The 63,701-nt window shown below is 43.9% G+C and overlaps 1 protein-coding gene across 1 annotated transcript; it reads left to right on the forward strand.

Annotated features, from left to right (window-relative positions):
• Positions 1–18,445: 18,445 nt before the first annotated feature.
• Positions 18,446–35,479, forward strand: XKR7 (XK related 7). Its single transcript, XM_073580769.1, has 3 exons — positions 18,446–19,021; positions 24,043–24,242; positions 27,073–35,479. Exons 1-3 carry the CDS (start codon positions 18,684–18,686, stop codon positions 28,023–28,025), a joined length of 1,491 nt encoding a protein of 496 aa, XP_073436870.1. The 5' UTR covers positions 18,446–18,683; the 3' UTR covers positions 28,026–35,479.
• Positions 35,480–63,701: the final 28,222 nt, after the last annotated feature.

The following is a 63,701-nucleotide window of genomic DNA, read 5'->3' on the forward strand; positions in this document are numbered from 1 at the left end:
CTGTATACTGTCCCCCTATATTACTGTACACTATGCCCCTGCATTACTGTATACTGTCCCCCTATATTACTGTAGAGTGTGCCCCTGTATTACTGTATACTGTCCCCCTACATTACTGTATACTGTCCCCCTATATTACTGTATGCTGTCCCCCTATATTACTGTACACTGTGCCCCTGTATTACTGTATTCTGTCCCCCTATATTACTGTATACTGTGCCCTCTATATTACTGTATACTGTCCCCCTATATTACTGTATACTGTCCCCATATATTACTGTATACTGTGCCCCCTATATTACTGTATACTGTCCCCGTTACTGTATACTGTCCCCCTATGTTACTGTATACTGTGCCCCAATATTACTGTATACTGTCCCACTATATTACTGTATACTGTGCCCCCTATATTACTGTATACTGTGCCCCCTATATTACTGTATACTGTGCCCCCTATATTACTGTATACTGTTCCCCTGTATACTGTCCCCTATATTACTATATACTGTGCCCCCTATATTACTGTATACTGTGCCCCTATATTGCTGTATACTGTGCCCCTGTATTACTGTATACTGTGCCCTCTATATTACTGTAATATTACAGTATACTGTCCCCCTATATTACTGTATACTGTGCCCCCTATATTACTGTATACTGTGCCCCCTATATTACTGTATACTGTGCCCCCTATATTACTGTATACTGTTCCCCTGTATATTGTCCCCTATATTACTGTATACTGTGCCCCCTATATTACTGTATACTGTTCCCCTGTATATTGTCCCCTATATTACTATATACTGTGCCCCCTATATTACTGTATACTGTGCCCCTATATTGCTGTATACTGTGCCCCTATATTACTGTATACTGTGCCCCCTATATTACTGTATACTGTGCCCCTATGTTACTGTATACTGTGCCCCCTATATTACTGTATACTGTCCCCCTATATTACTGTATACTGTCCCCTTGTATTACTGTATATTGTCCCCCTATATTACTATATACTGTGCCCCTATATTACTGTATACTGTGCCCCTGTATTACTGTATACTGTGCCCTCTATATTACTGTCCCCCTATATTACTGTATACTGTCCCTCTATATTACTGTATACTGTGCCCCTATGTTACTGTATACTGTCCCTATGTTACTGTATACTGTCCCCCTGTATTACTGTATACTATGCCCCTTATATTACTGTATACTGTCCCCTATATTACTGTATACTGTCCCCCTATATTACTGTATACTGTGCTCCCTATATTTCTGTATACTGTGCCCCCTATATTACTGTATACTGTCCCCCTATATTACTGTATACTGTCCCCCTATATTACTGTATACTGTCCCCCTATATTACTGTATACTGTCCCCTTGTATTACTGTATATTGTCCCCCTATATTACTATATACTGTGCCCCTATATTACTGTATACTGTGCCCCTGTATTACTGTATACTGTGCCCTCTATATTACTGTCCCCCTATATTACTGTATACTGTCCCCCTGTATTACTGTATACTGTGTCCTTATATTACTGTATACTGTCCCCCTATATTACTGTATACAGTGCTCCCTATATTACTGTATACTATGCCCCTTATATTACTGTATACTGTCCCCCTATATTACTGTATGCTGTCCCCCTATATTACTGTACACTCTGCCCCTGTATTACTGTATTCTGTCCCCCTATATTACTGTATACTGTGCCCCCTATATTACTGTATACTGTCCTCCCATATTACTGTATACTGTCCCCCTATATGACTGTATGCTGTCCCCCTATATTACTGTATACTGTGCCCCTGTATTACTGTATAATGTCCCCCTATATTACTGTATACTGTGCCCTCTATATTACTGTATACTGTGCCCCCTATATTACTGTATACTGTCCCCCTATATTACTGTATACTGTGCCCCCTATATTACTGTATACTGTCCTCCCATATTACTGTATACTGTCCCCCTATATGACTGTATGCTGTCCCCCTATATTACTGTATACTGTGCCCCTGTATTACTGTATAATGTCCCCCTATATTACTGTATACTGTGCCCTCTATATTACTGTATACTGTGCCCCCTATATTACTGTACACTGTCCCCCTATATTACTGTATACTGTCCCCCTATATTACTGTATACTGTGACCCTGTATTACTGTATACTGTCCCCGTCCCCCTATATTACTGTATACTGTGCCTCCTATATTACTGTATACTGTCCCCTATATTACTGTATACTGTGCCCCCTATATTACTGTATACTGTCCCCCTATATTACTGTATATTGTGCCCCTATATTACTGTACACTGTGCCCCCTATACTACTGTATACTGTCCCCCTATATTACTGTATACTGTCCTGCTATATTACTGTATACTGTCCCCCTATATTACTGTATACTGTGCCACTGTATACTGTCCCCCTATATTACTGTATACTGTGCCCTCTATATTACTGTATACTGTGCCCCCTATATTACTGTATACTGTGCCCCCTATATTACTGTATGCTGTCCCCCTATATTACTGTATACTGTCCCCCTATATTACTGTACACTGTCCCCCTATATTACTGTATACTGTCCCCCTATAATACTGTATACAGTGCTCCCTATATTACTGTATACTGTGCCCCTGTATTACTGTATACTGTGCCCCTATATTACTGTATACTGTCCCCCTATATTACTGTACACTATGCCCTGCATTACTGTATACTGTCCCCCTATATTACTGTAGAGTGTGCCCCTGTATTACTGTATACTGTCCCCCTACATTACTGTATACTGTCCCCCTATATTACTGTATGCTGTCCCCCTATATTACTGTACACTGTGCCCCTGTATTACTGTATTCTGTCCCCCTATATTACTGTATACTGTGCCCTCTATATTACTGTATACTGTCCCCCTATATTACTGTATACTGTCCCCCTATATTACTGTATACTGTGCCCTCTATATTACTGTATACTGTGTCCCCTATATTACTGTACACTGTCCCCCTATATTACTGTATACTTTCCCCTATATTACTGTATACTGTGCCCCCATATTACTGTATACTGTGCCCCTTATATTACTGTATACTGTGCCCCCTATATTACTGTATACTGTCCCCTATATTACTGTATACTGTGCCCCCTATATTACTGTATACTGTCCCCCTATATTACTGTATACTGTGCCCTCTATATTACTGTATACTGTCCCCCTATATTACTGTATACTGTGTCCCCCTATATTACTGTATGCTGTTCCCCCTATATTACTGTATACTGTGCCCTTGTATTACTGTATACTGTGTCCCCCTATATTACTGTATACTGTGCCCCTATATTACTGTATACTGTCCCCCTATGTTACTGTATACTGTGCCCCTGTGTTACTGTATACTGTCCCCCTATGTTACTGTATACTGTCCCCCTATATTACTGTATACTGTCCCCCTATATTACTGTATACTGTGTCCCCCTATATTACTGTATACTGTGCCCCTATATTACTGTATACTGTCCCCCTATGTTACTGTATACTGTGCCCCTGTGTTACTGTATACTGTCCCCCTATATTACTGTATACTGTGCCCCCTATATTACTGTATACTGTCCCCCTATATTACTGTATACTGTGCCCCCTATATTACTGTAAACTGTCCCCCTATTTTACTGTATACTGTCCCCCTATATTACTGTATACTGTCCCCCTATATTACTGTATACTGTGTCCCCCTATATTACTGTATACTGTGCCCCTATATTACTGTATACTGTCCCCCTATGTTACTGTATACTGTGCCCCTGTGTTACTGTATACTGTCCCCCTATATTACTGTATACTGTGCCCCCTATATTACTGTATACTGTCCCCCTATATTACTGTATACTGTCCCCCTATTTTACTGTATACTGTCCCCCTATATTACTGTATACTGTCCCCCTATATTACTGTATACTGTGTCCCCCTATATTACTGTACACTGTGCCCCTGTATTACTGTATACTGTCCCCCTATATTACTGTATACTGTCCCCCTATATTACTGTATACTGTGTCCCCCTATATTACTGTATACTGTGCCCCTATATTACTGTATACTGTCCCCCTATGTTACTGTATACTGTGCCCCTGTGTTACTGTATACTTTCCCCCTATATTACTGTATACTGTGCCCTCTATATTACTGTATACTGTGCCCCCTATATTACTGTACACTGTGCCCCTATATTACTGTATACTGTCCCCCTATGTTACTGTATACTGTGCCCCTGTGTTACTGTATACTTTCCCCCTATATTACTGTATACAGTGCCCCCTATATTACTGTATACTGTCCCCCTATATTACTGTATACTGTCCCCCTATATTATTGTATACTGTGTCCCCCTATATTACTGTATACTGTCCCCCTATATTACTGTATACTGTCCCCCTATATTACTGTATAATGTGCCCTCTATATTACTGTATACTGTCCCCCTATATTACTGTATACTGTGCCCTGTATTACTGTATACTGTGTCCCCCTATATTACTGTATACTGTCCCCCTATATTACTGTATGCTGTGCCCTCTATATTACTGTATACTGTGCCCCTGTATTACTGTATACTGTGTCCCCCTATATTACTGTATACTGTCCCCCTATATTACTGTACACTGTGCCCCCTATATTACTGTATAATGTGCCCCCTATATTACTGTATACTGTGCCCTCTATATTACTGTATACTGTCCCCCTATATTACTGTATACTGTGCCCTCTATATTCCTGTATACTGTCCCCCTATATTACTGTATACTGTCCTCCTATATTACTGTATACTGTCCCCCTATATTACTGTATACTGTGCCCTCTATATTACTGTATACTGTCCCCCTATATTACTGTATACTGTGCCCTCTATATTACTGTATACTGTCCCCCTATATTACTGTATACTGTCCCCCTATATTCCTGTATACTGTCCCCCTATATTACTGTATACTGTCCCCCTATATTACTGTATACTGTGTCCCCCTATATTACTGTATGCTGTTCCCCCTATATTACTGTATACTGTGCCCCTGTATTACTGTATACTGTGTCCCCCTATATTACTGTATACTGTGCCCCTATATTACTGTATACTGTCCCCCTATGTTACTGTATACTGTGCCCCTGTGTTACTGTATACTGTCCCCCTATATTACTGTATACTGTCCCCCTATATTACTGTATACTGTGCCCCCTATATTACTGTATACTGTCCCCCTATATTACTGTATACTGTGTCCCCCTATATTACTGTATACTGTGCCCCTATATTACTGTATACTGTCCCCCTATGTTACTGTATACTGTGCCCCTGTGTTACTGTATACTGTCCCCCTATATTACTGTATACTGTGCCCCCTATATTACTGTATACTGTCCCCCTATATTACTGTATACTGTCCCCCTATATTACTGTATACTGTGCCCCCTATATTACTGTATACTGTCCCCCTATTTTACTGTATACTGTCCCCCTATATTACTGTATACTGTCCCCCTATATTACTGTATACTGTGTCCCCCTATATTACTGTATACTGTGCCCCTATATTACTGTATACTGTCCCCCTATGTTACTGTATACTGTGCCCCTGTGTTACTGTATACTTTCCCCCTATATTACTGTATACAGTGCCCCATATATTACTGTATACTGTCTCCCTATATTACTGTATACTGTCCCCCTATATTATTGTATACTGTGTCCCCCTATATTACTGTATACTGTCCCCTTATATTACTGTATACTGTCCCCCTATATTACTGTATAATGTGCCCTCTATATTACTGTATACTGTCCCCCTATATTACTGTATACTGTGCCCTGTATTACTGTATACTGTGTCCCCCTATATTACTGTATACTGTCCCCCTATATTACTGTATGCTGTGCCCTCTATATTACTGTATACTGTGCCCCTGTATTACTGTATACTGTGTCCCCCTATATTACTGTATACTGTCCCCCTATATTACTGTACACTGTGCCCCCTATATTACTGTATAATGTGCCCCCTATATTACTGTATACTGTGCCCTCTATATTACTGTATACTGTCCCCCTATATTACTGTACACTGTGCCCCCTATATTACTGTATACTGTGTCCCCCTATATTACTGTATAATGTCCCCCTATATTACTGTATACTGTCCCCCTATATTACTGTATACTGTCCCCCTATATCACTGTATGCTGTCCCCCTATATTACTGTATACTGTCCCCCTATATTACTGTACACTGTCCCCCTATATTACTGTATACTGTGTCCCCCTATATTACTGTATACTGTCCCCCTATATTACTGTATACTGTGTCCTCTATATTACTGTATACTGTCCCCCTATATTACTGTATACTGCCCCCCTATATTACTGTATACTGTCTACCTATGTTACTGTATGCTGTGCCCCCTATATTACTGTATACTGTGCCCCTGTATTACTGTATACTGTCCCCCTATATTACTGTATACTGTCCCCCTATATTACTGTATACTGTCCCCCTGTATTACTGTATACTGTGCCCCCTATATTACTGTATGCTGTGCCCCTATGTTACTGTATACTGTGCCCCTGTATTACTGTATACTGTCCCCCTATATTACTGTATACTGTCCCCCTGTATTACTGTATACTGTGCCCCCTATATTACTTTATACTGTCCCCCTATATTACTGTATACTGTGCCCCTGTATTACTGTATACTGTCCCCATATATTACTGTATGCTGTCCCCCTATATTACTGTATACTATCCCCCTATATTACTGTATACTGTCCCCCTATATTGCTGTATACTGTGCCCCTGTATTACTGTATACTGTCCCCCTATATTACTGTATACTGTCCCCCTATATTACTGTATACTAGCCCCCTATATTACTGTATACTGTCCCCCTATATTGCTGTATACTGTCCCCCTATATTACTGTATACTGTCCCCCTATATTACTGTATACTGTCCCCCTATATTGCTGTATACTGTTCCCCTATATTGCTGTATACTGTCCCCCTATATTACTGTATACTGTGCCCCTGTATTACTGTATACTGTCCCCCTATATTACTGTATACTGTCCCCCTATATTACTGTATACTGTCCCCCTGTATTACTGTATACTGTCCCCCTATATTACTGTATACTGTCCCCCTATATTACTGTATACTGTGCCCCTATATTACTGTATACTGTCCCCCTATTTTACTGTATACTGTCCCCCTATATTACTGTATACTGTCCCCCTATATTACTGTATACTATGTCCCCCTATATTACTGTATACTGTGCCCCTATATTACTGTATACTGTGCCCCTGTGTTACTGTATACTTCCCCCTATATAACTGTATACTGTGCCCTCTATATTACTGTATAATGTGCCCCCTATATTACTGTACACTGTGCCCCTATATTACTGTATACTGTCCCCCTATATTACTGTATACTGTCCCCCTATATTACTGTATACTATGTCCCCCTATATTACTGTATACTGTGCCCCTATATTACTGTATACTGTGCCCCTGTGTTACTGTATACTTCCCCCTATATAACTGTATACTGTGCCCTCTATATTACTGTATACTGTGCCCCCTATATTACTGTACACTGTGCCCCTATATTACTGTATACTGTCCCCCTATGTTACTGTATACTGTGCCCCTGTGTTACTGTATACTTTCCCCCTATATTACTGTATACAGTGCCCCCTATATTACTGTATACTGTCCCCCTATATTACTGTATACTGTCCCCCTATATTATTGTATACTGTGTCCCCCTATATTACTGTATACTGTCCCCCTATATTACTGTATACTGTCCCCCTATATTACTGTATAATGTGCCCTCTATATTACTGTATACTGTCCCCCTATATTACTGTATACTGTGCCCTGTATTACTGTATACTGTGTCCCCCTATATTACTGTATACTGTCCCCCTATATTACTGTATGCTGTGCCCTCTATATTACTGTATACTGTGCCCCTGTATTACTGTATACTGTGTCCCCCTATATTACTGTATACTGTCCCCCTATATTACTGTACACTGTGCCCCCTATATTACTGTATAATGTGCCCCCTATATTACTGTATACTGTGCCCTCTATATTACTGTATACTGTCCCCCTATATTACTGTACACTGTGCCCCCTATATTACTGTATACTGTGTCCCCCTATATTACTGTATACTGTCCCCCTATATTACTGTATACTGTCCCCCTATATTACTGTATACTCTGTCCCCCTATATCACTGTATGCTGTCCCCCTATATTACTGTGTACTGTCCCCCTATATTACTGTACACTGTCCCCCTATATTACTGTATACTGTGTCCCCCTATATTACTGTATACTGTCCCCCTATATCACTGTATGCTGTCCCCCTATATTACTGTATACTGTCCCCCTATATTACTGTACACTGTCCCCCTATATTACTGTATACTGTGTCCTCTATATTACTGTATACTGTCCCCCTATATTACTGTATACTGCCCCCCTATATTACTGTATACTGTCCCATTATATTACTGTATACTGTCCCGCTATATTACTGTATACTGTCTACCTATGTTACTGTATGCTGTGCCCCCTATATTACTGTATACTGTGCCCCTGTATTACTGTATACTGTCCCCCTATATTGCTGTATACTGTCTACCTATGTTACTGTATGCTGTGCCCCCTATATTACTGTATACTGTGCCCCTGTATTACTGTATACTGTCCCCCTATATTACTGTATACTGTCCCCCTGTATTACTGTATACTGTGCCCCCTATATTACTGTATGCTGTGCCCCTATGTTACTGTATACTGTGCCCCTGTATTACTGTATACTGTCCCCCTATATTACTGTATACTGTCCCCCTGTATTACTGTATACTGTGCCCCCTATATTACTGTATACTGTCCCCCTATATTACTGTATACTGTGCCCCTGTATTACTGTATACTGTCCCCATATATTACTGTATGCTGTCCCCCTATATTACTGTATACTATCCCCCTATATTACTGTATACTGTCCCCCTATATTGCTGTATACTGTCCCCCTATATTGCTGTATACTGTCCCCCTATATTACTGTATACTGTGCCCCTGTATTACTGTATACTGTCCCCCTATATTACTGTATACTGTCCCCCTATATTACTGTATACTGTCCCCCTATATTGCTGTATACTGTCCCCCTATATTACTGTATGCTGTCCCCCTATATTGCTGTATACTGTCCCCCTATATTACTGTATACTGTCCCCCTATATTACTGTATACTGTCCCCCTATATTGCTGTATACTGTCCCCCTATATTGCTGTATACTGTCCCCCTATATTACTGTATACTGTGCCCCTGTATTACTGTATACTGTCCCCCTGTATTACTGTATACTGTCCCCCTATATTACTGTATACTGTGTCCCCCTATATTACTGTATACTGTCCCCCTATATCACTGTATGCTGTCCCCCTATATTACTGTATACTGTCCCCCTATATTACTGTACACTGTCCCCCTATATTACTGTATACTGTGTCCCCCTATATTACTGTATACTGTCCCCCTATATCACTGTATGCTGTCCCCCTATATTACTGTATGCTGTGCCCCCTATATTACTGTATACTGTGCCCCTGTATTACTGTATACTGTCCCCCTATATTACTGTATACTGTCCCCCTATATTACTGTATACTGTCCCCCTGTATTACTGTATACTGTGCCCCTATATTACTGTATGCTGTGCCCCTGTATTACTGTATACTATCCCCCTATATTACTGTATACTGTCCCCCTATATTACTGTATACTGTCCCCCTATATTACTGTATACTGTCCCCCTGTATTACTGTATACTGTGCCCCCTATATTACTGTATACTGTCCCCTATATTACTGTATACTGTGCCCCTGTATTACTGTATACTATCCCCCTATATTACTGTATACTGTCCCCCTATATTGCTGTATACTGTCCCCCTATATTGCTGTATACTGTCCCCCTATATTACTGTATACTGTCCCCCTATATTGCTGTATACTGTCCCCCTATATTACTGTATACTGTGCCCCTGTATTACTGTATACTGTCCCCCTATATTACTGTATACTGTCCCCCTGTATTACTGTATACTGTCCCCCTATATTACTGTATACTGTCCCCCTATATTACTGTATGCTTTCCCCCTATATTACTGTATACTGTCCCCCTATATTACTGTATACTAGCCCCCTATATTACTGTATACTGTCCCCCTATATTACTGTATACTGTCCCCCTATATTACTGTATACTGTGCCCCTGTATTACTGTATACTGTCCCCCTATATTATTGTATACTGTCCCCCTGTATTACTGTATACTGTCCCCCTATATTACTGTATACTGTCCCCCTATATTACTGTATACTAGCCCCCTATATTACTGTATACTGTCCCCCTATATTACTGTATACTGTCCCCCTATATTACTGTATACTGTCCCCCTATATTGCTGTATACTGTCCCCCTATATTGCTGTATACTGTCCCCCTATATTACAGTATACTGTGCCCCTGTATTACTGTATACTGTCCCCCTATATTACTGTATACTGTCCCCCTGTATTACTGTATACTGTCCCCCTATATTACTGTATACTGTCCCCCTATATTACTGTATACTGTGTCCCCCTATATTACTGTATACTGTCCCCCTATATCACTGTATGCTGTCCCCCTATATTACTGTATACTGTCCCCCTATATTACTGTACACTGTCCCCCTATATTACTGTATACTGTGTCCCCCTATATTACTGTATACTGTCCCCCTATATCACTGTATGCTGTCCCCCTATATTACTGTATACTGTCCCCCTATATTACTGTACACTGTCCCCCTATATTACTGTATACTGTGTCCTCTATATTACTGTATACTGTCCCCCTATATTACTGTATACTGCCCCCCTATATTACTGTATACTGTCCCTCTATATTACTGTATACTGTCCCGCTATATTACTGTATACTGTCTACCTATGTTACTGTATGCTGTGCCCCCTATATTACTGTATACTGTGCCCCTGTATTACTGTATACTGTCCCCCTATATTGCTGTATACTGTCTACCTATGTTACTGTATGCTGTGCCCCCTATATTACTGTATACTGTGCCCCTGTATTACTGTATACTGTCCCCCTATATTACTGTATACTGTCCCCCTGTATTACTGTATACTGTGCCCCCTATATTACTGTATGCTGTGCCCCTATGTTACTGTATACTGTGCCCCTGTATTACTGTATACTGTCCCCCTATATTACTGTATACTGTCCCCCTATATTACTGTATACTGTCCCCCTGTATTACTGTATACTGTGCCCCCTATATTACTGTATACTGTCCCCTATATTACTGTATACTGTGCCCCTGTATTACTGTATACTATCCCCCTATATTACTGTATACTGTCCCCCTATATTGTTGTATACTGTCCCCCTATATTGCTGTATACTGTCCCCCTATATTGCTGTATACTGTCCCCCTATATTACTGTATACTGTGCCCCTGTATTACTGTATACTGTCCCCCTGTATTACTGTATACTGTCCCCCTATATTACTGTATACTAGCCCCCTATATTACTGTATACTGTCCCCCTATATTGCTGTATACTGTCCCCCTATATTACTGTATACTGTCCCCCTATATTGCTGTATACTGTCCCCCTATATTGCTGTATACTGTCCCCCTATATTACTGTATACTGTGCCCCTGTATTACTGTATACTGTCCCCCTATATTACTGTATACTGTCCCCCTATATTACTGTATACTGTCCCCCTGTATTACTGTATACTGTCCCCCTATATTACTGTATACTGTCCCCCTATATTACTGTATGCTTTCCCCCTATATTACTGTATACTGTCCCCCTATATTACTGTATACTAGCCCCCTATATTACTGTATACTGTCCCCCTATATTACTGTATACTGTGCCCCTGTATTACTGTATACTGTCCCCCTATATTATTGTATACTGTCCCCCTGTATTACTGTATACTGTCCCCCTATATTACTGTATACTGTCCCCCTATATTACTGTATGCTTTCCCCCTATATTACTGTATACTGTCCCCCTATATTACTGTATACTGCCCCCCTATATTACTGTATACTGTTCCTCTATATTACTGTATACTGTCCCGCTATATTACTGTATACTGTCTACCTATGTTACTGTATGCTGTGCCCCTGTATTACTGTATACTGTCCCCCTATATTACTGTATACTGTCCCCCTGTATTACTGTATACTGTCTACCTATGTTACTGTATGCTGTGCCCCCTATATTACTGTATACTGTGCCCCTGTATTACTGTATACTGTCCCCCTATATTACTGTATACTGTCCCCCTATATTACTGTATACTATCCCCCTATATTACTGTATACTGTCCCCCTATATTGCTGTATACTGTCCCCCTATATTGCTGTATACTGTCCCCCTATATTACTGTATACTGTCCCCCTATATTACTGTATACTGTCCCCCTATATTGCTGTATACTGTCCCCCTATATTGCTGTATACTGTCCCCCTATATTACTGTATATTGTCCCCCTATATTGCTGTATACTGTCCCCCTATATTACTGTATACTGTCCCCCTATATTACTGTATACTGTCCCCCTATATTGCTGTATACTGTCCCCCTATATTGCTGTATACTGTCCCCCTATATTACTGTATACTGTGCCCCTGTATTACTGTATACTGTCCCCCTATATTACTGTATACTGTCCCCCTGTATTACTGTATACTGTCCCCCTATATTACTGTATACTGTCCCCCTATATTACTGTATACTGTGTCCCCCTATATTACTGTATACTGTCCCCCTATATCACTGTATGCTGTCCCCCTATATTACTGTATACTGTCCCCTATATTACTGTACACTGTCCCCCTATATTACTGTATACTGTGTCCCCCTATATTACTGTATACTGTCCCCCTATATCACTGTATGCTGTCCCCCTATATTACTGTATACTGTCCCCCTATATTACTGTACACTGTCCCCCTATATTACTGTATACTGTGTCCTCTATATTACTGTATACTGTCCCCCTATATTACTGTATACTGCCCCCCTATATTACTGTATACTGTCCCTCTATATTACTGTATACTGTCCCGCTATATTACTGTATACTGTCTACCTATGTTACTGTATGCTGTGCCCCCTATATTACTGTATACTGTGCCCCTGTATTACTGTATACTGTCCCCCTATATTGCTGTATACTGTCTACCTATGTTACTGTATGCTGTGCCCCCTATATTACTGTATACTGTGCCCCTGTATTACTGTATACTGTCCCCCTATATTACTGTATACTGTCCCCCTATATTACTGTATACTGTCCCCCTGTATTACTGTATACTGTGCCCCTATATTACTGTATGCTGTGCCCCTGTATTACTGTATACTATCCCCCTATATTACTGTATACTGTCCCCCTATATTACTGTATACTGTCCCCCTATATTACTGTATACTGTCCCCCTGTATTACTGTATACTGTGCCCCCTATATTACTGTATACTGTCCCCTATATTACTGTATACTGTGCCCCTGTATTACTGTATACTATCCCCCTATATTACTGTATACTGTCCCCCTATATTGCTGTATACTGTCCCCCTATTTTGCTGTATACTGTCCCCCTATATTACTGTATACTGTCCCCCTATATTGCTGTATACTGTCCCCCTATATTGCTGTATACTGTCCCCCTATATTACTGTATACTGTGCCCCTGTATTACTGTATACTGTCCCCCTATATTACTGTATACTGTCCCCCTATATTACTGTATACTGTCCCCCTGTATTACTGTATACTGTCCCCCTATATTACTGTATACTGTCCCCCTATATTACTGTATGCTTTCCCCCTATATTACTGTATACTGTCCCCCTATATTACTGTATACTAGCCCCCTATATTACTGTATACTGTCCCCCTATATTACTGTATACTGTGCCCCTGTATTACTGTATACTGTCCCCCTATATTATTGTATACTGTCCCCCTGTATTACTGTATACTGTCCCCCTATATTACTGTATACTGTCCCCCTATATTACTGTATACTAGCCCCCTATATTACTGTATACTGTCCCCCTATATTACTGTATACTGTCCCCCTATATTTCTGTATACTGTCCCCCTATATTATTGTATACTGTGTCCCCCTATATTACTGTATACTGTCCCCCTATATTACTGTATACTGTCCCCCTATATTACTGTATAATGTGCCCTCTATATTACTGTATACTGTCCCCCTATATTACTGTATACTGTGCCCTGTATTACTGTATACTGTGTCCCCCTATATTACTGTATACTGTCCCCCTATATTACTGTATGCTGTGCCCTCTATATTACTGTACACTGTGCCCCTGTATTACTGTATACTGTGTCCCCCTATATTACTGTATACTGTCCCCCTATATTACGGTACACTGTGCCCCCTATATTACTGTATAATGTGCCCCCTATATTACTGTATACTGTGCCCTCTATATTACTGTATACTGTCCCCCTATATTACTGTACACTGTGCCCCCTATATTACTGTATACTGTGTCCCCCTATATTACTGTATACTGTCCCCCTATATTACTGTATACTGTCCCCCTATATTACTGTATACTCTGTCCCCCTATATCACTGTATGCTGTCCCCCTATATCACTGTATGCTGTCCCCCTATATTACTGTATACTGTCCCCCTATATTACTGTACACTGTCCCCCTATATTACTGTATACTGTCTACCTATGTTACTGTATGCTGTGCCCCCTATATTACTGTATACTGTGCCCCTGTATTACTGTATACTGTTCCCCTATATTACTGTATACTGTCCCCCTATATTACTGTATACTGTCCCCCTGTATTACTGTATACTGTGCCCCCTATATTACTGTATGCTGTGCCCCTATGTTACTGTATACTGTGCCCCTGTATTACTGTATACTGTCCCCCTATATTACTGTATACTGTCCCCCTGTATTACTGTATACTGTGCCCCCTATATTACTGTATACTGTCCCCCTATATTACTGTATACTGTGCCCCTGTATTACTGTATACTGTCCCCATATATTACTGTATGCTGTCCCCCTATATTACTGTATACTATCCCCCTATATTACTGTATACTGTCCCCCTATATTGCTGTATACTGTCCCCCTATATTGCTGTATACTGTCCCCCTATATTGCTGTATACTGTCCCCCTATATTACTGTATACTGTGCCCCTGTATTACTGTATACTGTCCCCCTATATTACTGTATACTGTCCCCCTATATTACTGTATACTAGCCCCCTATATTACTGTATACTGTCCCCCTATATTGCTGCATACTGTCCCCCTATATTACTGTATACTGTCCCCCTATATTGCTGTATACTGTCCCCCTATATTGCTGTATACTGTCCCCCTATATTACTGTATACTGTGCCCCTGTATTACTGTATACTGTCCCCCTATATTACTGTATACTGTCCCCCTGTATTACTGTATACTGTCCCCCTATATTACTGTATACTGTCCCCCTATATTACTGTATACTGTGTCCCCCTATATTACTGTATACTGTCCCCCTATATCACTGTATGCTGTCCCCCTATATTACTGTATACTGTCCCCCTATATTACTGTACACTGTCCCCCTATATTACTGTATACTGTGTCCCCCTATATTACTGTATACTGTCCCCCTATATCACTGTATGCTGTCCCCCTATATTACTGTATACTGTCCCCCTATATTACTGTACACTGTCCCCCTATATTACTGTATACTGTGTCCTCTATATTACTGTATACTGTCCCCCTATATTACTGTATACTGCCCCCCTATATTACTGTATACTGTCCCTCTATATTACTGTATACTGTCCCGCTATATTACTGTATACTGTCTACCTATGTTACTGTATGCTGTGCCCCCTATATTACTGTATACTGTGCCCCTGTATTACTGTATACTGTCCCCCTATATTGCTGTATACTGTCTACCTATGTTACTGTATGCTGTGCCCCCTATATTACTGTATACTGTGCCCCTGTATTACTGTATACTGTCCCCCTATATTACTGTATACTGTCCCCCTATATTACTGTATACTGTCCCCCTGTATTACTGTATACTGTGCCCCCTATATTACTGTATGCTGTGCCCCTATGTTACTGTATACTGTCCCCCTATATTACTGTATACTGTCCCCCTATATTACTGTATACTGTCCCCCTGTATTACTGTATACTGTGCCCCCTATATTACTGTATACTGTCCCCTATATTACTGTATACTGTGCCCCTGTATTACTGTATACTATCCCCCTATATTACTGTATACTGTCCCCCTATATTGCTGTATACTGTCCCCCTATATTGCTGTATACTGTCCCCCTATATTGCTGTATACTGTCCCCCTATATTGCTGTATACTGTGCCCCTGTATTACTGTATACTGTCCCCCTGTATTACTGTATACTGTCCCCCTATATTACTGTATACTAGCCCCCTATATTACTGTATACTGTCCCCCTATATTGCTGTATACTGTCCCCCTATATTACTGTATACTGTCCCCCTATATTACTGTATACTGTCCCCCTATATTGCTGTATACTGTCCCCCTATATTACTGTATACTGTGCCCCTGTATTACTGTATACTGTCCCCCTATATTACTGTATACTGTCCCCCTGTATTACTGTATACTGTCCCCCTATATTACTGTATACTGTCCCCCTATATTACTGTATGCTTTCCCCCTATATTACTGTATACTGTCCCCCTATATTACTGTATACTAGCCCCCTATATTACTGTATACTGTCCCCCTATATTACTGTATACTGTGCCCCTGTATTACTGTATACTGTCCCCCTATATTATTGTATACTGTCCCCCTGTATTACTGTATACTGTCCCCCTATATTACTGTATACTGTCCCCCTGTATTACTGTATACTGTCCCCCTATATTACTGTATACTGTCCCCCTATATTACTGTATACTGTCCCCCTATATTACTGTATACTGTCCCCTATATTACTGTATACTGTGCCCTCTATATTACTGTATACTGTCCCCCTATATTACTGTATACTGTCCCCCTATATTACTGTATACTGTCCCCCTATATTACTGTATGCTTTCCCCCTATATTACTGTATACTGTGCCCCTGTATTACTGTATACTGTCCCCCTATATTACTGTATACTGTCCCCCTATATTACTGTATACTGTCCCCCTATATTACTGTATGCTTTCCCCCTATATTACTGTATACTGTCCCCCTATATTACTGTATACTGTGCCCCTGTATTACTGTATACTGTCCCTCTATATTACTGTATACTGTCCCCCTATATTACTGTATACTGTGCCCCTGTATTACTGTATACTGTCCCCCTATATTACTGTATACTGTCCCCCTGTATTACTGTATACTGTCCCCCTATATTACTGTATACTGTCCCCCTATATTACTGTATACTGTGCCCCTGTATTACTGTATACTGTCCCCCTATATTACTGTATACTGTCCCCCTGTATTACTGTCTCCCTGTATTACTGTATACTGTCCCCCTATATTACTGTATACTGTGCCCCTGTATTACTGTATACTGTCCCCCTGTATTACTGTATACTGTCCCCCTATATTACTGTATACTGTCCCCCTATATTACTGTATACTGTCCCCCTGTATTACTGTATACTGTCTCCCTATATTACTGTATACTGTCCCCCTATATTACTGTATACTGTCCCCCTATATTACTGTATACTGTCCCCCTATATTACTGTATGCTTTCCCCCTATATTACTGTATACTGTCCCCCTATATTACTGTATACTGTCCCCCTGTATTACTGTATACTGTCCCCCTATATTACTGTATACTGTCTCCCTATATTACTGTATACTGTCCCCCTATATTACTGTATGCTTTCCCCCTATATTACTGTATACTGTCCCCCTATATTACTGTATACTGTGCCCCTGTATTACTGTATAGTCAGTGTGCCCCCCTATATGACAGTAGTCAGTGAGCCCCCCTGTGTGCCCTGCACGTGTGGTATGAGGGGCAGTGTCCGGAGGGTCCGCCATGGCTCTGTGTTTCGCGCTCAGCACCGCGGACAGCGCTCGGTCCGCACGTTACACGGCTGATGAGGGCTCGGGGCTGTGGGGGCTCTGGAGGGGGTTGGCGGGCAGATTACACCATGTGCAAGGACGGCGGGGTTATGACTGGGTAGAGGGCTGGAGGGGGTTAATGTCGGGGGCGGGGCCATAGACAGATACATTGTGATACATTGTTGCAATGCTCGGATTCCGTGTAACGGTCACATGACGGCGGCTGCCCCCGATACCGGCGCCCCGGGAGGAGCCTGAGCGTCCTGCACTGGGTAGCGAGGGCTGCCGGTCACTGTGCCTGGTGGTGATGCCCCCTCCTCCGGTGGATGGATGTGTCGCCCTCCGGTAGCGGTTTAGTCAGCCCCGGGTGTGTCCCCGGAAGTCGGCTCCTCCCATCATGGCGGCAGAGTCGGACGGTACCCGGGTGGCTCCCCGGTGCCCTCGGTACTCTCTCCGGGACGGGCTGTGGGTGGTGGCCGCCCTGCTCGTCTTCTTCTCGGACGGAGCATCGGACCTGTGGCTGGCGGCGGATTACCTGCAGCGGCACCGGCTCAACTGCTTCTGGCCCACGGTGCTGCTGGTGCTGCTGCCCTCCCTGCTCACCCAGAGCCTGAGCTTCAGCTGGGCGGTCACCGACAGGGGCTCCTCACCGGCCGCCACCCGCCCCTGCTGCCGCCTCTGCGCCTGGTTCGTGCAGGGCTCCATCCACCTGCTGCAGCTCGGACAGGTGTGGAGGTGAGAGGGTGAAACTGGGGTCATCACTGGTCACACTGGGGTCATCACTGGTCACACTGGGGTCATCACTGGCCACACTGGGAGAATCACTGGTTATACTGGGGTCACCACTGGTCACACTGGGAGAATCACTGGTTACACTGGGGTCATCACTGGTTATACTGGGGTCATCACTGGTCACACTGGGAGAATCACTGGTTATACTGGGGTCATCACTGGCCACACTGGGGTCATCACTGGTCACACTGGGAGAATCACTGGTTACACTGTGGTCATCACTGGCCACACTGGGAGAATCACTGGTTATACTGGGATCATCACTGGCCACACTGGGGTCATCACTGGCCACACTGGGGTCATCACTGGCCACACTGGGGTCATCACTGGCCACACTGGGGTCATCACTGGTTACACTGGGGTCATCACTGGCCACACTGGGGTCATCACTGGCCACACTGGGGTCATCACTGGCCACACTGGGGTCATCACTGGCCACACTGGGGTCATCACTGGCCACACTGGGGTCATCACTGGTCACACTGGGGTCATCACTGGTCACACTGGGGTCATCACTGGTTATACTGGGGTCATCACTGGTTATACTGGGGTCATCACTGGTTACACTGGGGTCATCACTGGTCACACTGGGGTCATCACTGGTCACACTGGGGTCATCACTGGTCACACTGGGGTCATCACTGGTCACACTGGGGTCATCACTGGCCACACTGGGGGAATCACTGGTTATACTGGGGTCATCACTGGCCACACTGGGGTCATCACTGGCCACACTGGGGTCATCACTGGTATACTGTGCCTCCTGTATAACCTTATAATCTGTGTGCCCCCTATATTACAGTAGTCAGTGAGCCCCCCTATGTGCCTGGCACGTGTGGTATTGGGGGCAGTGTACGGAGGGGGAATTACTGGTCACACTGGGGTCATCACTGGTCACACTGGGGTCATCACTGGTCACACTGGGGTCATCACTGGTCACACTGGGGTCATCACTGGTTACACTGGGGTCATCACTGGCCACACTGGGGTCATCACTGGCCACACTGGGGTCATCACTGGCCACACTGGGGTCATCACTGGCCACACTGGGGTCATCACTGGTTATACTGGGGTCATCACTGGCCACACTGGGAGAATCACTGGCCACACTGGGGTCATCACTGGCCACACTGGGGTCATCACTGGTATACTGTGCCTCCTGTATAACCTTATAATCTGTGTGCCCCCTATATTACAGTAGTCAGTGAGCCCCCCTATGTGCCTGGCACGTGTGGTATTGGGGGCAGTGTACGGAGGGGGAATTACTGGTCACACTGGGGTCATCACTGGTCACACTGGGGTCATCACTGGTCACACTGGGGTCATCACTGGTCACACTGGGGTCATCACTGGTTACACTGGGGTCATCACTGGTTACACTGGGGTCATCACTGGTTACACTGGGGTCATCACTGGTTACACTGGGGTCATCACTGGTTATACTGGGGTCATCACTGGTCACACTGGGAGAATCACTGGTTACACTGGGGTCATCACTGGTCACACTGGGGTCATCACTGGTCACACTGGGGTCATCACTGGTCACACTGGGGTCATCACTGGTATACTGTGCCTCCTGTATAACCTTATAATCTGTGTGCCCCCTATATTACAGTAGTCAGTGAGCCCCCCTATGTGCCTGGCACGTGTGGTATTGGGGGCAGTGTACGGAGGGGGAATTACTGGTCACACTGGGAGAATAAGGCTATGTGCACACGCTGCGGTTTTTGCTGCGGATTTGCAGCAGTTCTGCAGACAGTGTACAGTAGCATGTTATGTGATTTGCATTCTGCTGTGCACATGCTGCGGATTTTTAACTGCGGAAAAGCTGCGGTTTTGAATCCGCAGAAAGAACTGACATGTCACTTCGATTCTGCGGATTGTAGAGGTGATAAACCGCTGGCCAATCCGCAGATAAACTGCAGGTCATTTTACCTGTGGTTTTACCTGCGGTTCCGCAGATACAAATCCGCAGCGTGTGCACATAGACTTACTGGTCACACTGGGATCAAAACTGGTCATAGTGGGAGAATTACTGGTCGCACTGGAGTCATCAATGGTAATACTGGAAGAATTACTGGTCACACTGACACCATCAATGGTCACCCTGGGATCATCACTGGTCATACTGGAGTCATACTGGGATCATCCTTGGTCACTCTGTGGGAATTACAGGTCATACTGGGACCATCACTAGTCACATTGGGATCATCACTGGGGATCACTGGTGATACTGGGATCATCACTGGTCTCACTGGGAGAATCACTGGCCACACTGGGAGAATTACTGGTCACATTGGGCATCGCTTGTGTCATCACTGGGTATAAGAGATCACTATGACCCTCACTGGGGTTGTCAGTGGTTGTACATTAGCATCTCTGGTCATGCTGGGCATAAGGGATAACACTGGAAATCACTGGTAATACCAGGTACAGCAGATCACAGTGAGGGTCATTCGTTCTACTGGGCACAATAGATTATGCTGTGGCATCACTATTCAATCTGAGTAAACCAGATAAAACTGGGCATCTCTGGTCAAACTTGGTCCAATAGATCACACTGGGCATCACTGGTCTTACTGGGTAAAGCTGATCTTGTTGGGGAATGCTCGTCACGCTATGTACAGCTGAATTAATAGACATTACTTGAGGTATCCATGTGGGTATCACTGGTTGCAATCAAAAAAACATTGGTTATACTGGGTACAGATCACAACTGGGATGACCAATCACTAGTGGGTGCAAGTATTACTGGTTACACTGGACAGCACTGGTCTCACTGGGAATATCCAGTCATTGTGGGAATTGCTGATGGTGGAGATAACTGTGTACATGAAGCATTTATATTGGTTGTTACTTGTACACTGGTCACATACTGGTAATACTGGGTACTGTCACTGGTCTCTTATACTGATGGTTACTGGTGACTTGTCTGATTGCAACATCTCCCTTATTATTGGGTTCATTATGTTTTTACGGGAACTCCAAATATGAGAGTAATAATGATTGCTAGTTGCTATGGATAATAGATATTCACAATGCTCCGTATGCTGCTACAACACACAACCCACTCTGCTACATCACCATCTGGTGCAATATACAGGTCACTGTGTAACATCGGTATATACCACATGTAATATACAGTCACTATACTATTATTATATACCACATGTAATATACAGTCACTGTACTATTAGTATATATCACATGTAATAGACAGGTGGCTGTACTATTAGTATATATCACATGTAATATACAGTCACTACTATTAGTATATATCACATATAATATACAGTTGCTGTACTATTATATACAACATGTAATATACTGGTGACTGTACTATTAGTATATGCCACATGTAATATACAGTCACTGTGTACTACTAGTATATACCATGTGTAATATACAGTCACTGTGTGCTATTAGTATATACAACATGTAATATACAGTCACTGTACTTTTAGTATATACCATGTGTAATATAGAGTCATGGTACTATTAGTATATACCATGTGTAATATACAGCCACTGGATACTATTAGTATATATCACATGTAATATGCAGTCACTGTTTACTATTAGTATATACCACATGTAATATACAGTTACTGTGTACTATTAGTATATACCACATGTAATATACAGTTACTGTGTACTATTAGTATATACCACATGTAATATACAGTCCCTGTACTATTAGTATATGCCATGTGTAATATACAGTCATGGTACTATTAGTATATACCATGTGTAGTATACAGTCACTAGATACTATTAGTATATATCACATGTAATATGCGGTCACTGTGTACTATTAGTATGCAGTCACTGTACTATTGGTATATACCACATGTAATTTACAGGTTTCTGGGTACTATTAGTATATATCATGTAATATACAGTCACTGTACTATTAGTATATACCATATGTAATATAGTCACTGTGTACTGTTAGTATATACCACATGTAATATACAGGTTACTGGGTACTATTAGTATATATCATGTAATATACAGTCACTGTACTATTAGTATATACCATATGTAATATAGTCACTGTGTACTGTTAGTATATACCACATGTAATATACAGGTTACTGGGTACTATTAGTATATATCATGTAATATACAGTCACTGTACTATTAGTATATACCATATGTAATATAGTCACTGTATACTGCTAGTATATACCACATGTAATATACAGTTACTGTGTAATGTTAGTATATACCACATGTAATAAACAGTAACTGTACTATCGGTATATACCACATGTAATTTACAGGTTACTGGGTACTATTAGTATATATCATGTAATATACAGTCACTGTACTATTAGTATATACCATGTGTAATAGTCACTGTGTACTGTTAGTATATACCACATGTAATATACAGTCAGTGTATTATTGGTATATACCACATGTAATATACATGTCACTGTACTATTAGTATATACCACATGTAATATACAGTCACTGTGTATTATTGGTATATACCACATGTAATATACATGTCACTGTACTATTAGTATATACCACATGTAATATACAGTCAGTGTACTATTAGTATATACCACATGTAATATACATGTCACTGTACTATTAGTATATACCACATGTAATATACAGTCAGTGTACTATTAGTATATACCACATGTAATATACATGTCAGTGTACTATTAGTATATACCACATGTAATATACAGTCAGTGTACTATTAGTATATACCACATGTAATATACAGTCAGTGTACTATTAGTATATACCACATGTAATATACAGTCAGTGTACTATTAGTATATACCACATGTAATATACAGTCAGTGTACTATTAGTATATACCACATGTAATATACAGTCAGTGTACTATTAGTATATACCACATGTAATATACAGTCAGTGTACTATTAGTATATACCACATGTAGTATACAGGTCACCGTGTCCCTTTTCTCTTGTCAGGTACCTGCGAGCGCTGTATCTGGGCCTGCAGAGCCGCTGGCATTCGGAGCAGCAGAGCCGCCATTTCTACTGGCGAATGATGTTTGAGAGTGCAGATATCAGCATGCTGCGCCTGCTGGAGACATTTCTAAAGAGCGCCCCCCAGCTGGTGCTGCAGCTCTGCATCATGGTGCAGCAAGGCCACGTGGAGCCTTTACAGGGTGAGCGCTGTTTTCTTATCTATACCATCCTCTAGATCAGACCTGGGCAAGGGGCGGCCCACTGCCTGTAACCGGCCCTCGGAGGGGTCCGTGACTTCTCTGGTTCCTGCTTTCCTCATGAATCATTCATGAGGAAAGCAGGAAGCAGAGGAGTCCCAGCAGACGCGGCGGTGAGCGGAGCGGACCCCGACCACCTGTGAGCGGTGCAGAAACATTGCCTCCAGCGCACCGCCCACACCCCAGACCTGCGGCGCTGACTGGTCGAGGCTGGAGGGGGGCGTGGTCTGAGAGAGGGCTGCGTAGATGCCGTTGGTGGCGTCTGCTTGCAGCAGTATACATCACACCACGCCTCCAACTCTGTGCTAAAACGTGCGGGCGTGGTGTGATCTATACTGCTGCAAGCAGACCAGTGACACTGTGGTGCAACGTAAGGCTAGCATCAATTACTTTAGATTAAATAAAGATATAATTAGGTCCTCCATATTTTCATTGTATTGTAAATCTTTGCATTGTTTAACATACTGTTTGTTTATGAAAAGATAGCATATGTATACTATATATGATATATATATATATATAGTATTGGGTACAACTGAGTTAATTATATTAGTGCTGCCCTCTGACACCATCCCAATTTCTAATGTGGCCCCATGGCAAGATTAATTGCCCACCCCTGCTCTAGATCATGCTCCGTATAGACTCCTCGGTGTAATATGTAGATATATTGATGCACTTGCCCCAATGCATGACTTATGTACTTATCCATCTGCTGAGCATTCTGAGCCTTGTAGGTTGGAATTTTCTGGAGAAGAACCTGACTCCGATTGTGCAGCGCATTCAGATATGAGCGATGGCAGCGGTAGCCGGGCGCTGATCTCTTACATAACTGACCTTTATTGTCTGGGAATCAATAATTTACTGCAGTCAGTTGGAGGCGCTGCTATGGAGGTGGCGGTGAGAGGAGCGAGACTCTCTCTTTTCAGGAAGTCCTGTGTCGCCCGCTTACCCCTCCTCACTGTGACCTATTTGTTCTCCATGGGTCGTCACTTGGTCGTGATGTTTGTTACTTGTATAAATGTGGAAATAATAAATGATGGATGAAAGATTGATCAGTACATGGCCGAAATTATGTGACCCCTGAAGATCACTGTGGTTGGAGCATGAACTTTCCTAAACAATGGACTTAAATTGTGAAGACTAGCATCAGCAGATTATTGTTCCTCCGCCACTGGACTCTATAGTTGGTCTCAATCATTGTGGTAGGAGATGTCCTTTTGACATCTGCCAAAAAGAGAATCCTCCACCAGACTACTACATGGTGAAATGTAATTCATGTCCCTAGTGAATGTGTTACACTTTTCCCACAGACTATTTGTGGTGGCTTTACATTTCCCTAGCAGACACCTGGCATTGAGCACTCAAGCCTTTGTTCAACTGCTGTGATGAAGAAACCCCAATCTAAAAAGATCTAAATGAACAGTCCCTGTGCTCAAATTTCTTCCAGATGTTTAGGACCCTATTTTAAGTTCTGCAACTAAAGGCAGGCAATATTTAGGCTACATTCACACATCCGAGTGACATGTCCTAGTACTGTTGTTTTTTACTTTGACGCCACATGGATCCATTGAGTTCCACTGATCCACACACACAGTTTTAAAAAGAGGTCTGTGTCTGTGTGAAGGGGTTATCCAATTCATGGTATTGACCCCATTAAAAAATAAAAAGAAAAAAATTCTTACCTCCCATACCGTTGTCGTTGCAGCTAAGTCTGCATCGGGTCTCTTGGGACTCGCATTAGATTGTTAAGCCACATGACGCTGTTGCGCTTTCACTACTTTCCAACGTTCGGACAAAGGAAGGGAACGCGCAGCAGCCTAATACCAGACAATGATTGTCTACAGGGTTCGCGTGAGAATCAGCATCGGAATGATTATTACTTAATTTTAAAAATTTTTTTCCAGTTGGGTGACAACCTCTTTCACGTCTATGAGGATTCGTGTAAAACGGATGAAACTAGGAAGACAGACTTAGCACTTCAGTTTTCCATCCACGTTTCATCCATTTTTAACTCATACATTGCTAGGCGTCAATGGATAAAAAGGTTCAGACAGCCTACCTGCTTCAGTTAAAATGAAGGGATGAGAATAAAAAAGATGCAAATAGGATGACAATTGAGAAAAAAAAAATAATTCCGTTTTGCTTTGATGGTAACATTGACACAGATGTGCAAATATAGCTTTACTCTGTAAGCGATTGTCACATCATCGGTGGTCATAAATTTTAGAATAATCATTCTAAACTAATGTTATTGTTAATATATTAAGTTTTTATGGTTTTATGTCATATGCTAAATTTATTTGTTCTCAATGTGTGTAACCTAAATGGCCAACCATACTGGTTAGAAGACAGGATCACATATTTTTGACAGTGGGTTTTAGAACTTTAAGATAAGCCTTTCTCTTTAAAAAATGCTACAATTCCCCTGGCGCTGTGTACCTGCAGGGTGGTTGGGGCCATATGTTTTATTGGAGCCATCTGCATGGAACTTGTATGTTCTCCCCGTGTTCACATATTCTTACTCCTACAATCTGAAAGCTGCTTTCTTACCCAGCAGTGGGAAAGAGAGAGAGCGAGGGCTAGTAGAGTAAGTCACTTTTCTCTTTCAGGGTTCTGAAAAAGTTTAGTGGCGACTTATTGGTTGTCATCCAACTTCCCAGATGTTTGTTGGCTTACATTTGTATTATGGAAAATGTTAGTGTTCCTCTAAATTTCGATGACTTCTTCTCTTCTAATTCCTCTCTTTTGTTTTCCATTGTGTCTCTTTTCTCAGGTCTTTCTGCCACTGCTTCTCTCCTTTCTCTTGCCTGGATGATTGCCTCTTACCAAAAGGTCCTAAGAGATTCCCGGGACGATAAGATGCCCATGTCCTACAAAGGGGCTGTGGTGCAAATACTGTGGCATCTCTTCACCATTGCTGCCCGAGCCTTGGCTTTTTCCCTCTTTGCCTCTGTCTTCCACTTATACTTTGGTATCTTCATTGTCACTCACTGGTGTCTCATGACTTTTTGGATTATCCAAGGGGAGACAGACTTCTGCATGTCTCGGTGGGAGGAGATCATCTATAACATGGTCCTCGGGATCATCTACATTTTCTGCTGGTTCAATGTTCGTGAGGGTCGGACTCGCTGTAGAATGACCACCTACTATATCATTGTACTGTCTGAGAACGCAGTCCTCACCGCTCTGTGGTATTATTATCGGCCAGATTATATGCTCAGTGACTTCTATGCTCTACTTATTGTTTGCTCGGTCCTCTGCAGCTTTGCTCTTGGTGTCTTCTTCATGCTTATATACTACAGTCTTCTGCATCCCAATGGTCCAATGTTTGGCCCCTCAAGTAGTAGTTGTGTGTTCACAGAAGGTGCTGAGACTTCTAGGGTACCTGAATCGGAACGTACGGAGAGCCTTCCTCGTACTCTACCACGGACTACAGAGCAAGAACGGGACATGGTGCCTGGTGACAGGGATAGTTGTGTTCCTGTCTTTCAAGTCCGTTCTAGTGTCCCACCAATCCCTGTGACACGTATTCCCCGCGCGCAAGGGCCTGTCATACGTATCGATCTTCCACGAAAGAAATATCCTGCCTGGGATGCCCATTTTATTGACCGCCGTTTGCGGAAGACTATTTTGGCCTTGGAATATACTTCCCCAGCTACGCCCCGTGTCCAGTACCGAACTTTAGGGACCTCACAGGAAGTTATGGAGTATGAAACCACAGTGTGACCCTCTTCTCAAGACGTAGGGTGAAGGAGAGCCCGGGAATCACCTGATGGTGAGGAGATGCTCTTCAAAGTCTTAGAGGGTGAGGAGAATAGAGACACTGGCATGGGTCCGGTGGCAGAAGAGTTGGCCTTAAGAGGAGACCACTAGTGGCTATGGTTGGCATCCTGCAATATTCTAGGTCACGCCGTGAAATGTTTGGTGTCGTATTGAAGGTTTACGTGCACACAGTGAGCAGAAGACACTCTGGTGTATTGTATGTATGTTGTAAGAAGAGATTCTGGAGCAGGACTAGGCAAATGAAGGCTCTCCAGAAATGTCTGGGCAGGACCTTTCCAGTCAACAATGTCTTAAGAACAAGCAGTTGACTGGCAAGATCTTCAGGTGGCTTTCAAGTCAATAGAAGATGCCATATCACAGGTTTCCAAAGGTCTGAAGTGTATGGCTGATGTTTAAGAGGTAAAAAAAATAAAAGAAGCTGGCCTGTGCGTAGATCCTGATCAGGACATGGGAGAAGGGTGACGGTAAGACTGGGCAGAGGTGGTACCTTGGATGGTTCAGTAGGACTTGATGACTTATGGAAAGACCTCAGCTCTGGAAAAAGAAAAAAAAAATCACACTGGCTAGGTTTGAGTAACACCTACATGACTGCCTGTATTGTATATAATGGTGGTGGCATGTATGGTGGTGTTTCTCTAATGGTGCAAAAGCCTATATATCATGAGTTGGACTTCCAGATTGTTCAGTATGGGGAGCCTTATCTATCTACAACTACAATGCACAGGGGCATTATCAACCCGTAAACCCAATGGTTTGCAACTTCTGGTGCTTCAGCTGTTTTGAAACTACAACTCTCATCAGGCTTTTTTGTCAAAATTGTAGTTTATTACTAGATTAAGTGTTTAATATCTCATAAACGGCAATGAAAGTAGAGCACAGGCACCATGTACCCCGCATTAGTCCCTAATGTATTCACACCCTCACAGATCACACATAGTATAGCGATGTATACAGTAGCGTCATATGTTGGGACATCACACAACGATGTATAGGATCACAGGGCAGCAGAAATATAGTCTCAGTGGGATCACAGCTGTGATCACATGTTGTGTTTGCAGCAGAAGTAAAGTATGTGATCATGGACTTTTCATATCATATCATGCAAAGGCCGCAAAGAATAGGATTTATGGACTATAGCTGGATAATACGGGTATACTAGTTCTACAGCTTCTCTGCTTCATATTACACAATTCCCCAGCATACGGAAAGTAGCTCTGGTGGGTACAGGGGTAGCAGTAGCAAATGATCCTTGGTGCCTGAAGGGCCAAAATTTCCCCAGCACATAAGGAGACACCAATATTATAATGGCACATGGTAGATGTTTTGGTCTCCGTTACAAATCTTGAATTAGCTTCACATTACACCTCTGCCCAGTGCCATATATGCTACTGACTAATAATCCCCAGAGTTTCTGTACAGGTCACAATGGGACAAATGGGATGGTGGTTATCTATCTAACGTTCATACACTGCAATATACAGTATTTAAACTATATATAATATTGCTCACACATGATCCCAGGTCCACAGTGACTTTAAAAAAATCTCACAATATTTTAAATAAAATTCATGTCCAAGGTACTTTGTAAATACATTACATTACTTATATTAATCGGGAGTTACAAACTGTATTATACTCCAGAGCTGCACTCAATATTCTGCTGGTGGTCACTGTGTATTTACATTACTTATCCTGTACTGATCCTGAGTTACATCCTGTATTATACTCCAGAGCTGCACTCACTATTCTGCTGGTGGAGTCACTGTGTACATACATTACATTACTTATCCTGTACTGATCCTGAGTTACATCCTGTAATATACTCCAGAGCTGCACTCACTATTCTGCTGGTGGAGTCACTGTGTACATACATTACATTACTTGTCCTGTATTGATCCTATATGATTATACTCCAGAGCTGCACACACTATTCGTCAGTATATTATTACAAACAGTCTGCAAGCTTTAGGAGAACTTACACTGCTAACTGCTTCATGGTGATGCACGGGGCATAAGTAATGTAATGTTTGTGTACAGTGACACCACCAGGAGACTAGTGAGTGCAGCTCTGGAGTATAATACAATATGTAGCTGAGTATTGGTGAAGGATAAGTAGCGTAATGTATGTACACAGTGACTCCACCAGCAGAATAGTGAGTGCAGCTCTGGAGTATAACACAGGCTACAACTTAGGATCAGTATCAGATAAGTAATGTAATGTATGTACACAGTGACTGCACCAGCAGAATAGTGAGTGCAGCTCTGGAGTATAATACGTTATGTAACCCAGACTCAGTACAGGATAAGTAGTGTAATGTATGTACACAGTGACTCCACCAGCAGAATAGTGAGTGCAGCTCTGGAGTATAATACAGGATGTAACTCAGGATCAGTACAGGATAAGTAATGTAATGTATGTACTCAGTGACTCCACCAGAAGAACATGGAGTGCAGCTCTGAAGCATAATACAGGATGTAACTGAGGATATATACAGGATAAGTATTGGAATTTATTTAGATCTTTTCCTATACAAAAACATGTAAAATACTGTAGCATTAAATATTGAACACATGCTTTCATTTATTCTGGCTAGTAGGCTGCATAGCCAAGAACATCTTGACAGCCTCATGTGCATGAATCATAGTTGTTCTCCTTATGGGAAGACTAGACAGATTTGTACAGTTGACAAAAAAAACCCTTAGAAGTAAAGTTTTTTTACAGTGGAAGGAGCCTGTGTCTATAGCTGTGTCTATGATATAGTGACATCATCTTCCTCCTCCATTCTGCCTTGTATTCCCATTGGTTGTACTTATCATTCTGGCTCATCATCTTCAGACACTCACTCATGTTAATCAGTGGCGTCTTCATTGCTTTTCTCATATGTTGCTGGTAACAATCAGGCAGCCATTTTGTTGTAGCCATTTGAAGTAATGTGTATAGTTGTCCTGTAAATACCCCTCAGCAGATATGACGTGGTGTCGCTGGGTGGTGGTGGCCACTTCAGTGCTGTGTAATGTGCTGTTGCTTTGCTCACGACTGGACCACACCTGATTGGAGGCACATACTGGATCCTCATGTATCATATCTATAAACTAAACAAGCCTATATATTGGGAGAGGTGGACTGTTCATAGTCTGTGTCAATTTATTCAGCCTAATCATGATTTTATATACTTTAGCCATGAAGGGGAAAAGGGGGGACAGTGTCAATAATCTTCTTAAATAACATGTATACGATTTCTACGGGAATTCTGTCGATCTGATGCAATGTTCTGAAGGTGAAAAGTCATTCGGAGCGACGCTCTGCTGGTAGGAATTTGTGCTTTGTGTGTTAGTAGATCAGCAATAAGGAAAAGCAATACCCAAGTGGCTAAAAAAAAATAAAACATTTGCTTAATATTTTAGGGCTGTTAATTAAGGGTCTAGGCCAAAGATACATTTCATAGATCACCAACCCAACAGTAGAGCTCCACCCAATCACCTCACACAACACCAGTCAGTAGATCCCATTATGTATAGGAATCTGTTGGTTCCTTTCAAACATCCACTCTTAGTAGCCATGTCTGCCTACCCTGTCTCAAAAGTACTAGGATTTGTGTGGTTAGATGACCCCCAAATTAAGTTCACCGTTCACCTGGACATAGGGGTCACTGACGTTTTCAATGCACCTGGAACCTTCTCCATTTGTAGTCACTTAAATATCTGAGGAGGCTTCAAGCCTTTTTATTTGTATGCAGGCATCTGCTTTGGTTACCCGGTTCATTATTGATTTCCTTGAACAGGAGATCCTTCTCTCATGACTTCTTATGGAAGGTTGCCGTGGAATCACATATAGGATTTCCCATGTTAACCTCCCACATCTATCATCTATCAATGGGTTGCCATGTTAATTGTGCCGCTCCAGCATCTCCAAATGTGCCCACATCTTGTGGTGGAGATCTTCCTTATCAGTTGAGGTACCTGCGGTTCATCAGTAGACATAGGACTATGCCAGTGTACAGGTTAGCCAAACATGTCATAACTTCATAACTTAAAATCCCTCAACTTTTATGAATTCCAAGGATATAGGATTTTATGGCTAATGTCAACTTTCCTCAGAGCAATAACCATCCTCCATGCTACCAATTTGGATCATCTACAGCCACTGACTATCATAAGAACCTCCACATCATCGCTCTTTATCATTAGTAAGGTGCCAGATACTTGGTTGTTCAAAATCTTGGTGTGTCCCCCATAAAACTAAAATAATTTAGAAAAAACATGGCTGCTTTGTTTTAGAAACGGCACTGCTTCATTGAAGTAACAGGAGCTTAACTGAATTGACACATACAACCTGTGAGTAGATGTGGAGCTGTTTCTGGAAGAAAGTATCCTTGTCATTACAGAACATACATAGCATTGGACATTTCAGGTTCAGATCTGGACATCCCGAAGATGACTTTCACAGTTAATGTTGGGTTCTTTGCCCTATACTTGACCGCTTAGTTGGCTTTCCAGTACTTTATGGGGTTCTGTCCCACCAGATTAAATCTGCATGTGATATGGATGGGAAAGTGTTGCCCTGATCATTTACTATGGTGCTTGTCATGGATGGCAGCACACATTGGTTTAGTTAGGCATCTGCCCTATTGCCCAATATCATTTGTGGATTAGTCCTGGAGTTGGGGGCGCATGTTCACTTTTCCATATGAACAGTCTCTGAATGACTGCTGAATCTCCAGCTGATCTGTTGCATTAGTCCAGTTTGCTAATGTAATGGACGCTTTACATATAATAATCATTGACTCTTTCCCATCTCCTGTGTCTGATATATTCCTGGGAATCTTATCCGTATATATGGTGAGTTCTGACTGCGGTGAGTTCTGACTGCGGTGCTTACAATTGATGAGTCTTAATATAATGGCGTAATTTTGAAGTGAATGACCCTGTTAGAAATGGTGGCAGATACCCACAGTCTCCCTTGATTTCTATGACGTATAAAAGTGACCTGGCTGCAGTTTTGTGCCTTTGTCTTGAAATCTCTTGGTGACTATTAATAACCTTTAAAGGGCACTTCCAGTCGGCTTTGATACGAACAGTTAACAGCTGCTAAGAGGAGCAGTGGAAGGGAAGAGACTACTGTTCTGTGCAATTCCCCACAAGTGGTTGTCACTTTATATGTGCACTTAGCCATTGTCCTGACAAACTGAGCTGTTCTACACCAGCATTAAAGAGGTGTACTGCTCTTTCTACAGGAGCTCACCATTCCTATTCCTCCTGGCTTTTTGCTTGCAAGGGTGGCAGGTGCGCTCCTGATGCTTAAAGGCTATGTGCCCACGTAGCGATTCTGAAGCAGGATCGCCCACCCTGCTCCCGGGAAAACGCATGCGTTTTTTGACACGCTTTTGTAAGCGTTTGTCAAGCGTTTTTGCATGCGTTTTCCTAAGCGTTTCTGCCAATATAATTGATGGTATGTGGAATCGCATGCAATTCCGCAAAATTAATGAACATGCTGCGTTTTTAATCGCTAAGCGTTTCCGCAGTGGTTAAAAACGCACCATTGCCACAACATGTGCGTTTCTCATTAAAAATCAATTGGATGCTTTTCTTAAGCGTTTCTGCAGCAGAATCGCTTGTCTAAAAGCGCTGCAGATACGTTTAAACGCTACGTGGGCACACAGCCTAACAGTTTGAGATTGTGGCACAGCTGAGTCGCTGGCCCAGACTGCACATTCTTTGATACTGCAAGCAGAGGCAGCTTTGGTTCTGGAGACTCAAAGGAGCTTTGGGACCCTATCTTATCTTGAGAGAACCCCTTTAAGTAATGTAATCTGTTCTTTCTATGAACAAAACTATAACTAATATAATACCGCCACTGATATATAACTACCATAAGACTGCAACTATTGTAATACTGCCCTCTGTGCAGATAAATGTAATTATTATAGCACTGCCCCCTATGTACAAGCATATAACTACTGTAATCCTGCCCCTTATGTACAAGAATATAACTACTATAATACTGCCCCCTATGTACAAGAATATCACTACTATAATAGTGCCCCTTATGTACAAGAATATAACTACTATAATACTGTCTCCTATGTACAAGAATATAACTGCTATAATACTGCCCCTATGTACAAGAATATAACTACTATAATACTGTCCCTATGTACAAGAATATAACTGCTATAATACTGATCCTATATACAAGTATATAACCACTATAATACTGCCCCTTATGTATAAGAATATAACTGCTATAATACTGCCCCCTATGTACAAGAATATAACTACTATAATACTGCCCCTATGTACAAGAATATAACTACTATAATACTGGCCCCTATGTACAAGAATATAACTACTATAATACTGGCCCCTATGTACAAGAATATAACTACTATAATACTGCTCCCTATGTACAAGAATATAATTACTATAATACTGCCCCGATTTACAAGAATATAACTAGTATAATACTGCCCCGATTTACAAGAATATAACTAGTATAATACTGCCCCGATTTACAAGAATATAACTAGTATAATACTGCCCCTATGTACAAGAATATAACTAGTATAATACTTCCCCTATGTACAAGAATATAACTAGTATAATACTGCCCCTATGTACAAGAATATAACTAGTATAATACTGCCCCTATGTACAAGAATATACCGTAACTACTTTAATACCACCCCTATGTATAATAATATAACTATTATAATACTAGCCACCATGGAAATAATATCATTATAATAGTGCCCTCAATATGCAAGAATATCAGGCTAAGTAGGCAAAACAGTTTCCGTATCTGACTGGAATAGCCCTTTAACTATTGGTTGCCATGTACATTGATGAACCTACCACTTGGGCAGTAGTTTTTTGTAGAGATTATTTGGGATCTGCCCTGGGTGTTGCTTCTGCTGATTGTATGCACATTGCAGATAAGCACATTGATATCATAGAGTGTAACTGGAGATGTTGGACTGTTATTACCCAGAGATGATGGAAGGTGTTGAGTTGTAATATCCCTGGTGTGTCAAGCAATGGATATAGCCTGAACTCCTCTGTACATGGAGCGCCTCATCAATGTATCCGCTCCTGTATGACTCAGAAGTACAATGAAGCTCCCTGTACTGACAAATTCCACCTCTACGTAGGCCTGTGATTGGTTGCCTCGCTGATTGGGGTGGACGTCATTTACTATAAGCTGCTGATTGTATGTCATTTGTTTATTCCAGTGCCTGGAGTCCTGTATCGCACAAAATTGTCACAGATCCACCCCCCAACGTGCACAAAAATCCCTTTCATTGGGGGCAAAATCAGGATTCTAGGAATCTTTTTTTGTAAACACCAATTTTTGTATATTTTTCATTTGGTGCTACATGAAATAAACGTAATTTCAGTAACTTGTCTACTGTTTTTAATTACGGTACATAAGAATGGAAGAATATTCATCTAGAAAGTTATTGGATCCAGCCAGGGGTGGGAGGCTGCCATAGCAAAATCATAATGCTGCCCAGTCCATTTCCATTTCATTTGCAGATTGGCCACGAACATTCAACGTAAATCTGACTGATCCAAATAGTTTTTTTAATGTGTATCTATATGTGTGTGTATGTATGTATGTGTGTATATATATATATATATATATATATATATATATATATATATATATATATATATATATATATATATATATATAAATATGCACATATATACACACACATTCTAAAAACAATTTGGATCAGAGTTACGTTGAATGTTCGTGGCCAATCTGTGTGTGTGTATATATGTGTGTATAATATATATATATATATATATATATATATACCTTACTAGTGTGCACGCTTCCTCAACCAGCAATCGATTGGCTCCTTTGGATACGAAGCAAAAAACGGGGAGACAGCACATAAACTCAAAAAATATGAACTCAAGTTTGAGACAGAATTTCATATCCGAAACGTCACCATGCTACCATTGGGCATTAAAGTTCATCTTTTTTTAATTTATGTGCTGTCGACCTGTTTTTTGCTGTGTGTGTGTGTGTGTGTGTGTGTGTGTGTGTGTGTGTGTATATATATATATATATATATATATATATATATATATATATATATTTATCAGATATACAGTTGTGGCCAAAAGTATTGACACCCCTGCAATTCTGTCATAATACTCAGTTTCTTCCTGAAAATGATTGCAAACACAAATTCTTTGGTATTATTATCTTCATTTAATTTGTCTTAAATGAAAAATCACAAAAGAGAATGAAGCAAAAAGCAAAACATTGATCATTTCACACAAAACTCCAAAAATGGGCCAGACAAAAGTATTGGCACCCTCAGCCTAATACTTGGTTGCACAACCTTTAGCCAAAATAACTGCGACCAACCGCTTCCGGTAACCATCAATGAGTTTCTTACAATGCTCTGCTGGAATTTTAGACCATTCTTCTTTGGCAAACTGCTCCAGGTCCCTGATATTTGAAGGGTGCTTTCTCCAAACTGCCATTTTTAGATCTCTCCACAGGTGTTCTATGGGATTCAGGGCTGGACTCATTGCTGGCCACCTTAGAAGTCTCCAGTGCTTTCTCTCAAACCATTTTCTAGTGGTTTTTGAAGTATGTTTTGGGTCATTGTCCTGCTGGAAGACCCATGACCTCTGAGGGAGACCCAGCTTTCTCACACTTGGCCCTACATTATGTTGCAAAATTTGTTGGTAGTCTTCAGACTTCATAATGCCATGCACACGGTCAAGCAGTCCAGTGCCAGAGGCAGCAAAGCAACCCCAAAACATCAGGGAACCTCCGCCATGTTTGACTGTAGGGACCGTGTTCTTTTCTTTCTCTTTTTTTCTCCTGTAAACTCTATGTTGATACCTTTGTCCATAAAGCTCTACTTTTGTCTCATCTGACCAGAGAACATTCTTCCAAAACGTTTTAGGCTTTTTCAGGTAAGTTTTGGCAAACTCCAACCTGGCTTTATGTCTCGGGGTAAGAAGTGGGGTCTTCCTGGGTCTCCTACCATAGAGTCCCTTTTCATTCAGACACCGACGGATAGTACGGGTTGACACTGTTGTACCCTCGGACTGCAGGGCAGCTTGAACTTGTTTGGATGTTAGTCGAGGTTCTTTATCCAACATCCACACAATCTTGCGTTGAAATCTCTTGTCAATTTTTCTTTTCCGTCCACATCTTGAGAGGTTAGCCACAGTGCCATGGGCTTTAAACTTCTTGATGACACTGCACACGGTAGACACAGGAACATTCAGGTCTTTGGAGATGGACTTGTAGCCTTGAGATTGCTCATGCTTCCTCACAAGTTGGTTTCTCAAGTCCTCAGACAGTTCTTTGGTCTTCTTTCTTTTCTCCATGCTCAATGTGGTACACACAAGGACACAGGACAGAGGTTGAGTCAACTTTAATCCATGTCAACTGGCTGCAAGTGTGATTTAGTTATTGCCAACACCTGTTAGGTGCCACAGGTAAGTTACAGGTGCTGTTAATTACACAAATTAGAGAAGCATCACATGATTTTTCGAGCAGTGCCAATACTTTTGTCCACCCTCTTTTTTATGTTTGGTGTGGAATTATATCCAATTTGGCTTTAGGACAATTCTTTTTGTTTTTTTTTTCATTTAAGACAAATGAAGATAATACCAAAGAAATTGTGTTTGCAATCATTTTCAGGAAGAAACTGAGTATTATCTGACAGAATTGCAGGGGTGCCAATACTTTTGGCCAAAACTGTAAGCCAATATGGTGTGGCTGCTAGATGGGGGCACTGTGAACCTTCTACCTGCTGGTAGCTGCAGTGTAACATGACCTCGTCGTCAGGTTGGTGGCCCGTAGGGTGCCTTGCTGGCAGCCACAGAATACTGACATGGTTGCTGAACCAGACAGAATTGCAGGGGTGTTAATACTTTTGGCCACAACTGTATATTCACAGAAATATACAATACCTGCCTTCAAAAATCCCCCATCACTGCCATTGTGATGATGATCCGTGTGTCCACCAATCTTAAAGGGGTATTGCCATCTCCAAGATCCTAACCCAATATGTAGTACAGTGGCATGTAAAAGTTTAGGCACGCCTGGTCTGTTGTGAACAATTAAGCAAGTTGAATAGGAAATGATCCCTTAAAGGCCTAAAGTTAAAGATGACACATTTCCTTTGTAATTTAGGCAAAAAAAATATATTATGGTCTTTTAGATTTTAAAAATTACAAAAAGAAAAATGAGCACAAGACTGGAAGACCAAGCAAAATTTTGGTGAGAGCTGCTCGTAGGATTGCTAGAGAGGCAAATCAGAACTCCCGCGTGACTGCAAAAGAGCTTCAGAAAGATGTAGCAGTTTTGGAGTTGTGGTACATTGTTCTACTGTTCAGAGACACATGTACAAATATGACCATCAAGGTAAAGTCATCAGAAGAAAAACCTCTCCTGTGTGCTCACCATAAAATTCAACATCAGAACTATGCAAAAGAACATCTAAACAAGCCTTACGCATTTTGGAAACAAGTCCTGTGGATGGATGAGGTTAAAATAGAATTCTTTGGCCACAATAGTCAAAAGTATGTGTAGAGAAAAAAGGGTACAGAATTTCAAGAAAAGAACATCTCGCCAACCATGAAGCATGGGGGTGGATCAATCATGGTTTGGGGTTGTTTTGCAGCCAATTGCACGGGGAACATTTCACGGGAAGAGGGAAGAATGGATTCAAAGAAATTTGAACAAATTCTTGATGCAAACATAACACCATCTGTAAAAAAAGATGAAGTGATCAAATTCAAAAGAGGATGGTTTCTACAAATGGATAATGATCCAAAGCACAAGTCAGAATCCACAATAGATTACCTCAAAAGGTGCAAGCTGAAGGTTTTACAATGGCCCTCACAGTCTCCTAATCTGAACATCACTGAAAATCTGTGGCTAGACCGCAAAATAGCAGTGCATGCAAGACAATCCAGGAAACCAAACCAATCATCATCAGGAACCAGTGTGAGTGACACCATCGAGGCCTCTTGATGACGATCGTTTGAGAGCACAACGTGTAAACATAAACTTAGAATTTGGCTCTGCTGGCTAATCGAGCTTTTGTCGATATGACATCAAGGGAAGTGAATGAGAATCTAGTCGGCACATGACTGCATGTATACTAATCTCATACTTGCGGGCATATGATGATCTGTCGAATCAGTTAGCAGGGTTGAATACATACCGTATGTTTGCCCTGGAGTGGAAAACCACTTAAATCTGGAGTCGGGGAGGATTGTCCAAACTGGGTAAGACTGTGACAAACCATCAGATGTGAGAACAAGAATGTTCCCAGTCAGTGGCTGCAAACAGAGATCTTGAAAATGGTGAAGGATTGAAAACCAAATACTAGCATGTTCTTTGGTTGCTATTCAAAATGAGCAATTCCTAATGATCGTTTTGAGTAACGAGTATAATGGTAGTCAATGGGAAAGCAAAGCATTTTTCTGGCAGACCCTACAATGAGGTCTGGGGGGCAGTGAAAATGTTGAAATGGATGGTAAAGTGCTGAATGGAAGAAGAATAGCATGGGGAAGACCTCTGGAAGCATCTGACTCCTAGATAGCTGCTGAGAACAATGGTGTCACACTTTTACTCCACTTTATGGACTGACAATAAAAGATGAAAAATCAGCGAGAAATTATAGTTTACACGAAAAAAATGTTAAGAAATATTCTTTCCTGTTAAATGACTTGGATATAAGGCAAAAACTAAAAAAGGATTAAAAAAATTATTTAAGTGAACAAATTTACATTTTTTATTACATTTGAAATTTCAGTTTAATTTATGAAGGAAACAACAACTGCCAAAAATGTGATGGAAGAGGGACTCAGATCCTGTATTAGACATAAAGGGTCTCATACATTCTGTTCAAAGACTTCATAAATGCTGTGAACGAAGTGCAAAGCCTGCCAGAAAATTACAAGCATGGTCATCCATACATCCTTGAACTCACCAACTGTAGAACCTAATTCAAATATTCTGAACAAATTGTAGTTGTGATACTCCTACACTCATAAAAGTTATGCACAGTGCAAAGCCTGCCAAAAATTAGAAGCAGGGTGTGATGAAGCTGCACTTCGCCACCCCGACTGACATCACTGTTAGGTCAGAAGGATCACAACTTGCACCAATGTGACATTCCGCACCCCCTGGAGACATGCAAGGTCAGCTTGGTACAGTTATACACAGATACCCCATGTCCACACAGGCACAGGGAGGCACAGTGAGTGAGAGGATGTCGCTGAAGTTGCACCACACTCGCTCACAACCCTGAGAGGCCCTTTTCACTAACACCAGTGAAACAGCGCCTCCAGCATAGAAGAACTGCATCTGTTCCTAGTTAGATATAAGTCCGGTCTGTTAACGGGTTTAAATGGGGCCAAAAATCAGCCACGATAACATGCAAAGTTAAGCCGAGAAAACAGACGTATGGATTTGTGGATCGAGGTAAAAGAGCAGATCAAGGTTAAATTCTATATTTAATCGCCTTAAGGGCACATTAGACAATATACTATATACACAGTGGTTATACATAGACAGTAGAAATGCAAATACAAATAGTGGTAGTACAAAAAATATACGCAGATGGATCATGTCAATTACCGGTTTGATGTTTGTCCAAGCGTGTGTGCTGGTTCGCAGGGGGCATGGGCGGCTAGCTGGTTCCTGGTTCCTTCACAGAACGTTACTCAACGTGGCCCCCACTTTTGAAGTGAACTGCAAGCATAACAGAGAGAGAGGCCACATGACCTTACACTAGCATTTATCACCTTTGGGTCACTGCCCTCTGGGCTGAACCTAAATTCATGCCCCTTGCCTCTAGCAGCTAAAAACTCCAAAACCTAAGATGGGTCATAATTCCTTTATGGACGATCCTAGGGAGCTGTTTTTGGTGCTATTGGATCTAGCTGAGCCTCTGCTACGTATTGAGACCAAACACAGCTTTGCTACCTGGCTACTACTAGCCATTCTATGTATCTCTCCACCCTGTGGTGCTTTATAGGATTGAAACCCTGGAAGGCATTACAGAGATAGCTAAAATGTAATCGGTGTGTGACCAGGACCAGCAGTTAGACCTCATGGTATCTACAGAGGTTTTTCCTGTAGGAGCTTGATCCTAGATAGCTGGTGGGGGTGTAAATTTATCTGAAGCTGAAAAGGCTGGCCCCCCCTGCTGAGCCAGGTGTTCCTACTGTCAGTACAAGGCGTTTCCCGGACCTGCTGGCAGTGGCCATTGGGCAAACCAAATTCACAGCCACCCTTCTAAAAAGGTTCTTCAATAATGGGCAAAGTTACCAGTGGGGCTTTGGGGAACCACCTTGCTTTTCTCACCCACTGACAGGTGTTGAACAAATGTCAGTAGACGGCCACATTGGCCCCCATCCTGGACCACTAGAAATTCTGGGCTAGCCTGGCCTTTTGTCTTGGTGATCCCTAGATGTCCAGCCATCAGAATCTCATGTGCTATCCGCTATAACTGCCCTGAATGGATAGGATACCACTAACTGTTAGTCCCTAGGCAACGCCTCCAGTGAACCCTGATGGACCATTACCTGGTACAGTCGTCCTTGCTCCCAGACCACCCGCTTGAGGTTTGAGTCCAAGGAAGGCTGTGTTGCCTGCACCTTGAGAGCTTTCAGGTTGTCATCAGTTTTCAACGCCACCTGAAAACCCTGAATTGATGTGGCCAGAATAGACGAGCCCCCTACGTCATCTGTCAGTTTCCCGGGACCTGTCTCCTGGCCTCAGTCTGACCCGCAGCCACTTGGTCGGAATGGGCAAGCCATTGGAACCCCCAAGATGCATCTGGGTCCCCGGCACTACCACTGTCACGATACCACCAATATGTCACGGACCGGGGATGTGACCTTTGGCCGCACATGGCTATCACAGGCACAGGGGACTTATCTTAGTTATCCCACCGCTGGCACCATGTGATAAAAAACAGCAAGCTAGTCTTGCCCTAACAATTTACCACAGGGGGGTTTATTTTAGTTATCCCACCACTGCCACAATATGTTACAAGCTGTCGGGATTTACTTTTCAGTTCCACTTTGGAACTCGCAGCTCTCCGGCGCCCCCTTACCCTCAGACCAGTCAGGGAACTACACCTAGGATAATTGGTCACCGGGCGGCTGCTTGTTGTGCAGTGGCTATTAGGCCCGCTTGCAGTGAGGGAGTTAAAAATGCTTTGGCCGCAGCCACACAATCGCTTATAAACCCCACTCAGTCACTGCCAGCGCTACCCGCCTAGCCAGAACACACTCCACTGCCACCAGCTTCAGATTCCTCATATTAATATTTAAAATTAATAGAGGGGTTCGAAGCAAACCCAAATCAGTAGCGTAATTAGCTTATAGACACGTATGAATTCGTCACAGAGCAAGGAGGCAGAACTAATAAATTTTATAGTTTATTCCCAAAAGATGGGCAGTGTTTACAGATGATAAAAAGGCTTTATGATATGAGACAATCAAAATATGTACAATACTATTACAAATAAAAGGGATTTAAAAGCAGAGAGATACACTTACATATTGCTTAGATCATTTCAGGCAGAACCATGCTGGGCGTGGAGCCAGACATCATCGTTCATGGATGAGGTCTTGTGGCACAGCTCGCAAGCAGCAACTCGCTGGGGAGGGCTCAGTTGCAGACTTATAAGTCTAGGCTTGTGACATCACCAAAGGGGCTGTCTGATGACGGTCCTCCCCCCTGCTCTTACAGTTAGAATCTGGTTCTGAAACTTATAATAACCATATCTCGCAGAGGGTACCTCGTATAGACATGCACATAGTATCATCTTTTCAAGCTTGTTGCTGGCATTAATTCAAGACCAAACTCGAATTAGTTATTCCACACCGTTCAGGAGAAATCCATTTCTCTGGTTCTGTTGGTGCTGGAACCGTGAAAAATATGGGCCAGGAAGCTGAGTCAGTACACGTTGCAGAAATGTAATTTTCATATTTCTGTTACTGATTGGGTCCGAGATACGGCCTCTTTATTATTTCCCACACTTATATCCACGCACATGTTGAGGAGGACAAAGGAAAATTCCCTCCTGGCTAATTAACATTCCTTGCAGTGAGGAGCGGGGGAGACAGGAAAGAGCTGGTGTAGTGTTACAATCTGTAAATGGAGCTGCAGGCAGAGGCTGCAATGAGTGACAAGCTAAGGAAAGGAAGGGGGGGGTCAAGCCCCCACAGACATAGCATAGTTCAGTGTGTAAATAGAAGATTCTTCAATGTGATAATCCGCAGAATCTTACGTCATTTTTTACATTACCATTACAACCATTTTGCAAGATAGCGCCCACAGTCACTGCAAGTGCGGGCAGTGCCTGCTTCTCCTCTGCTTCCCACCAAGTCGCTGGTCCAGACTGACTAACCTGGTCCTCTGACATCCCGGTCGTGGTGGAACCATGCAAAGAGGCCTCTCCTGGGACAGGCCCTCCCTCATTTGCATGCTCTCTCTCCGCAGCTGTTTGCCTCATCTGTCTCCGTGACATCCTCACAGAACAAATAATTCCAGCATGCCAGCTGGCCACACTCTAAGGCATTATTATAGTTTGCTTGATTGATCTCCCCCAGAGGGGAGATGGACACAATATGTTACCCACCACCACATCTTCATCAGTAGGCATGTTAATCACATTGACATCAACAGGGATGGACATTATGTTGTTATCTGGAGGATCAAACCTTGGGGGTTCAGCGACAACATAGTGGGACACTAACTGCCCCATGTTGGTCCCAAGCAAAAAATTGGTGGGAATATTTGCTGTTGTCCACACCTTCTGCGTTCCTTTCCCGGAGCCCCAGTCCAAATACACCTAGGTAACGGGCAGTGCCGGTTTGACTCCTCCAATTTCAAAGACAGCAAGGGTTTTCCCGGGTACCAAATCCTGTGAGAACACCAGCTCAGGCCACACAAGAGTCATCTCAGAGCCTGTGTCCCATAGTCCCATGGCCAAGGCCTGGCCTACGGTGACGGGCTGAAAGTTGTCAAGGGACCTCCCACCACCCACACACAAAACAGTGGATGATTCCTGGGATGGGAAGGGCACTTCTGGTGGTGGGGACACATGGCTTTGAAATGTCCTGGCTATTTGCAGAGATGACTTAGTCGGTGTTTCCCCACCGACATGGAGAGGGAAGCATGGGCGGGTGCCCTCTTGGGCTTGGGCAGGGACAGCAGGCACAGCGTTCGTCTTACTCCATCTCCAGCCGGCAGGTTTCTTAGCCTCTGGAGTCCTCTCGTTGGAGCACTCATTGGCAAGTGTTGCTGTTGCAGAGGCCCTCTTTGGCTTCCGGTCACGAAGATACTGCTGGAGGTCCTCCAGGCAGTTCCACAAAACTGTAGAGTTGTAATGAGCACCTTCAGCTGCTCGATGGCGGTGAGCTCCAATTCCGTAGTACATTGGTCAACTGTTCTCAGTAGGGCCCGCATGTGATCTGCCCAGCTGTCTGCAGGACCCTGCTGCATACTCTGGAGCTTATTCCGGTACATCTCAAGAGTCAAGTTGTACTGCTGGACCAGAGCCTGCTTGATGTCCTCATAGCTCAGGGTGGTCTCGTTGGGCAGCTACCCAAAGATTAAGAACTGGACCCACTGGTCCACAGGCAGATGGTATTGATGGCACGTTTCTTCACATGCCAGCAAGAAAGTGTCCAAGTCCACTTCTTTGTCCATCAGGGGGAAGTCCTCAGCTTGTAGCTCCCCGGATCTCAGGGGATTTTCGTCTCCCTGGGGTCTACAGCTGGAGTTGGAGCTTAAGCATTTGTTGCTGGTGCTCTCGCTCCCGCTTAAGTTCTGCAGCTTCTGCAACCTCTGCCTCGCGACTTCCTACTGCTTCTGCTGCCTCAGGACGTTCTGCTGCTGCCATCAGGGCCTGGTAGGTGGTCTTGTCTCCTTCCTTGAGTCTGTCCAGGGCAACTTGCAGGAGGGCAACCAAGCCTGCCTGGATGGGGGGACAGGCAAGTGGTGAGTGGCACACTGCGGGACTGACCACTGGCTCCTTAGGGAGCATGGGCTGGACTTCCTCTCTGCTTGAGCACCATAGTCTTACACTGCTTATTATCTACAGAGGGTCTTCCTGTAGGAGCTTCATACTAGCTAGCTGGTGGGGATGTGATTTTTTTTCTCTAAAGCTGAGAAGAATGGAATCCCCTGCTGAGGCGGGTGTCCTGTTACAGCTGCATAAAGCAAGAGTGCTTTAAAATCCCATGCCAAATAGGATATAAATTATTGACATGAAATTATATTTCCAATATTCTTCACACAGGGACATCCATACATCCTTGAAGTCAAGAACTGTAATACCTCATTCAGATATTGTGAACAAAGTGTAGTTGCGGTACTCCTACACTCATAAAGGCTCTGCATACAGTGCAAAGCCAAGAAAAAAAATATGCAGGCTCATCCAAGGCAACAACTGAAGGGCCTATTTAAAATATTAAGAAAGTGTAGTTGATGTGCTCCTACTCTCATAAAGGCTCTGTACAAAGTGCAAAGTCATGAAAAAATGTTAAGGAAGGCAATACAGTCATCCATAGACCCTTGAAGGCAACAAATGGAAGGCCTCATTAAAATAATTTGAAAATGTAGCTGATGTACTCCTACCCTCATAAAGGCTTTTCACAAAGTGCAATGCCAGGAAAAAATTACAAGTAGGGTCATCCAGTCATCCATAGACCTTTTGAAGGTAACAACACTGATGGCCCTCAGTCAAATGTTGAAGATTTAAAACACTTTATGTGCTGCTGTCATCTGGTGGTGTGAAAAAGTTTGGGCTAATCCATGCTTTGTTCGTTTTTATCAGAGTGTGCCTGTCGGCACTTTCTGTTGACAGGTGAAAGCGCCTATCTGTTTTGACTCCCGCCCAACAGCACTTAAAACCTGCTCAGACAAGACGCTAATGGCAGGGCAGCACAACACCTCTAAGTTATACAAGAACAGCTCATGCAAGGTGGTCCAGTTTTGAGACCCATTAACTGAAGGTCGCAATGGAATTAGCTGGTTTTGTCCACCAGGTATTGCTTGACCATCTTTAAAAACTTTTCCCTCCTTGTCATAAATACCTGGTCATCGGGGCCTGGATGCTGGGAGGGTGCCATGAAATGTCAGAGGTCAATAAAGTCTGCCATATGTGCTGTACCAAGGTCCCTTCAGCCAACACTTCTCTCTTCACCATAATGGCTAGTCTCCATCTCCTCCATCTCTTCCTCCTTATTTTACTCCTCAGCTCCATCTTCACCTAGTCTGCATGCAAAGCAAAGCTTCATGTGTAATTGGAGTGTTAGATACCACCGAAAATGAACCACAGAACATGTAATATACTTTGAGTGAGTAATTGAATCCAGAAAAAATTCCCAATGCTCTTTTGGAGTATTATATACCACAGAGATGTACCACAAAAAACGTAATACTCCATGGGTGGGCAATTAATTTTCCCGAGGGGCCACATGAGAGACCGTGACTGTTGTGGAGGGCCGAACCAATAGGCTGAAAATATTTCTGATCAATATTATCAATATATTATAATTATGTTAATATCAATTGTATCACTTAATATTGAGCAGAATTAAGTATGCTTACATCTCCCTAGATATCGTTTGAACCCAAGTACAGCCCCTTCTGTATATCAGATGAGTGTCCCCACAGCTCCTTATATACTGTAAGAGCCCCCACACAACCTTCTTATATACAGCATGAGCCCTACACAGACTTCTCATTTACAGCATGAGCGCCACTCAGCCTCCCCATATACAACATGAGCCCCACATAGCCTCCCCATATACAGCATGAGCCCCTCACACACTCCCCATATACAGCATGAGCCCACACAGCCTCCCCATGTACTGCATGAGCCCCACACAGCCTCCCTTTATACTGCATGAGACCCACACCGCCTCCCTTTATACTGCATAAGCCCCACACATCCTCCCTTTATACTGCATGAGCCCCACACAGCTTCCCTTTATACTGCATGAGCCCCACACAGCTTCCCTTTATACTGCATGAGCCCCACACAGCCTCCCCATATACAGCATGAGCCCACACAGCCCCTTTATATATACTGCATGAGCCCAACACAGCCTCCCTATATACTGAATGAGCCCAACACAGCCCCCCTATGTAGGAAGATGTACCGGACCGGGGGTACCTCTCTTGCGCCGGTCCCGGAACTGTCGGGGCTGTCACCATTGTTGCCTGGGGGAAAGCTTTCTGACCCGGACCGACCTCTGCAAATTACAGCAGGGGGCATGACTAGAATAAAAGGGCATGTGTGCGGGAAAGCAGGAGACTTGGCGGGAAGACAGAGCGCGAAACAGGACAAGGTTTGTGCTCCCTCCTCAGAGCAACGAGATAGCGCAGGCCTGCGCTGTAGATCCCCTGCATACGAGCACACTGACTGTGCGCAGCAAGTGGCTGTGTGCCCGCTGACTTCCGTGACTGCAAAGCCGATACATTCCAGTCCGTTAATTGCTGCAAATGTGCCGCCCAAGACTGACTCATATGGAACTATGTAATTGCTCCCCCGCATTCACCGCCAAGCTGAGTCACGCTCCGGCGGTGTCACAGACTGTGCCTCATCCTGTACAACGAACTGTTGAAGCAGGACCTCGCTTAGGACAGCAAGGATACGCCGCCTTCATCGAGAACCAGATCCTCCACCAATGAAGTCAGCACAGATGGAGACAGCAAGCGGGATGTCACAGTGTGGCCCATGGGCCTGTTTTCCAGCCCTTCAACTGTCTCGGTCCGCGGGCCGGACTGAGAGCCAGAGTGCCAGATGTGGACCGTGGGCCGCACTTTGCCCAGGTCTGTAATATTCTATGGATGAGTAACTGAATTCAAAAAAAATTTTCAATGCTATTTTTGAGTGTTATATACCACCGAAATGTACCACAAAGCACGCAATCCTGTAAGGATGAGTAATTAAATGCAGTTTGGCTCATCACTGAACATAATGTTCTGTGTAAACTGAGGGTCCTGTTCCAATTTTTGTTTTGCCCATTCTGCAAATTCAGTGTGCCGATCTGGGTAACCAACCATTCCCATTTTATTTAGATGTATCCATATAAATGGCCCACCATGTACAGTGACTTGCAGGCAATCTTCACATTTATTGGCTGAGTAACAGCTGCCAAATAGTAACATAGTTAGCAAGGCCGAAAAAAGACATTTGTCCATCCAGTTCAGCCTATATTCCATCAGAATAAATCCCCAGATCTATGTCCTTCTAAAGAACCTAATAACGGTAAAATAATAATAATCTTAATAATAATCTTTATTTTTATATAGCTCTAACATATTCCACAGAGCTTTACAGTTTGCACACATTATCATCGCTGTCCCCGATGGGGCTCACAATCTAAATTCCCTATCAGTATGTCTTTGGAATGTGGGAGGAAATCGGAGTACCTGGAGAAAACCCACGCAAACACGGGGAGAACATACAAACTCCTTGCAGATGTTGTCCTTGGTGGGATGTAATATAAAATATTGTTACGCTTCAAGAAGACATCCAGGCCTCTCTTGAACCCTTCGACTGAGTTCGCTAACACCACCTCCTCAGGCAGGGAATTCCAGATTCTCACTGCCCTAACAGTAAAGAATCCTCTTCTATGTTGGTGGAAAAACCTTCTCTCCTCCAGACACAGAGAATGCTCCCTTGTGACCGTCACCTTCCTCGCTATAAACAGATCCTCGGAGAGATATTTGTATTGTCCCCTTATATACTTATACATGGTTATTAGATCGCCCCTCAGTCGTCTTTTTTCTAGACTAAATAATCCTAATTTTGCTAATCTCTCTGGGTATTGTATTTTCCCCATCCCCTTTATTAGTTTTGTTGCCCTCCTTTGTACTCACTCTAGTTCCGTTATATCCTTCCTGAGCGCTGGTGCTCAAAACTGCTTGCTGAGGGGCAAGCACATCCGAGCACCCAGATAATCAAGTGATATCCGAGTATCACCGAGCATTTTCGCTCATCCCTAGTCGCTATCTATATTGCTAAAGGATGTGGAGCATATATTGGACCAACCTCCAGCACTGTCGCCCCCTGTAGGGGAAAATGGATTCTGACTCTAATCCCTTATAAGATTTTCATCACTGCAGATCCTCCATCGCTGGCTATGTGGATAGGTACACAGGTCCTAATGTTCATAAAGAAAATAAGGCTCAAAATCAGACAACTAAGAATAATTTCCACATAGCAACACAATGCAGAAATGACAATGTGCAGTCCTGATGCTGTTTATCATGGAGGTGCCAAGTAGGAATGTGCTGAGGCGTTCAACCATATGGCTGCACATGGGGGATCCAGGCCCCAGAGAGGAGCATATGGCTGGTACCACATTGTATTCTGTGCTGTGAAACTGCACCTAATATCTATAGGAATGCAGCTTTATGGAAGATATAAAGCAGTTGTACAAGATTTAAAATAAAAAACATGGTTACTTTGTTCTGGAAGCAGGTCCACAAGTTGCGCCTGGTATTGCAGCTTAGCTCCAAATGGTAACGGTTCTCCTTATGAAGAGTGACATGCCAGGGTAAGAAGACTTGTAGGTCGTGCAATGCCCCTCTATGAAATAAAATATATAAATGTTCTCTTCAGAGAGGAAGAGGACTTAAACTCTAGTGACACCTATTGGATGTAGCAATCCTAGAAGTTGACCCTTTAATGAGTCTTGCCATGACTTAAGCTCGAGTCACACATAGCGACTTACCAGCGATCCCGACAACAATATCAGCGTGTCAGGATCGCTGGTGAGCTGTCAAACAGACAGCTTCACCAGCGATTAGCGTGGCATCGCTGTGTTCGTTAGCGCTGATGCCATGGATCCATCTCAAAAATAGAATTAAAATAAAAAATATTGTTCTCACCTTCCGGCGTCCCGCGCAGCATTCCCGCCTCTCTCCACGCTCCGGTCCCAGTAATCCTTTGCGAGAATTACCGCGATGACGTCCGTTCTCACGGGATCGCGAAGTCTCACGGTCATTGTTGCAAAGGATTACTTGGACCGGAGCGTGGAGAGAGGCGGGAATGCTGCACGGGACGTCGGAAGGTGAGAATAACAATATTTTTTATTTTTTTTTAATTATTTTACAGCAGATCGCTGGTCTCCAGCCTGTCACACGCAGTGATGCGTGCTGGCCAGCGGGAGATCAGCGACGAAAAAAATGTCCAGAGGTTTCTTGCAGCGATCAGCGATACCGGCAGGGGGGCCGGTCGCTGATCGCTGTCACACACAGTGATCTCGCTGGTGAGATCGCTGTTGTGTCACAAAACTTGTGAATCAGCAGCAATCTCGCTAGCGAGATCGCTATGTGTGACTGGGCCTTTAGGATAAAAGCCAAACCAGGATCTCAATTTACAGACACGTTTCAGGGTTTTGCCCTTACTCAGTGCAGACCATGAGATCTGATTTGGGTGTGTGACAGGCCTCTTCCTCTCTGAAGAAACAATTTGCATGTTTAATTCCCCAGAGGAGCATTGCATGGCCTATAAGTCTCTGTACACTACTTTTTCTTTTATCCTAAATCACATGGCAAGGTCTGTTAAAGGGTTGATGTTTATTTCTAAGATTGCTACTTCCAATAGGTGGCACTAGAGTTCATGTCCACATTCCCTGTAAAGAAGCAGTTTGCATATTTAAGTTCCCAGAGAGGCATTGCATGACCTATAAAGTCTCCTTCCTCCAGCAAGTAAGCCATGTCACTTTCCACAAGGACTTTTATCCTGTCATGTAACAAGTAGAGTTGAGCGAAACGGGTCAAAAAATTTCAAAAGTCGCCGACTTTTGGCAAAGTCGGGTTTCATGAAACGAAACCCGACCCTAGGATGAGGTCGGCCACGAGGTCGGCGACTTACGCGCCAAAGTCGCGTTTCAAAAGTTTGTTTTGCGCTCTTTTTCAGCCAATCAGGATCCACGGACACTGTGGGCAACGTGATGACATAGGCAGGGGTCACCACCATCTTTCAGAAGGGCATGCAAGTGATTGGCTTGCTTTGGTGGGCGTCACAGGGGGTATAAAAGGGCGTGCACGCCGACCGCCATCTTACTTCTGCCGATCTCAGTATAGGGAGAGGTTGCTGCTGATTCTGTAGGGAGAGCGTTAGGCAGGGAAGAAGACAAAAAAACTGCTTCTGCTGCTAGCGATTTGGCCTGCACAACACACCAGTCACTGTGTGTGCAGTGCAAGGGGAGGCTATATAGTGGTGTATCAGTGGTGTTGGTTGTTGGGCTGCCTTCTAAGGCTTCCTGACATTCCTGCATTGCTGTTTACCCACTGCTCCGCAAACTGCTTTTTTAAAAGCAATCCTAATTTTTTTTTTTGTCCTGCTGAGAAGAAAAAAAAACTGCTTCTGCTGCTAGCAATTTGGCCTGCACAACACACCAGTCACTGTGTGTGCAGTGCAAGGGGAGGCTATATAGTGGTGTATCAGTGGTGTTGGTTGTTGGGCTGCCTTCTAAGGCTTCCTGACAGGCTGGCATTGCTGTTTACCCACTGCTCCGCAAACTGCTTTTTTAAAAGCAATCCAATCTCCCTTATCCTCTAGTCACTTTTGTCACAGCTGTGCCATCGAGCCTGTGACATAGCGCTCAGATATCAGTGGGCCTCACACAATCCAAAAGTGTCCAGTGTCCAAAAGTGTGTGCAGAGATTCAAAATCTCCCTTATCCTCTAGTCACTTTGGTCACAGCTGTGCCATCGAGCCTGTCACATAGCGCTCAGATATTCATTGGGCCTCACACAATCCAAGTGTCCAGTGTCCAAAAGTGTGTGCAGAGATTCAAAATCTCCCTTATCCTCTAGTCACTTTGGTCACAGCTGTGCCATCGAGCCTGTCACATAGCGCTCAGATATTCATTGGGCCTCACACAATCCAAAAGTGTCCAGTGTCCAAAAGTGTGTGCAGAGATTCAAAATCTCCCTTATCCTCTAGTCACTTTGGTCACAGCTGTGCCATCGAGCCTGTGACATAGCGCTCAGATATCAGTGGGCCTCACACAATCCAAAAGTGTCCAGTGTCCAAAAGTGTGTGCAGAGATTCAAAATCTCCCTTATCCTCTAGTCACTTTGGTCACAGCTGTGCCATCGAGCCTGTCACATAGCGCTCAGATATTCATTGGGCCTCACACAATCCAAAAGTGTCCAGTGTCCAAAAGTGTGTGCAGAGATTCAAAATCTCCCTTATTCTCTAGTCACTTTGGTCACAGCTGTGCCATCGAGCCTGTGACATAGCGCTCAGATATCAGTGGGCCTCACACAATCCAAAAGTGTCCAGTGTCCAAAAGTGTGTGCAGAGATTCAAAATCTCCCTTATCCTCTAGTCACTTTGGTCACAGCTGTGCCATCGAGCCTGTCACATAGCGCTCAGATATTCATTGGGCCTCACACAATCCAAAAGTGTCCAGTGTCCAAAAGTGTGTGCAGAGATTCAAAATCTCCCTTATCCTCTAGTCACTTTGGTCACAGCTGTGCCATCGAGCCTGTCACATAGCGCTCAGATATTCATTGGGCCTCACACAATCCAAAAGTGTCCAGTGTCCAAAAGTGTGTGCAGAGATTCAAAATCTCCCTTATCCTCTAGTCACTTTGGTCACAGCTGTGCCATCGAGCCTGTGACATAGCGCTCAGATATCAGTGGGCCTCACACAATCCAAAAGTGTCCAGTGTCCAAAAGTGTGTGCAGAGATTCAAAATCTCCCTTATCCTCTAGTCACTTTGGTCACAGCTGTGCCATCGAGCCTGTCACATAGCGCTCAGATATCAGTGGGCCTCACACAGTCCAAAAGTGTCCAGTGTCCACAAGTGTCTGCAGAAATTCAAAATTTCTTGTCCTATAGACACCTTGTACCTTGTTTTACATTACTATATAGTTTGTTGGATTTTGTCTACATTTCTACCAAAAATGAGGAAGGCTGGTGGAAGAGGCCGTGGAATTGGGCGGGGGTTGGCAGCTGGTAATGATGGTGTTGGTGGTGGATCTGATGGTAGTGGCAAGAGCAAAATAGGACCGAATGCAGGAGGTGTTGAGCCTGCGTCATCGTCTGGCTACATAAGGCTTCGAACGCTTAGTTTTCTAGGAGTTGGCAAACCGCTTTTAAAGCCAGAGCATCAGGAAAAAGTTTTGTCTTACATTGCTGACTCAGCCTCCAGCTCTATCGCCTCCTCTTCTTCAGTTGTAAAAAGTAAAAGCACTGAGTCGTCATTGGAGGCTCATGTTCATGAACCACACCTTTCCTTGTGTCCTTCACCCCAACCAAGATTGAAGGATGACGCAGGCCATACTACTGATTACTCCATGGAGCTGTTTTCACATACCATGCTTCGATTATCAAGTCAAATGGTGAATTACCCAGGCCAAGATGAATCTGACATGGAGTGCACTGATGCACAGCCGCTGATGGATGATTCTGCTGGTACATTCACTCAGAGCACTACATTGTCCTCGCAGTGTACAGAGCCAGATTCTGACCCTGATGAGACTCAGGTGCCCCTTCCCGCACACTATACCACCATACACGGTGACACAGAGGAAGGTGCACATGACATAGAAGAGGAGGTGATGGATGACCCAGTTGTTGACCCAGATTGGCATCCATTGGGGGAAGAGGGTGCTGCTTCCAATAGCTCAGATGAGGAGCATCCACAGCAGACATCGACATCGCAACAGCTGTTATCTGGCAGGCCCGTAGCACTCCAAAGACAGGTTCCAAACATCAAAAGAGTTGCTGGACAGCTTGTCCAGAGGGTCAAAAGATCACAGCGTGCTAGGCCGCAAAATGTCTGCCAAAGTAGGAAGAGTGCAGTGTGGCACTTTTTTGAACAAAATCCTCATGATCAGGCCAAGGTTATCTGTAAGAAGTGCGCAAAGACCTTTAGCCGAGGGAAAAATCTGAAAAATTTGAATACCAGTTGCATGCTTAGACATTTAACCAGCATGCACTTGCAAGCGTGGACACAACACCAAACCTCAAGTGCCACATGTGCAACTGATCACAACGAAGGTAGTCAGCAACGCTACATTGTTTCCCCCACTGTAAGCCCACCGGTTAGCACAGCAGCAAATGTTGAGGTGTCGTTGCAAGGCCACACCAGTCAGGGAATCCCACTGTTATATCAACGAAAGACTGATTCTAGGCCATCAGAAAGAACACCAACTCCATCACCATCATCAACCCTCTCTCAGTCCGCCCTGTCCACCGCTACTTCCACCATATGCAGCTCTCAAGTCCAGCTCACCCTCCCAGACACTATGAGTAGGTCAAGAAAGTACTCAGTCTCTCATCCGCGTACACTGGGTTTGAACGCCCACATTGCCAAACTAATCTCGTTTGAGATGATGCCCTTTCGGTTGGTGGAAAGCACAGCTTTCCGCGAACTCATGGCCTATGCAGTACCACGCTATGACCTACCCAGTCGCCACTTCTCTCGCAAAGCCATCCCAGCCCTCCACCATCATGTGAAAGACCGCATTGTCCATGCACTCAAGCAGTCAGTGAGCGGAAAGGTGCACCTCACAACTGATGCATGGTCCAGTCGGCATGGCCAGGGCCGTTACGTGTCCATCACTGCGCACTGGGTTAATGTGGTGGATGCAGGGTCCACAGGGGACAGCGGTGGTGGGACAGTGCTGCCTAGCCCACGGTATAGGAAACAGTTGGCTGTAGGCGTTCGACCCTCCTCCTCCTCCTCCTCCAGAAGCGAAAGCTCGTCCACAGAGCGCAGTCGTACGAGCACTCCATCTGCAGCTGCCACTGTTGCACACGATGTGTCCCCCTATCGAGCAGCTAGTGGAAAGCGTCAGCAGGCTGTGTTGCAGATGATGTGTTTGGGCAACAGACACACCGCCGAGGTGCTGGCCGAGTACTTGAAGCGACAAACTGAGTCATGGCTGGGCAGTGTACATCTTGAAGCAGGCAAGGTAGTTAGTGATAACGGCCGTAATTTTGTGGCAGCCATAGCCCTTTCAAAACTCAGCCACATACCTTGCTTGGCTCACACCTTGAACCTGGTGGTGCAGTGCTTCCTCAAAAATTATCCGGAGTTAACAGCCCTGCTCCAGAAGGTGCGAAGACTGTGCGCGCACATCCGCCGGTCGCCTGTACACTCCATTCGTATGCAGAAGCTGCAGCGATTGCTCCACCTTCCCAACCACCGCCTCATTATCGACATTGCAACAAGGTGGAACTCCATCCTGCACATGGTGGAGCGGCTGTGCGAGCAGAGGCAGGCCATAATGCATTTGTGGGAGGATACACGGCCAGGCACTTTGAGAGCAGACATGGAGTTGACAGGTGTGCAGTGGTCGAAGCTGAAAGACCTCTGTAAAGTCCTTCAGTGTTTTGAGGAATGCACACGGCTGGTAAGCGCAGACGACGCCATCCTAAGCATGAGCATCCCACTTATGCGTCTGCTCATGCAAACTTTGACGCACCTTAAGGAGCAGGCGTCTGCAGCCAATGTTGATGAGGAGGAAGAGGAGGAGGGAATCCTTGATGACATTCAGCCATTGTCTGCTCAGGGACCTCTCCTGGACGAGGTGGAGGAAGAAGAGGAGGAGGAGGATGATGATGGGGATGATTACTTAGGGGAGGAGGATGCATCTCGTGGGGCAAGTGAAAATGTTGGCGTGGCAAGGTCTGGTACAGGGTTTGTGCGTGACTGGAGGGATGTGGATTTGCCAGAAAGTGCTCCTCCACCCAGCACTCGCAGTGCATCATTGACACCGGGAACATTGGCCCACATGTCAGATTATGCCTTGCAGATCCTAAAAAGGGACCCCCGCATTGCCAAAATGATGAACGATGACGACTACTGGTTGGCCAGCATCCTGGATCCACGCTATAAAGGCAAATTACAAAACATCATGCCACAGGAGAACCTTGACCTAATATTGGCTAATAAACAAGCAACTCTGGTAAATCGGTTGCTTGAGGCATTCCCAGCACACAGCAGCGGTGATGGTTCTCACACGAGCCGTACGGGCCGGGGGCAGCTTGGCAGAGGTGTTCGTGGTGCACACAGCAGAAGTGGCGTTGGAGACAGGGGTTTCATGACAATGTTGTGGACTGATTTTTCAAATACCGCTCACACAACTGGTAATACTGCATCGATGGAAAGTGACAGGAGACAGCAGTTGTCAACTATGGTTACAAACTACTTTTCCTCCCATATCGATGTTCTCCCACACAGGTCATTCCCCTTTGACTATTGGGCCGCTAAACTGGACACCTGGCCTGAATTGGCCCAATATGCCTTACAGGAGGCTCGCTTGCCCAGCTGCAAGTGTGCTATCGGAAAGAGTCTTCAGTGCAGCTGGATCAATCCTGACAGAAAAAAGGACCCGTCTGTCAACCCAAAATGTGGATGATCTAACCTTCATTAAAATGAACCATGCATGGGTTTCCAAGGATTTTGTCCCACCTTCCCCTGATGACACATAGGGTGACAGAAAAATGGCTTGCTTTAGTCCACCTCTTCCTGGGACTTCACCTATTTCGCCTTTTGCATCAGCTGAATGTCCAACATCAACATATGCCACTTTCTAAAACTCCCTAACTGTGCTGCCTCCCCCCCCATGGCCGGGGTCACCACCTAGCGCACGACACCGTGCGAGTGCCGTTGCCCTGGACAGGTGGGTAGGCCGACTCTTGGGCGCGGGCACTGGCACAGGGTCCCTCATAGTGCAATCAAGTGTCTCTGACGGTGGTGGTGCACACCCGCCGTCAGACACACCGCTGTACTATGAGGGGCCCAGTGCCAGTACCGACGCCCACGAGTGGGCCCCCCTTGCTTGGGCAGGGCCCCAGCATTTGCAATCTTTACCTCTCCCTGCTCCTCCGCTGTGTAATCTGGGCCGTCAAATCCATACTGTGCCTGACACCGTCTGAGCCTGCCTCCTGATGTATAGACATATATTTTGAATGTGTACGCTATCCATACATGTTATCTGGGGATACGGTACCCTTTCTAACCTTTGTGCAATCACGTGCAATCCATACTGGGCCTAACACCGTCTGAGCCTGCCTCCTGAGACATATATTTTGAATGTGTACGCTATCCATACATGTTATCCGGGGATACGGTACCCTTTCTAACCTTTGTGCAATCACGTGCAATCCATACTGGGCCTAACACCGTCTGAGCCTGCCTCCTGAGACATATATTTTGAATGTGTACGCTATCCATACATGTTATCCGGGGAAACGGTACCCTTTCTAACCTTTGTGCAATCACGTGCAATCCATACTGGGCCTAACACCGTCTGAGCCTGCCTCCTGAGACATATATTTTGAATGTGTACGCTATCCATACATGTTATCTGGGGATACGGTACCCTTTCTAACCTTTGTGCAATCACGTGCAATCCATACTGGGCCTAACACCGTCTGAGCCTGCCTCCTGAGACATATATTTTGAATGTGTACGCTATCCATACATGTTATCTGGGGATACGGTACCCTTTCTAACCTTTCTGCAATCACGTGCAATCCATACTGGGCCTAACACCGTCTGAGCCTGCCTCCTGAGACATGTATTTTGAATGTGTACGCTATCCATACATGTTATCCGGGGAAACGGTACCCTTTCTAACCTTTGTGCAATCACGTGCAATCCATACTGGGCCTAACACCGTCTGAGCCTGCCTCCTGAGACATATATTTTGAATGTGTACGCTATCCATACATGTTATCCGGGGAAACGGTACCCTTTCTAACCTTTGTGCAATCACGTGCAATCCATACTGGGCCTAACACCATCTGAGCCTGCCTCCTGATGTATAGACATATATTTTGAATGTGTACGCTATCCATACATGTTATCTGGGGATACGGTACCCTTTCTAACCTTTGTGCAATCACGTGCAATCCATACTGGGCCTAACACCGTCTGAGCCTGCCTCCTGAGACATATATTTTGAATGTGTACGCTATCCATATATGTTATCTGGGGATACGGTACCCTTTCTAACCTTTGTGCAATCACGTGCAATCCATACTGGGCCTAACACCGTCTGAGCCTGCCTCCTGAGACATATATTTTGAATGTGTACGCTATCCATACATGTTATCCGGAGATACGGTACCCTTTCTAACCTTTGTGCAATCACGTGCAATCCATACTGGGCCTAACACAGTCTGAGCCTGCCTCCTGATGTATAGACATATATTTTGAATGTGTACGCTATCCATACATGTTATCCGGGGATACGGTACCCTTTCTAACCTTTGTGCAATCACGTGCAATCCATACTGGGCCTAACACCGTCTGAGCCTGCCTCATGCTGTATAGACATATATTTTGAATGTGTACGCTATCCATACATGTTATCCGGGGATACGGTACCCTTTCTCACCTTTGTGCAATCACGTGTAATCCATACTGGGCGTGAGAACGGCTGGCGAGCTGTTAAGCAAGCTACAGCACCTGTGGTTTGCACACGTAAGTTTTTCATTTTTTCAGGAATGACGGTTAGGCCTAATTCCGGAACTGCGGTTGACCTGCACTTACTGGGAAATCATTGTTCGCGGGTAATAATTGTAATCAGTGATCCCCATCACTAACGTTGTTCAGCGGGTTATCTGCACCTGTAAGCGACAAACGCTGGCCTTTTCAGTGTAGCGCACATGCAGCCACGGACATGTAAGGGCATGACACACCAGTTATTGGCCAATCTCATGTGCCAGAGCCTCACGTGTCCCTCTAGTAAGCCGGACTCGGACCGCGGGGCATGACGGAGTCTCGTTCGTTAACGGAATTAAGCTTGCAATGTGTGCATCTGTTCTGTAGCTGGCATGGTTGAGGTTTCCCAGGTGGAGTCGAATTTAACCGTAGGCTCCACTCCTGGTGGTGCCCTTCTGGACATTCCTTTAAGGTTCAGCTTTGCAACCATACTGCCCACGTAAAACAAACACTTTGCCTTCATGAACGCTGTTTGGAGGGTCATGACTCGTGGGAATAACGCCGCCCAATCAGTTAACCTGCTAGAGAGATCCTTCGTTGCTCCCAAGCATGACATCACACTCCCTAGGAAGAAGGTAATGCCACTGTGGCGACCGTACTCCTGGGGGCGACACAAGTGCACTGATGCCCAGCCACTGCTCGATGAATCTGCTGGTACATTGACCCAGACCACTACAGTCCCCTCGCACGCTACCCGGCCTGAATCTGACCCTGATAAAACTCAGGTTACCCTTCCCATATACAGTTCCATCTTACACGGTGACAAAGAGGAAGCTGCAGATGAAAGTGCAGGTTCGGCCCACCCGCCATCAGACACACCACCGTACTATCAGGGGCCCTGTGCCAGTGCCGTCGCCAACGAGTGGGCCCCCCCTGCTTGCCCAGGATCACAGCACTTGCAAAGTTGAAATACTGTGCAGTGAGCTGGAAGATGGGGACGACGAGGAGTCTAGACTAGTACAGGGATTCCCTAGCGAGGAGACTTATTTGATTGTTTTCAATGTTGGGACAGCAATTTTTGGGGAGCACTATACTCTGGAGAATGATAGATAGGGCCCACCATACACTGGAACATTCCAAAGGTGGACATCAGACACTGGAGCAGCATTTACAGGGCCCATTATACACTAGAGCATTAGAAATGGGGCCCATTATGTTTGGAGCATTATTTGGGCCCATAAGACAGTGGAGCTTCATCCATGGGGACCAACATATACTGTAGCATTATGTGGAGCTCATCATATACTGTTTCAAACATTATATGGGACCAATGATTCTGTATGGAGAAATAGATGGGCCTCGTCATGAGATGTAAAAAGTGAGGTATTTTTCATTGTACTATACCGCTATTTCTCTGCCGTATCGGAGCATGATGAGTTGTGGTATGTGTTAAAGGGGCGCTCTTTCGCCCAGGGCACATGAAAACCTGCAGCCAGCCCTCCCCCCCCACAACTTTAGCCAAATAACCCCCATTTTTCAGTGCGTAACTTGTATTATGAAGTTAATTAAGGTTGACAAGCTTAAGTAAGAAGAATTGATGCTTTTGGCATTCAAATGGGCACTGTAGGTGTGTTTCCTGTCCTCCTCTCACTGCCGACTTTTATTCCCCATTGACTTACATTGGGTTTCGTGTTTCGGGACGACCCCGACTTTTCCCTATAATCGGACGATCTTGCTCGACCCGACTTTTGGAAAAGTCGGGTTTCACGAAACGAAACGCGACCCTAAAAAACCAAAAGTCGCTCAACTCTAGTAACAAGGCTTGTTTGAAGGGTTGATATTGATTTCTAGGATTGCTGCTTCCAATATGTGGCACACTATACAGTTCTCTTCTCCTCGGAACAGACAGTTTGAAAGCTAGGCTCCAGTTTATGAGCTGCAATGTCACATATCACCTATGTCACGTGCCCCGTCCTGTGTGACACGGCCAGCAGGCCGGTAACTAATACAACAGGACACGGCACGTGTAATTGTCCAGTGTGACGCAGCCCGCAGCCCAGTAACTAATACAACAAGACAAAGGGGATAGGGAAACATTTACAACGGTGGGCCCTGCGATAGGGAACGGGGGACGTGGAGACCTCCTGCACTCCCCTGAGTCAGTGTCCCTAACACTCCTAACGTTCCCTATGCCGGTTCCGCACCGGGCGCCGCTCAGGAACCTGTAGCCCTGGCACACCTTACACCTATCCCTTGCTAGGGAGCTGGGTGGCGCAGGCACTGGCCCCACCGCTGCACTAACACCAACATGAGGAAAAGTGACAAACAGGGAAACACTTAGCTTTGCTCTGATGCACTTGCTCCTGGCAACAGAGTCCAACACCTGAGTGCATCTTCCTCCCACCGCGTCCAACACCTGGGTGGCAGCTCCACAGCAACAGCGTCCAGCACCCGAGTGCCGCTTTGGAGCAACAGAGTCCAGCACCTGAGTGCAGCTGTCCAGCAACCGAGTCCAGCATCTGAGTGCAGCTTTCCAGTAACAGAGTCCAGCAAACTGAGTGCAGCTCTACACCATAGCTGCCACTCCACCAAGCTTTGCAAGAATTCTTCACTGACACCATAGCTGCCACTCCACCATGCTTTACACGAACTCCTCGCTGACACCATAGCTGCCACTCCAGGACTCTCCTAGCTCCGGGGGCAAAACTATAAGCACAAAGCTTAGAGAGAGGAAAAAAAAGGTTACCAGTGCTCTCATCTGACATGATCCCACATAGATCATGACATCCTGTTTACTTGAACATTCCCATTAAACTTGCAAGTGCACAAGTACTGATTGAGATTCGCTTTATATGAAGATACGTCAGAGCCGAGCTCATCATTGATTCCATCATTTCATGTCCCAATTTATAAGACTGCAGGTGAAGCTTCTACATTATCACAAGGAGCTACAAGACCCTTTTGGCTCTGCTGCATCACATACTGTTGTGTTCTTCCACCTAGAAGCAGTCCAAGAAATTGCTTTGCACTTTTGCTGTCTACAGTGGCATGTAAGGGTACTTTCCCACGGTCAGTAAACGCTGTGTGTTTGACGCTGCGTCCATCCACAGCGTCAAACCCGCAGTGGACAGATGTTACAGCATAGTGGATGGGATTTCATGAAATCCCATCTCCACTATTCATGCACCGATACCCACAGCAGCCCTGTGTAAACGAACATGCGGCTCGTCTTTCCAGATTGCAGCATGTCAATTTATCTTGTGGACATACTCAGTCTCTGCAAGATAACTTCATCCGTCCAATGTATAGGACGTTATGATTCCGCACGGTTCAATGAACACATGCGGAATCAACTGCATTCAGAAGCCGGCAGCGCTTTGGACGCAGTGGACATCATGTGCTGTGTCCAAAGTGTTGCCAATTACTGACTGTGGGAACATACCCTAAAAGTCTGGGCACCCCTGGTCAAAATGACTGTTATTGTGAACAGTTAATCAAGTTGAAGATTAAATAAATTCTAAAAGGCCAAGAGTTAAAGATGACACATTTCCTTTGTATTTTCAGCAAAACAAAATTACCAAAAGCAAAATGGGCCAATGCAAAAGTTTAGCCACTCTCGGAGATTTGTGTGCTCAGATAACTTTGACCAAGGTTTCAGACCTTAACTATGGCTATGTTCACACGATCTTGAAGTAGAAGCTCTTTGGACGCAACGTATTTTTGCTGCATCCAAAACGCTGCTTTCCATTGAATGCAGTCCACATGCGTTCACTGAACTATGCAGATTTTCCGTATTCAATATATTCTGTGAAATTTCTGTTGCGGAGATCAACGTCTCTGCAAGAGAAATTGACATCCTGCGTTCCTGAAAGAGGTGCCGCATGTTAGTTTCCGCAGGTGCTCATGCAAGCATGGTGGATATGGGATTTCTAGAAATCCTATCCAGTATGCTCTAACACCTGACCGCAGCAATTCCTGATCATGGGCACGTAACATTAGGGTAATGGCTTGTTTGCCATCATCGTCAGGAAAGTCCAGGTGACACAAGTTTCCCAGCTTTAGAGAAACCCAGCCTCCTCTAACCTTGTGTCAAAAAACAGCAATCATGGTTTCTTCTAAGCAGCTGCCTAAGCACTCTGAAAATGGTGGAGGCCCATAAACCAGGAAAACTGGAAAAGGCTATAAGAAGATAGCAAAGTGTTTTCAAGTTGCCCTTTCCTCAGTTAGAAATGTAATTAAGAAAGGGAAATTAACAGGAACAGTGTAGTTCAAGATAAAGTCTGGAAGATCAAGCAGAATTTCAGTGAGAGCTGCTCATGGTATCGCTAGAGAGGTAAATCAGAACCCCCGCTTGACTGCAAAAGACCTTCAGAAAGATTTAGCAGACTCTGGAGTTGTGGTACATTGTTGTACTGTTCAGGAACACCTGCACAAATAAGGCCTTCATGGAAGAGTCATCAGAAGAAAATCTCTCCTGCATCGTCACCATAAAATTCAGTGCCAGGAGTTTGCAAAAGAACATCTAAACAAGGCTGATGCTTTTTGGAAACAAGTCCTGTTGATCTATATGGCTAAAATAGAATTCTTTGGCCACAATGATCAAAGGTATGTGTGGAGAAAAAGGGCACAGAATTTCAGGAAAAGAACTTCTCTCCAATCATTAAGCTAATAATAATGATCCTAAGCACATGTCAAAATCCACAATTGACTACCTCAAAAGGAGCAAGCTGAAGGTTTTACAATGGCCCTCACAGTCCCCTGATCTGAACATCATTGAAAATCTGTGACTAGACCTCAAAATAGCAGAGAATGCAAGACAACCCAGGAATCTCACAGAACTGGAAGATTTCACCAAGGAAGAATGGATGAAAATCCCTCAAACAAGAATTGAAAAACTCTTGTCTGGCTACAAAAAGCGTTTACAAGCTGTGATACTTGCAAAAGAGGGTGATTGTAGGTACTAAACATGCAGGGTGCCCAAACATTTGCATTGGTACATTTTTGTTTTTGTCATTTTTAAAATGTAAAAAATACAATTTGCCTAAAATACAAAGGAAATGTGTCATCTTTAATTTAATGTGAGAAAAGGAGAGAAAAGCCGAGACCAATAATGGTATGCACAACCACAATGTAAAATAGAAAAACCTTTAGTGCACCGCAAACATAAA

This window comes from Dendrobates tinctorius, unplaced genomic scaffold (genome assembly GCF_039654945.1).
Source record: "Dendrobates tinctorius isolate UK_male_01 unplaced genomic scaffold, ASM3965494v1 ptg000065l, whole genome shotgun sequence".
Taxonomy (NCBI): Eukaryota; Metazoa; Chordata; class Amphibia; order Anura; family Dendrobatidae; genus Dendrobates; species Dendrobates tinctorius.

Excerpts from the sequence above, each read along its gene's own strand:
- XKR7 (XM_073580769.1), top strand. The coding sequence starts at position 18,684 with ATGGCGGCAGAGTCGGACGGTACCCGGGTGGCTCCCCGGTGCCCTCGG. Across the intron at positions 19,022-24,042 it reads CAGCTCGGACAGGTGTGGAG|GTACCTGCGAGCGCTGTATC; the intron begins GTGAGAGGGTGA and ends TTCTCTTGTCAG. Across the intron at positions 24,243-27,072 it reads CCACGTGGAGCCTTTACAGG|GTCTTTCTGCCACTGCTTCT; the intron begins GTGAGCGCTGTT and ends CTCTTTTCTCAG.